This window comes from Hermetia illucens, chromosome 1 (assembly GCF_905115235.1).
Source record: "Hermetia illucens chromosome 1, iHerIll2.2.curated.20191125, whole genome shotgun sequence".
NCBI lineage: Eukaryota > Metazoa > Arthropoda > Insecta > Diptera > Stratiomyidae > Hermetia > Hermetia illucens.
This window is the reverse complement of record NC_051849.1, coordinates 158,725,454-158,787,431: the sequence shown is the minus strand read 5'-3', so window position 1 is coordinate 158,787,431 and position 61,978 is coordinate 158,725,454. Positions and strand designations below refer to the sequence as shown.

Genomic DNA, 61,978 nt, shown 5'->3' with positions numbered 1-61,978 from the left:
ATAAAATTGATTTTTGAATGCATTTCAGTAAAACCATAAAGTATACATTACTTCATCAAGTATTAAGGTATCAAGTATAAATCTTGTTTTCTTGTAATTTCGATTTTGCTTACCTTTTTTTCAGTTGAAAGCCGATAGCGCATCGTTTCTGAAACTATCGATTAATTTCGTTGTGCACACAATCCTACCCGCACGTAATGGAGTACTCCACTCTACTTTTTGTTTTCAACAATTTATTAACTTTCTTCATTTGTCTTTTATTTACCTTGCGTTTCAGCCATAGCCGTGCGATGATGGTTGGGACTGAAGAGCTACATAAAATGCTAATTTGCCATAGTTTTTTGTCTATTCGAGAGCAATGCATTTTTGCAATAATAATTTTATTAAAATGCAAAAACATGGGAAAATTCATGTAATCTGTTGATTAGGGAAAAATAACGTGGGAATGCAATTATGAGCTATGTTAGTTATTCAAATCAAACTGTGCTAATTAAGTTCAGTTGAATGTAAAATTGAATTAAGAACGGGCTGAGAAGAAGGAGCCAATCAGGAGTTTACTCAAAGGTTCGGAATAGGAACTTTAATCATTTCGGATCCATATTTATCTCTCTATAATCGTGCATGCTCTTGTATGAATACTTTAAAAACCTACTTTCCGGCCCATTTAATGCAGAATTTGATTAAATAAAATACACATTGCCAACGAGTGCGATGTCGCCTAACATCCATGCTATGCCAAAGAAGGGGAAGTTTACTTTATACCCACGTTTCTGTTCAGAACTGAGATAGGTGCTAACTGGAACGAGAAAAGAAGATCAGCGAGAGCAATACCCCGGTAACCTGTTGCAGAGGTGTAGTTAAATCCGGAACCTGCACAAAGAGACCTTTCTACAGAACAAAATTCGACTCAACTTTGAGATGATGCAACCATCCTTAGGGTCGCCATCTAACAACAAGGCGATAGGTGAAACTTGACAAGGAAGAATAAACCTATATAAATTTAAAGAAATCCAAAATTAGTTGTTTAGCAGTAAGAGAGAATCTAGGTTTTTAGTTTGTCTTTAGTGGGTTGAGATAAGATATACGGGGGATCATGCGCACTCATTTCGGCATCATTCAGGGGTTAATGCATTGCTATAAAAAAACGTAGGAGATAATAGTGATAATAGAAATTTGCAGTAAAATATAAGGAAGAAAAATTTCGGATCCGAAAGGAATACCTGATAAAACGTTCACATCCATGGTAAAGGCAAGGTCAAGTACGTTTGCCAAACTGTGCAAAGCACTCATTACAGAGGAAATCTTCGTAGCATTATGGGAATGGCAAAAGTTTCTAATGAAACCTTAAGCTGGTGAACCTTCAAGCAAGTCACCCTCGGCACAACTTTTAAGCACTATGGAAAAAGTGCTGAAGCGGGTAATGACTGCTCTGAACTTTTATTGGCGTAGAGGCTTTTCAGAATCACAATCTAATTTCCGTAAAGTGATATCAATATTAAAACTGTAAAACTGACTTCCGGGCTGGCTGGAAATATGTGAAGAATACATCGAATTCGAACAACCGTGAGCAAATTGGAAAGATCCAGGCAACTGACTGATATTCCCAATTATCATCTTGCCTTTGTCGACAACTATTCGGAAGGAAGAATCATCATCAACGACGTAACAACCGGTATCCGGTCTAAGCCTACCTTAATAAGGAACTCCAGACATCCCGGTTTTGCGCCGAAGTCCACCAATTCGGCATCCTCAAAAGCTGTCTGACGTCCTGACCTACGCCATCGCTCCATCTCAGACCGGGTCTGCCTCGTCTTCTTCTTCTAACATAGATATTGCCCTTATAGACTTTCTGGGCTGGATCATCCTCATCCATACGAATTAAGTGACGCATGATAGGACATCCCCTTGTCGTAGACCGTTGTTGATGACGAATGGTTTTGAGAGTGATCCTGCTGCTTTTATCTGGCCTTGAACATTGGTCAGGGTCAGCCTAGTCAGTCTTATCAATTTCGTCGGGATACCGAATTCTCTCATGACCGTGTACAGTTTTACCCTGGCTATGCTATCATTGGCGGCTTTAAAGTAGATGAAAAGGTCTTGCAACTGATGTCCATATTCTAACAGTTTTTCCATCGCTTGCCGCAGAGAGAAAATCTGATCTGTTTGCTGATTTGTCTGGAGTGAAACCTATGGTATGGGCCAATGATGTTCTGGGCGTATAGGGTTATCCGGCCTAGCAAGATAGCGGGAATATCTTATAGATGGTACTCAGCAACGTGATGCCTCTATAATTGCTGCACTGCGTGATATCTTCCTTTTTATGTATGAGACAGGTAATGCCTCTTTGCCAGTCGTCAGGCATTGATTCCCTGCCCCACATCTTCAGCACAAGTTGATGAACCACTTGGTGTAATTGGTCGCCTCCATATTTAACCAATTCGTCTGTAATTCCATCCAGCCAATGAATTGCACGGACTGTTTCTTCTATACTTGGTGGTGGCAGCATTTGTCCATTGTCTTCAGTTGGCGGGACCTCCAACTCGCCGATGTTCTGGTTGTTTAGTAGTTCATCAAAGTACTCAACCTATCGCTCCAATATGCCCATTCTGCCGGAAATCAGATTTCCCTCTTTGCCTCGGCAGGATGAACATCGAGGTAAGTAAGGCTTCATCCTGCTGACTTATTGGTAAAACTTGCGTACCTGGTGGGGTTGCTTCCTGTACTTTTCGAGTTCACAGACCTGTTGGTTCTCCCAGGCTTCCTTTTTCCGTCTGTGAAGTCACTTTTCCGCTCGGAGATTTCGTGATAAGTCTCCGCTTATGCCCACGCCCATTGAGAATGCAGCATTACTCGCTATGCAGCATTTTTCGGTTCCGTTGCTAGCTTACATTCATCGTCAAACCAGCCGTTCCGACTCTTTTTGCGGCTGGGGTCAAGTGTGTTTGTGGCCTTATTTATGATAACGTTCTTCAGGTGATTGTGTCGTTTCCCAGATTTTATGCTCCACCGTGGGTACCAATCCACGGATATCCCACGTCCATTATTGTATTTTATCATATACAATGATATATCAAACCTTTAACAAGCCACCATAGTAGGTAACAGCAAATATAACATTAATTATAGTTGTAAAACATAATACTCATTATCACAAAGGGCTTTAAAAAAAATTTAATTTTGATTAACATTGGAAATCACACCGACCACAATAATTCCAGCCAATATTTGGTAGCCGTAATAGGTACAACATTCAGTTTTAAGCATCTCCTGTATCATATTGGTTACAAAACATCCAGTGATAATACAATCCAAGTGAAGAGATGCCGAACACAGAAAGTATGTGGTATACTTTTAGGATGCTCAAGCCTAGGGAGAAGAGAGAACGAAATTACTTTTACCTGATGTAGGGGGCGAAAAATTCTCCGGAGGATTCTTCTCTCGAACGCGGCCAAGAGTTCGCAATTCTTCTTGCTAAGATCCCAACTCTTCGAGGAAATCGGGCATCATCGATTTCCGAGCGTCCATTTAAACTCTATAATAATTATAATAATCGTTTGCGCAACAATCCAATTGGATCGGGGTCTTGAAGCGTGTTAGAGGACTTCATTCAAGACCGGAACGGTACACTACAGTAACACTGTAAGAGGCAACGTGGTCGGCATTGTACTCGCCCGAGATTTGACGCAAGTACTCATAGCTGAGTCGACTGCTAGCCGACATCCGGACGCAATAACAAATCTTTCGGCCACCAGTGAAATTTAGACCGCGCTATGACTTCTAAGCGCTCTAACCATTGAGTTATCCGGACACGAAGCTCACATAATTGATCAAATAGTGATCCGGTTGACATGTCGACGCTTCAACATGAAACATGCCATGCAACCTAAAATTAGCCAGAAACCACAACCATCAAACTCCGTGTCATATTCGATGCATCCATCATCGTCACCTACATCTTACGAGAGATTCATTGCCAACAGAATTGCGGCCATACAGAGATTTACTGCACCAATACAATGGAGGTACGTCTCGTCGAATAAGAATCCTACAGATATAATATCACGTGGTGCGACTCCACGCAAGTTTTATGACAACACTGTCTGGTTTGGTCGACTAAGGTTTTTCCATGGGGTGGAAAAGATTTGGTCATCCGCCCGGCAAAATAGCCATGATAGGCACCAAAGGTACGTACTAGAATGACTTTTTGGATCCTATCAGTAACCATAACTTATTCTCGCTGCTTCAACGAATAGTCGCGTACACACAACGTTTTATAAACATCGCGATGAAAGTACAATCGACAACAAACCTGCCGTGGCTCACAACCCAGGAGCTATACAGGGCTTCAACATATGTGTGAAAATAGAAGCAAGGGCAGAAGTTCCATGATGATTTGAAACACCTCATGAAACACAAATTGGTCGAGAAGTCTAACAACCTTAGATCCATTTCTCGATGAAGACAGACAGCGGATACAAGCAACTTATAACCCTTACGACGTCAAGCATCAAATTTTGATCCCATATGATGATCTCTACATAAAGTTTATTATGAGCGATGATCCCCAAACGCTGCTAGCCACCACTAAGCGGCGTTTTTGGCTTATGAAACAGAAAACCATTCCTAGATTCATCACATTAAACTGGGTGCAATATAACAGAGCCTATCCGAACCAGGTAGATCAACTTTTCATTACCCTGTTGAAACATCGCGTACAGCAGTTTTCTGTGGGCTCATGTCGATCAACTGCCGTATTCGAGACAAATGTCCGTAGAAGGTCCCTTGGTAGACGTGGTCCTCCAAAAGCATCTATTCAGATAATGCAACGAATTTCGTCGAAACGAACAACAAGAGATGAACGATGAGCAGAGACTGCAGCTCAAGTGCTATTGACTTCCACTTAATACCGCCACAATCTCATTTCAGCGAAATTTGGGAGGCCGCAGTTAAATCGGACATTTGATGTAGAGCACCTTACTCAAATACAAGGAACTGGATATTTTATTAATCGAGATAGAGGCGATTTTGAATTGAGGTCGATGACGTCCATCTTACTCGACCTATCGCCAATTTCCTCTGGACGGTTTTTAATAGGCGATTTTTTCACCTCAAAAATCGATGTTGAACCAACCTAAACAGCCGGTAGAAGCTGCTTACTGTCATCCGGAACGACTTTTGAAAATGTTACCATGGGGAGTTACTTCAACCAGCTAGAGTAGCGATAAAATGGGACAATGGTAGTTTGGAGAGAGGACGGTATTCCACCACTTAAATTGTCAATGGACGGAATCACGCAAGTATTTTAGAGCGAAGATGGTCTGTTGCATGTGGCTAAAGTTCAAATTAATTCTGGGTTAATGCGGCGCGCTATATAAAAGTTGGAACCACACCTAGTAACTTAATACAAGGGGCAAGTACTATCGAACCTCCACTACTTTAACAAAAGGCTGGGGCCAAGCCTTGAATCACCCGATAAAAGACGGATGCCGACACGGCGCAACACCCTTACCCACTTTTCTTTTAATGATCCTCATACTACCCAAATCTTCCGCAAAATATACAAAGGTCAAATCATGTAAACATTAACCAAGCATCTACTTCTCCAATTGTACTGAGCTGAACTAGATGCACACAAGCGCTGAGCGGAATTTGCGCCACCTTCCAAGAAGGAGCTACAGCAGCTTTTTCTTGTCAACTAGGATAGATAACATCCGTCCATCATCCTCATTTTTCATAATAAGCATGCATAAATATCAGTATTTCCTTTTCAAGAAATCCGCCCGAGTCGAAGAAAATCTATTTAGATAATGACCGTCATAAATGTAAACAATATAACCCGCTATATCACAAAGTATCACTCCGATTGGCGAATGTGTCCGCAGTATAAGTGCAAATAATACTCCAAAATCAGTAACCGTTGGTTCAGTACAAGAAGACTACATAGAGCAGGAGGAGCTTCAGTGGTGAAGTGGCAAGGAATCTCATTGTGCAGCTTTCGGGTAGGGACGAGATAGATAAGTGGTATTGCTGCGTCAGTGTGCCGATGTCGTCTAGATGGTTTTCTTGTGTGTGTTTCTTCATCTTATTTTAGCAGGAAACGGATGAACCCGAAAGATAGATTTTGGATGCAGCTGCTTATTTCCTCGTCCCTGCCAAGGAAAGCAAGCATGGATCTATTACCGAGAATATTGCACGTGTTTGCTTCCATCAAACTTTCCATAGAGGAGTTTTGAAGTATAATATTATACGTTCAGTGATTCCATTATTATTAATCCGAAATGAACCTATGAGGAAGCTCGGCCTTTGGTTCCGACTGGGATGTGGGAAGCCATGAACACCTGTGCAATGTCTATAATTATGCTAGATGCTGAAACGTGCTCGCAACCACGTGGGCGCGTACCAATGCACAGCATCATACACGGCACTAATACCAGCCTTTATGCGCGTAATTTTGCTTGCGCAAGACTTTTCTGTCTACATAAAATTCCAAAGAATATAAGTGCCGAGAGTTGAATTTCCTGTTCAGTCTTCTTAATAATAATAATCGTTGGCGCAACAATCCATGTTGGATCAGGGCCTTGAAGTATGTTAGAGCAATTCATTTAAGACCGTAACGGTACACTAGGAGGCAATGTGGTCAGCATTGCGCTCGCCCGAGATTATTACCCTGATTTGACTCAGGTACTCATTCACAGCTGAGTCGACTGGTATCCGACGTCAAATCACGATACAAATTCCACTGCCACCAGTGAGATTTGAACCGCGAAATTCCGTACGACTTCCGTCTTCTTGGTTCACTGTAAATATACTTTAATTTGGAAAAACCTTCAAACAGAAAGATCAAGCGTCACTGAAGAATACAAAGGCATAGGACTCTTACTGAATCCATTGAGGAATATACATAAATTTCATCCTTTGTCAGAGAGGAAGGATTGAAAACCTCAACAGCAGCTCATTAACTGTGAAGGTTCAGACCTTCATTTTCAGATCCCTCCACACGAAAACAGACCCCAAAAATGTCTTTTCGGATCTTACCATGGAATACTTTCAATTAAAACTGCGTTGATAATTTGGTGGTAAAGAAGGACAAGGGTCCTCACAAGAAAAATCAATTATTTCTAATGAAGTTTCAAGCGGGGTTTTGTTTAACGTTCCACTGTCCAAGGAATGGTTGATTTTCTGAAAGTAGATTTTCACTGTTTCGGCGCCTTATTCAAAGAGCAGACCAAGAAGACTGAATATAAGAGAAGCAAATGAAGTGTATAGGGGACACGGAATGTCATTGCGTATCCATGGGTAGGGACGAGATAGTTAACTTACCCGTTTCCGTTGAAGTTAATGCATTGGAGTTATTGGTGTGTCGATGGCGCCTAGATGATTTTCTTGTGTGCGCAATGTCACTTGCTCGCAATCACATAGCCTAACATCAGACCTAATGCGCAGATTTTTTCTCGTGCATACCGTAGACGATCGAACGTGCACGATGGTCTTCCCCTATCATAAAATTTCGAACAATGCGTTAGAAGTTGAATCTCCTCCGTTGTCTTCTTGGTGCAGGCTTAGTATCAACTTCACTAGATTAACACAATCCAGAATGAGTCCCGACGCCGCCCTTTTATTTAGGTAAGATTAAAGTTTTGTTGCCTGTCCTGCTGTTGCGGAAATAGTTAAAACCATTGATAATAGGATTTCCCTCTTCCCTCACTTTGACATTACTTCAATAAAGATAAATTACATCAAATGCTATGAAAACGCTTTTCATTGCTTTCCTAATTCTGAGGAGATGATATTACCTGGAGAAGTGAAAATAAAAGGAAGTTCATAAAAAATTTTCATTTTATTTTCATTATCAACAAAAACTCATTTCATATCAAATCCTAAATAATTTGTTTGTTCTAAATTCGTCAACAATATCCTTAAACCTACGTATGAACACCTTGTAGCCACTCTTTTTGTTGGTGCATTTGCATATAAAATTATGAGATAAAGCAAAACAGCGTAATACTTCCTATTATCAAAATCAGCACGTACAAAAATTAGAAATATGGAACTTTGAATGTACTTTTTTAAGGCACCGAATTTGTGGCGATAGCAATCGGCCATGTGACTGGTCCTTTACAGACAATATCGCTTAGCATCTGTTTGATCTTAATAAATCGCCTCTTAAACTCTAAACCACAGCCTTTCGATAGCCGGAAATCAAGTAAGATCTTTCCGTCCATCTCGATAATATGAGCCTTGAATACTAGCCGCAACTTGCGTCGATCCATTGTCGAGATTGTAATGTTATCGTCGTTCAGTTTCACTGTGTAACCTAATTTCTCAATAACCGCGGACAGTCGTTTAACAGTCTCATCCCATTGTGTGGTCACGAAGAAGCGCGTCATGCGGCGCACCAGTCTTTGGAATACATTTTGGCTAGCAGTCTGAGTTGAATTCATCTGGGAGCAAAGGATGAGATCGTCCAGAAGGGCAGGTTGTGAGAAGCAGAATCCATTTCGGACAGCATCCTCGCCTCCGTTTGCTGACTGGACGTTGTTGATTTCGTCGTGTTTCACGGTGGGCATTGGTTGTGAACAGTACATTCGCGATATGGAGTCATCGAAAGGATTAGAAATATCCTGACTGGAACGTTGTCGTTTCGCTTGCGGCGAGGAGATCAATGAACAATCCGTTACGTCCGAAGATTTTATGTCTGCAAGAAATATGGTCTGAGTTAGTTACAGTGAATGGTAGGAGGAAATCGTTGAGCTAGATGACGTGATAGTTTTCAAAAAAGATATACGCCAATAGCTGATGTGAAATATTGAGAAGGGGCTCAAATTCAGGACCTTCTACTTCTGCTTACAAAGAAATTATTTCGGTTCAAACGAATAACCTATGATCACATCATCTACACATCCTACATTTGACGCTAATAATAAAATTGTATAAAAGCTTTAACACAAAACAAAGCAATTATCAACCAAGTACGAAAGTTTTTAAATCAAACACAATAAAACGAACACGAAACAATTCAATAAAAAATTAAGAAGTTAAACGTCAACCATTAGGTATTTGGTGAAAAAGTTCCATGGGGATGCAAAAAATAACCACAGAGCTTAATCACCAAAGACAAAATAGCGGACCGCTGCAAACTGATAAAATAAACTCAAACAACAAACACAAGTTAAACAAATTGAGTGTAATCAAATAGAACGTAAATATACAAGATGTAGCTAATTCATAATAATAAATACAGCGAGCGATACACACAAAAAGCATAAATCAAACCATTTAATTCTATAATCGAGAATGAATGGAATTTGATTATAATTCAACATAAATACAATACGTTCCGATCAGTTGTCAGATGGCATGCATTGTGCAACAAAAGGAGTAAATTGTGTGAAACTCAATAAGATTGCGATAAATTTTGAATGCGTTCTCGTTTCCTCTGCATCGATTCATGGGAATAAGGCTTTATGTTATAATTTTTTAGATTCCGTTGTCAAATGACTAGTCTTCAATGCTTTGGTAATCTAGCTTTATGAAGTAGCAAATCTATCATACAGCTAAAGCGCCAAAGCAATGAAAACTATCCGCGCGTTCCAAAATGGGTTTTTTATTTTAGACTTCTTCGGGAATAAATTGTTGCTTTTCTCTGTGTATGAGAGGGGACAGTACTTCTACGGATGTTGGCGTGGTATTAAATTATTGGGAGATAATGGTTAACAAACATTGGCTTGAAGAACAGAAAAGTTATTTTACAATTTGTTGTCTATTGCTACAAAGTTCCATTTTTTTAGCAAGTAGTTATTAACAAAACAAAAAATGTACTTACATATTCATCTTAAAATTGAAGGGTGATAAACTACATATTTTTTTTTTCAAAGCTTGATAAAGGGATCGGAAAAATCGAGCTTAAATCGTTAGTTTCCATTTACTTTAAACATAAACGACTTGCAATATAAACCGAGGCTCTAGAAAGTAAAACGGAATACCAAGTGTATTGAAGGCACAGTTTCGGAAAATGATGTCCACAAGGACCGACAATTAAAGACTTTATAAAACTAGAACTATTCTGTGGTGGTGAAGGTGTGGGGAGGGTTAAGAGAATGCAGATAAAGTTGCGCAATGGTAAACCGTTGATTAAATGTAGATTTGTGGGCTTTTTTATCATTGATAAAGTGTTGAGGGTTTATAAACACATTAGGGTGACATGGACGTCGCTAAAGCAATATAAGTTAAGATTTTCTAAATTAGCTTTTAAACGTTGAAATAATCTAGCTTACAAGCAATTTGGTCAACTCGACAATCGACTTTCATGTAGCTGATGAGTGTTAATTCAATGATTGCAATAAAGGTTTAGGAAGCAATGATGAGTGTCTAATTTGGAATTACAGAAACACATGTGGGTTGTCCGAAAAATTTAAACAATTCGAAAATTTGCCCTCTTTTTGCTGAATTTAATAATTTTAACACACGTAGTTTCGCGGAAGATCTTACACTAAACAAGGGTATAAAAAGGTTCTGAAAGTATCGAAATAAATGTTTAAATTGTTTTAATCTAAAAGATAGGCTAAGAAACATACATAAAAGACTGTTGTTTGTAAAACTTCTGCAGAATAATTAAGTAGAGTAACATCCAAAGGTCAAGGTAGTATAGGCCCCGAGGCGAAATGTGGATTGGTACCCTCGATAGAGCACAAAACCTGGGAAATTAGTGCTGAACCAACAGCTCTACTACCAAACTCTATCCCCACCTCTACATGATGATCGCTCGGAGTTCTTTCCTAATCAAAAACTGCAGACAGAGAAGGATGAAGGCGCGCCTAAAAACGGGACAAAATGTATCAACTGGTCCTCCAGGTTGGGTGTTGGGTACCCTGGACCGAAAACAACAACAGTAGAGCGGACCTTCGAAGCTTGTCCCAAGTGTACTGGGAGATTTTAAGTCAAGTGGGGACCGACCTCGCATTTAGGCGCTACGTTGGCTCCCATAAAAACACCAATGCTAACGGACTGTAGATTATTCAGTTAGCAATATCGCACGAAGTGATTATTGAAAGTACCTACGTGGCGCACGAATGTTGTTAAATCGATTGACAGTTGCCACCACCGGTGTTCTCCGTGGCGGAGTAGGCCTGGATTGGGTCGAAAAAAGAATTGAATTACGAATACAATTTCTTTTTTCGACCTAATCCAGGCCTACTCCGCTACGGAGAACACCGGTGATGGCACCTGTCAATCGAATTAACAACAATCGAAATAAATAAAATATGGCGCAGCGGAGTTACTACGCCACACCTAATTTGCGTGGAAAGCGGTCTACAAATAAACGTGGGCCTTCAGACGGGACTACTTTTAACAAAATTGATCACGTGTTGATAGAACGCCACCACCTCTCAGCCATGATGCATATCAAAACATATAGGGGGGTCAATATAGACTCGGATCATTACCTTGTGGGCATAGTGCTCGGGGCTCGAATTACAACACCGCCTAGAAAACTGCAGTATACAGAGATCATGGAGTAGAACCACCGAGTAATAATCTTCACAATCAGCTGAAGAACGTTATCATTGATACGGCCATAAATATACTTGGCCCCAGTCGCAAAAAAAAAATCGGAACGATTGGTTCGACGATGAATACAAACTAACAACGGAACGGAAGAGTGCTGCATTTTCAAAGGACGCGAGTGGACAAGCAAATTCACAGACAGAAAGAGAAGGCCTGGGAGAACCAGCAGGTCTATGAAACTCGAGAAATACTGAGAGTAACCGCATCAGGCGTGCAAATTCTAACAGCACGTCAGCAGGATGAAGCCTTTTACACTTTGGTGTGCCGACGTGTCGAAATAAAAAGCAAATCTGATTTCCGATCGTATGGGTATATTGCAGCGATATTTTGAGTACTTTGATGAATTGCTCATCAACCGAAACATCGAGTTGGAGGTCCCGACAACTGAAAATGATAGACAAATGCTGCCAACACCACGCATGGAAGAAGCAGCCCGTGCAACCCATCGACTTAAAAATCATAAATCGCCGAGAGTCGACGGAATCGACTTATGCTGAAGATGTAGGAAAGTGAATCAACGCCTGGCGATTGACAACGAGGCATTATTTGTTCCATGTATAAAAAGGGAGATATCACGCAGCACTGCAATTATAGAGATATCATGTTGTTGATATAGCCCCTAAATAGCCCTATACATCCAGAACATAATCGCTGACCCTGACGAATATGCGAGGCCAACCAAAAGCAGTGGGACCACTCTCGCTCAACGGCCGAAGACAAGAGGATGCGCTATCATGTTTCCTCCTCACGGTCAGACAGTCACGGCAGACTCTTACAAATTTGTTTCCAACACCATGCTGCGTTATTTCAAGAAAAAGCGGTTGCAAAAAAGCAACAGGAAATTTTACTGCATCATGACAATGGGAAACAACCCTACAAGGCTCATACTTTAGTCGAATTTTTGGATAGACACGGCATCAAAACGGTACCTCACCCACCCTATAGACCGGACTTATGATAGCCTCGTGTTATTCTTGTTATTATTTTCCACGAAGTAAAACTTCCCATAAGGAGGTGAAAGATCAAGACAAATAAAACTTTCAGAAGACATGAAATTTGTATTTCAAAAGTGACAGAAATGATGGTGAAAGTGGCAACTGGGGGATGGGAATTACTTTAAAAGAAAGAATTTAGAAGATTAAATAATGCTTTTTTGTTCAGCGCTTTTATCATTACTTTTTGAACGGCGCTCGAGTTAGTGGCCTCCTCATTCGGAGATAATATTTGATCTCAAAGAAATTTTGACTTACCGAACAAAAAAAATCGTTTACGGCTAAATCTGTTGGGTTACGAAAGAAGACAAGCCACTCAAACCGTAATTGGCAGACTTTCGTTATTGCAACTGCTATGGTGTAAACGAGAGGATTGCTTGTATGCAATTGATTAACAAACACGATAACTATCCCAGAAAACTGATGTTTCCATTTTTTCTGCCGAAGAAACAGCTTTTGCAATTTGAACAGAAAAGCAAATTTTTACTTACATTTACCGGACACCCTCGGGGCACGTCACTTTGTCCGTTATTTAGAGGCATTCATTAAATGGAGATGACACATATATGATGTAAAAAAAGGGAGGGCGCCTTTTGCGCGACGTGGTCATTATGTCAAGGACAAAACTGAACGGAGCTTAGGAAAGTATAAACCCAAAAGAAACAATATTATTTCTATAGAAACGAAACAGGATGTTGTCCGCAAAAAAAGTTAACAATCCAACATGGGGGATTTTCCGAGATTCCAACTAACGATTATGTACTTCCGAGAAAATTAGAAAACTTGGCCCCGCTTTCCGTTATTGCGAGGTAAAAATACGTGACAATGATTATTTCTAATGATTTTGTGTTCGCGTCCGTTATTTCGAGGGTTCGGTAAATAGCGAAACTGTTGTGTTAAAAAACATATCTCTGGGTCCGTGCAACAAAGATTGTCCGGTATTAAGAAGGGTCCGCCAAACAGAGATGTCCGTTAGGAGAGGTTTCTCTGTACATCCTTGTCTTCAGAAAGAGGAGCCAGTAGATATCTTAGGCTTATGTTTGAGAACATTAATCATTTTTCCTATCTTTCTAACTATATTTTGAATTTCGTCTGGGATTATTGGGCTAACTTGACCGATATTATCGTCAACGGTTACAGTTTCTGGCGGTCCAGAAATTTCCAAAATGATTAAGTTAATATATTCATGTTTAAATTCAACAGTCCAAAAAATTGACCATTGTAGCACACCGCGTTGAACTTATTTTTAATTTTCCAACAAGAAATAGAAACTCCGTAGTCGATTTTTCGCATTTCCACAAAAATACATCAATTCTAACTACTCCCCGCCCGAAATGAATTCGGTGAGCACTTATGAGAAAATGCGCAAAAGCATTCTGCAACTTTTATTGCCGTCTTAATTTTGATGTCGGATATTGTTGTAGGGCTGACAGTTCGATCATCACCCGCAGGAGAGACTGAGGAATTTATTCTTGACATTTTCAATGGAATCTAGAAACCTGGATATTCACCATGGTTCAACAATACCAGCGCCTCTCGCCCTAGGGATAATTTTGTGATACTTTCATCCACCAGGAACGGGGAAGACTTAGATGATTTGGCGGATCAATTCAACGAATTTATTGTCGACGACTATTAACGACCACAGATTCAAAACGGAATCCCGCAGGGTATAGACATCGAGTCCACACAATGTTCGCAATTATTTTCCCGGAATTAAGTCATGTTCTTGATGAATGTGGAACTTCCAACTAGGCAAAGATCCCAATATTAAAATTTATTTCAGCAACTACAATCATGGCTGACTTTAATAGAATTTTGAGTCGTTTGTTGGTTATTCATCTCCACAGTCAACATCTCGGGGTGAATAGCTGATATAAATGCAGGACTTATCGTTTTCGGTGTTCCGATTCAACAGGAGGCGGCAAATTAAGAAAGAAGATTAGTCGTACTACGGAAGCCCGTCAGGGGAATTAATAAATAATAGATGAAAAGTTGCTCTCCTGACTAAAAAATGGGGCAATGAAAAAGACAACTCGGTTGGGTACATGAAAATGAACAAATCAGAGAAACATCAAACACTGCTATTCGGAAGGTTAAGCACCACTTCAAATCAAAGAATGAGTGAATTCGGCACTGAAAGACTCTTCTCCATAATATGCAGTAGTCAAAGGCTGAGTTTCTGACTTGAAAAAGGGTCGCACGAGCACTAATGACGCATCACATTCACATTTTTGGATGAGAAAGTTCTCTACTAGGTGAGGGCGTAGATTTATAACTGGCTATGAAACCTGGGTTCACCGTTACACTCCGCAAACCAAACAACAACAAAAGGATGGATTGGACGGGCGAACCAATGCCGATGCGCAAAATTATCTTTATTGATTGCCTTCAGAAGTATAAAACCATCGCTGGTAAATACTAGGCAAGGTTACTGTATTCCTCCATGACAGCGTACCTGTCCATACGTCGATCGTTGTCATGGCTAAATTCATCGAGCTGAACTTCGAATTGCCCTCTCATCCTGGGGTAAATGGGGCAGTAACCCCGTCTGTTGAGTTAACATCAAATGGCCAAAAGAGAACTTCCAAGTGGTGCCACCGGGAAACGCTGTATATACTTGCTAGTCGTGGATGCAGTAGGCGAATACTCCGGAGCCTAGGATAGCGATCAGACCCAAGGGACTAATATCTGAAGTGGCTGTGTCCACGAAGCCTCACCAGAGGTTATCTGGTGGGTAGTGGTCGTAGTGGAAGATCGCGATTCAAATCTCACTGATACCAAAGGGGTGTGTTATCGTGACTGATATCGTCAATGCTGATCACATTGCCTCCTACAAAGCATGTAGTGTACCGCTACGGTCTTGAATGAAGTGCCCTAATACACTTCAAGGCCCTGATCCAATATGGATAGTTGCGCCAACGAATATTATTAACATGAAAACCGGTATGGTCCTCTGATAGAATATTTCCCAGAAGAATGGATTATGTGTTCTCGTCCCGGTTAGGTTATTTGTGGTTGACCCTTTGTGGAAGTTTGGTGGCTGTACCTATATCGCGAGCTCTGGGCTTAGTGCGGAGTTCCGCTGTACAATTCACCCCTCAATTGTGACAGAGGTGTCAGATAGGCACTGCATCCACCGGTATGAATGTTAAGCCCGCGCTCCGTATAAACCAGTTCCAGTGTGCATCAATCACAACTATCCGCAATTACTGTCAGTCTGCTGCTTCAGCTCCATCCAGGTCTACCGAAGCTGAGAAACACAATGCACAAAAGGCTTCCGCCATCGCAAATAAGTTATCCTTTTTGAGGTTGGGAAACTGAGAACGGGATCCCATGTTTTATGTAATTTCAATCAGCAGAAGTTCGACATGCAGAAACTCATAGGGCATATCAAAAATGTATTGATGCCATGCATTGGCAATCGATGCTTCCAGCAAATGATATACTAAAAGTGTATTTTTCTTTCCTAAGAAACAACTACAGACTACATTCTAGATGATTGCACAATTACAAATTCCAATTGTAGGTTATGGAATGGGAACCTCCAAACCAAAACTGTCATAATTTCGTATAGAGAATTCTCCACCAAAACCTTGCGTTAAAGTATGACTTAGCTCCAAAGTGCTGTTTTTATTATAAGTGTACACCACAGAAAAACTTGGAGAATAATTTGGTTAAAGTGCTGTGACACCGCACTACTACCACTGATTACAGAGTTGACCACAATATACACTAAATCGTGCCCTGCTCCTCAGGAAGAGCGCGCTTCAACAGTGTTGAAAAACGGTACGACTTAATCCGTCCCTTTGCATGGAGATTACAGATGATCCAAGTAGACTAAGTTGTTATTTCAGCGGCAGGATTAGTTGCGCAAAATATATATATGGATACAAATAGTGTGGTTCTTGCAATTTGTAGGCCTGACCTAATAGTTTCTCTTCTCAATTTATTTTATTTCAACAACCTAAATTTTTTACCACATAGAAGCAGGGCAGCGGGACTTAAGGATTCGCTGCGTCTTGTGTAGAAACAGCTATGACAGCGCAGAAATGCTCAAAGAATAAGTTAATCATTTTTAGAAAAAGTAGAAATACCGCTCAATAAAATCAAACTAAAAGCAAAATCTCGGCGAGGAAAAATCATAGAAATTGACTACTTAAGTAAGTAGTTAATTTGGAAATGACATTGGTGATAATTGCTATAGGTCACGTAGTACTCGGTCCCTAAAAGACGAAGAATTCCAGGCATTCTTTTATGAAGATAGACGACAATCGAGCTTATAAATTATTAGGAATTGGAATGATTCAAAGAAGAAGCCATTTATGGACGATTTCAAGCTGGGAGATGTCTAACAGCGTATTTTTTAGTTGTGAACAACTGCTTTAGCCGCAGAAAAGACATGGTCTTTATAAGGTATCATGACTAAGTATAATATTAAAAATGTATGCATGACTATAACTTTAAGCATAGAATATCGTGCAAAAACCGCAGCCGTGCATTTATGTCATTATGAGCTGTTTATATCGGACAAGACTATTACAGAGATTACTATTAATTGGTAGGGGAACCGATTCTAGCGGCTGCTCAGTTCTAAGATAAGTATATCTAGCTGCCAATTTTCCCAATGAGTCTAAATTTTTATTAATTCACCGTCAATGTGATTAGGATGCCGTCTAACTTCAAAACTAATTTTATAAACACGTAAAGATATACTGGGACAAACAAAATTACACTGGATTAGCATACCCTACCTAAACACTCTAAATCAAGAACGATGAAATCAAAAGCTGGACCCTTTACCCAGATCGTAAAACAACAGATGCTTACAGATGTATATTTTGATACAGGATGACTACACCAAACGAATCATTGGAAATTGACTAAAGAAGACTGAACCCAGTTTCTGTGGATTCTGTTTTTCTTATTTACAAAGCTAATATGTTGTTCATTTCTTATGAAAGCAAAATAGAATTACTAATAAGCAAATGAGGACAAACCACAATTTCGCTTTAAGGATCAAATTCACAGAAGCATCGAAGATCATAGATGACTACGATTTTTTGCAATACAAAAAGAGGGCTACGCTGATTAAGCCCGATTTCATTGACGATGTCAGATGTTAGACAACAATGTTATGAGTACATCCAGGACAAAAGTTTTTGTAGTTCATTTTCTGCACCACTTGCACTGTTGTGTTTGGTTTCTTCGCAGAAGTGAAGAAATGACAAGGATGCAGTAAAAAAGAATTAAATGATATGCAAGTGTACAAGAGACTTAGTTTGTTTCCAGTATGTGACACTAATTACAGGTAGAGGTAAACAGTTGATTAATTGCTATACTGCCCATGATTTTGGACACTATTTGTTTTCTAATACGAAATATTTACATCGTAACATATCATTTTCAAAGACTAATTGACTGAAAGGAGATCATTGGACACTTTGATTTTCATATATAACACTGGTTCTCAAACAAAAAAAGATCATTGATTAATGATTGCTATTGAATTTTCTAGTGTTATCCTTTTCACCGTACGGTGTGATTTCACATGAAGTTCGTTTTCGCGCTCGTTATATAAAATTATACACAAGCATAATACTATTTAAATTTATAAACAAATCAACTTTTTTAGGACGATAATCCCTCAACATATGGTCAGGTACGACAGCACTCTCAGATTATATAAAATGACACTGAGAGTCACTAAGTACCTGAACATATATCAGGGAAGTACAGTGGTTGGTACTCTCCTCTTCAAACTCTGCCATCAATGTATAAAATATTATTTGTATGCAACATGAATGAAACAAAAAGAATTAATAACGCAAAAAATAAAGCGAACACAAACACAAAACGTATTATGTTAATTGACAGAAAACATATTACCCTTCAAAATAGAAGTAAAATGATAAACACTAAGATCACACTTACCTGATTCGGCGTACTGCATGTGGCACCATTTGTGATCCATAATTTTTTCTAAAGACAGCCGATGTGATGGGTTTGTTGCGAGGACCTTTCGGAGCAGTGATATCGCTAGAGTATCCAATTTACTCCACGGTGTCATTGTCATCCATCGATCACTATCTTTCCATTTAACGTATTCATCACAATTCGTTGACGGTTGATCCCACGGTAGTTCTGTGAAAGAGTGGACGAATTTATTGTATTTGCTAATTGATCATTATAAATAATTAAAAGTTGAATGATTCAGTTTGGAATGTTTCAAAAGGTTGAATTTTTAGTGCCTGAAATTTTTTGGATTGGTTTCTCTGCAAGAAGGCTAATAAAAACTCAAATTTAAATGTCTGAAATAAATAATAGCACAATTTCCACTTTCCAAAATATCATGATCAAGATAATTGGAATAAGTGAAATGGAAAAAATATTTGATAAATAGCACATGCACGTATCACTGAACAAATTTGTAACAAGTCGGAATACCGGAAGCTCGCGCTCCGGGTATAAAGGTTTTGTGTTCATCTTATGTAAGAAATTTCAACGCACATTTCTCTATCCGTATATAGCTACAAATCCAACATAATCCTTTATATTTTTCCAAACTACCAGACATACGTACATATTACAGCCATAGATATTGCGCTCATCCTAAATAAACAAACTGCCTATTTCCGAATACTGTACACATATATGCACGTATATCAATTGATCGTACCCATATTTCCGATTTACTTCTTATATCTATCTGAATTAGGCACTACCCGCAAAGTCCATTAGCACGCATATACTATACCTACATACACACATGTCTCGTTGGAATAATTGATATTCATATACAAATGATTAAAAAACTAAAACAAAATAATTCTTTGCGACCCCATCCATGACAACTCATTTCGTTGTGGTATTGACGAAATGATATGTCATGCGGGTTGTAGAGTGCACGAAATTCACAAAAAATTGTAAAGTTTCACCTCCTATAACTTTGTTAATAATAGTTGGATTTTCTTCAAACTTGACCAAATTGTGCATTATATTCTTCATTATACCCATGCCAAATTTTGTATTTCTCGGACGAACATAAGGGGGGTGCCGGGTAAATTTCTAAAATGTGGAAATATACTATTATTAACTTCATTTGTACAGATATCGGAACCGGATATATTTTGAGGCCTAGATTTTGTAAAGTTGCACTACTGTGATTTTTTTCAGATTTTTCGGTTGGATAAGTTCTGAGAACGAGACCTGTTACACTTTTTTATGGTCATATTTGGAGCCCTCACTCCCCTATATTTCACCCAATATCAAATATTGAACCAGTTTCGAAAAGTACTAATTGAGACCTTTTATCTGATACCCCACATGGCTACATTCTGTGAAAAAAAATGTTGTAGCCTCCTTTCACATGTATGGGGAGCCCCCCCTTAAACTTAACACAAAATGGCGTCAGTTGCTGCATGTAAAGGGAACGGCAGATCACATACTCCTACCAATTTTCGTGACAATCGCTCCAGCCGTTTCCGAATAAATTGGGTGTGACAGACAGACAGACAGACGGACAGACAGACATCGAATCGATTCTAATAAGGTTTTGTTTCACACAAAACCTTAAAAAAACGACGATGGTGGATAATTAATTGATGTCAATAGAGGCTGAGACGAGGCTAAACATTTGGCTCTGACTAGTGTCTGAAAATAATTTCCTTTTCAGAGATGAAAAATTATATAAATTGCACTAGATTTTTTTCCAGAAATCCAATATGATAAACGAAAAGGATCCTAGAATGTGGTGATTATCCTGTTTGTAACTACAACAATGAACAACGACACTTAAAATGACGTTTTCATAACAGCCATTTAATATAACAGGAAGTGATGTTGCCAATCCTTTTTACCAATCTTTCTCAAGCGATTGTATTCTGTATTCACGGCAATTTTAAGTATGGTTCTCGTAAACATTACAGAACAAATCGGGAAACTGGAAGCTTGACGCTTCAGGTATAAAAGGTTTTGCGTTTCCCTATATCAGGAGCATAACGCAGTTCTCCATTGGGTGATAGCATTGACTCGAGATATTTAAATTGCTGTTCTGTCAGCGGCAGCTACCTGCCCAGAACTGAACGATTTAAATATCTGGGGTGAATGCTATCAGCCAATGGAGAACTGCGTATTGAAATTGCGTCAGGCATTAACGCAGCCTGGATGAAGTGGCATTCCGCAACTGGTGTTTTTTGTGATCGATGTATTAGCGAACGTCTCAAATCTAAAATATACAGGGCTGCCGCTCTCTATAGTTCTGAGTGTTGGCCGAATATAAAAGACAATGAACGGCGTCTTGCGCTAATGGAGACGATGATGTTGCGTTGGACTAGTGCATATGATGATATGGGGTTGCACCGATCGTGGAAAAATTGCGAGAGAGGCGTCTTCGATGGTATGGTCACGTAATTCATGCTAACGAGAATTCACTTGCCAATATTAGCCTGAATATCGAACTCAATGATAAGCGATTAAAAGGCCGGCCGAAACAACGGTGGTTTGATACGCTAGATGGGGATTTAAAAGCCTCGAGATCGCATCCATATCAGGCATTTGATAGAGTCAAGTGGCGAAACCGATCACGACGAGCCGACCTCGCTTGTGAACGGGACAAAGGCTGGAGAGAAAGAAGAATATGTCAGGAGCGAGGAGCGCACGACAGTTCCGTGTAACATAGTTAAAAATTCCATTGCTCTTTATTTTGTAGAAAGCGATTTAAACAAATAATTTGATGGAAAGCACTGTATTGACAATAGTCAATCACATACGATTCACACTCGGAGTTTAATATTATTAGTAAATCTGAAGAACTTAACCAACAACAGATACGAAAAGGGCTGGGAAGAAGTAGATTCTTCGGGAATGAAATTTTAATATTTCACTCAAATGTCAATTATTCTCATTTATTATAGCATGGGACGACTATATCCGGTCAAACATTTCATTTAATCCCCCTTTGCACATATGGGGAGTCCCCTTTAAACGACACCTCCACTCACTGTATGCGTGGGATATCATAGTGCCAATCTGTCCACCAAATTTCGATCGGATCGGTTTAGCCGTTTTAGAGAAAAGTGCGTGTGACAGACAGTGAATCGATTTTAATAGAGTTTTGTTTTGCACAAAACCTAAAAAATGGAGCGTGCTCTGTTAGGTAATAGTTCGCAGACCAACTTCACGAAAGCACTAGTAAGAAAATAAAACTCCTTTCTCTGTCGGAATCAAGCCCGAATAACTGAGAATCAGTTTACAATTTACATCAAGAGTAATAGGTTTCAAGCTCAAGTGTTACGGAAGATCATTTCTGATTAGTCAGCCAGCCTAATTGACACGTCAAACTGGCGCATGCTAACAACAAAAGAGATTCTCAATTTTACGAAACAAAATGTGTAGACTTGTTGATTGGCGCTGGCTTTCTTTACTTCATATTATCTGTGTGATATAGAGATAGTTTCCTATAGTTCAAAAACACGCTATTCGGCTGGATTGTGAGATGTAAACTAAAGAAGTCATTCTTACCATCCAAACACTCAACAGTACTGTAGGTGCCAATAAGCGACAACATAGAAAAATTTTTCTTGCAGGAAAAATACGAGGGCAAATCGATGGATGTTAGGAGCTGCGGGTACTGTAGTTTTTATGGTCAGCGGTAAGCACGACGCGCTTGAGCTCGGTTACAATGACAAACTTCAAGGAGTGTAGCGGGCGCATTGACAATAAGAATTACAGCATTGCGTTGTTCAGGGAAGCATCGTATCCCGTATTAGACTACAGTCTAGATCCTGCCGCAACGACCATATTAACACCCTTCAGACCATTGTGCAAGTGTCCCGAATTTAAATCATTCTTCACCTGCTCTTCATTGATTTCGTTAGCAAGGAAGAATTTCAAATGCAAAGCGGAGCATTTTGTCGTAGATACTTCTCCTTATCGTTACAAGTGATGTTCTTTATGTTACCTAGGCTGGAGAAAGTGGCACGGCTTATTCCCACAAATAAATTTCGCTGATCGTTCGGTTTCCAAAATTGGAGGACGCGGTCGCTGGACCGAGAAGGAGTGGGATGAAAAATTTAGAACTCATAGGAACTGAAAATAAATACCGGCAAAATCAAGGTTTTCAGTCCGCAAAATATAGAGATCGTTCAACAATTTCTATATTTAGTTAGTGTTGTTTCAGCGAAGTGGTTCCGAATGCGATGTCGCTTGTAGCTTAACAGCGCTAAATCCGTCTTCACTATTTTGTCTAAAATCTGAAAATCAAGCTAAAATTGTTTCGAATCAATATTCTATGCTACCATGACTATGACTTGAAAGCTCTAAATTTCCCTTAACTTGTGTCATTGGGATATCCTCGTCTCAGATAATTTCAAAGTTAATCTTACCCACGAACGGATTGATAAGCAGGCGGGAGAGGCAGTGAATAGATCACACATTGAGAAAGGGCTAAATCATCTGGAGAGTGCACTGCAGGTTTTGCTATACAATGTAATCATTACTGCAGGATGGCCGACTAACGAATCACTCTAAATTTATATGACCCAGAACAATAAAGGAAAAGTACAAGACCTTGAGAGAATCCCGAAAAGATAGACGATGACGTATAGATTAGCCACACCTATGTAACAACAAACTGTCATTATTATTATATCCTCAGGTGGTGATAGGGGCGTTTACTCGAACCTATCATATACATGACTAGATATATTACTGTGTAAATAGAGCAGAAGTTATACGTTTGGATAACAATTATTTATCAGCGTTTTAAAACTATGCACAATTTTCATGAATAATTTTTAATCATTACATTACTGGCCGCTGATTGAATTTTTGAACCCTGCTCTATATTTTATGCACTTTCGGCGATAGCAGTTTTTTTCACAGTTGTACCAAGCCGACTAAAGTACCTATTGGAAGGAAACTTAAAACAAAGAAACGATGTGGAAAACAAAGTGAAAAAACTTTCTTGCGAAGGCTCTGGCGTTTTTGGCGGGTGACGAAGCGTCAGAATGTTTCAGTGGTATTTAACTTTACGATAATAATATTTAATGCTGCAGGGTGCACCATATACATGTTCGATATTCCAACATTGACTAACTGGCATTTTTCAGTCGATTTTGACAAATGAGCAACATTTATTTAAGATATTCGTCACCCTTTAATTCAAATTACTTTTGAATGCAAAGTCAATTAAGGTCGGTTGGGTCGTGCCAAAAAAATCCGAAGAACAAGGAGGCCCAGTCCACTATTCTTTGAAGTATATGTTCCGCGGTATTGTGTTGCAAGAACTTCATCGTAGTGGTTCTGGTGTGACAAGTTACACCAATTTGTAAAAAATAGAAGTTTTTCAAAGCTTTTCTATACATTTGTGGCGCGTCAATACCCACGACAGCGTGCGCTGTCAAAAAACTAATTTTTTCCTCTTGCATTGATATTTGGTGAATTACGTGTGATTTCTGTGGATGTTCTGTATCGACAAATTAGACAGTTTTGCCTATTGCATCGCCCAGGCAGTATCAAATTAGGTTCGTCCATCATCTTGATTTTGTCCCAATCCTAAGGCTCATTTGATCATTTATGCGGTTCGGATCCCACTAATGACGGAACATTTTATATCGCGACTGGATGTCGGATACCGGTCGACCCATAATAAATACCTGATTCAAATCAGGGTATTGATTAAGGGCGAACATAATGATGACCACATGGTCTCCTCCGTTACGATCTTGAATTAAGTGCTGGTACACGCTCTAAGTACCAGATCGAATTGGATTTTCGCGCCAACGATTATTGTTATTTCCGTATGCTGGAGTCGGCCTGGGTCTGGGAGAGTTGTTTCAGAAAAACTACTCTGAATTTGAAATCTCCCCCTACATCAAGTAAGTCTCAAGAAGGGGCAATTTAAGAAGGAAAGGTGTGAAGGTTGAATATTTTTTACAATCAAGGGAAAAATACACCTTGAAAAGAATGAAGATGAAAGATTCGAAGGAATGTGAGTGTGCAGTTTGTGGAAAACTTTCTGATTTGGCCAACGTTGACCAGTACCATAAAAAAGTTCAAGACCCGGTGAGAGGGCAAACAGATGTCATCAGCACAACCCCGGCGGTCCCCGCTTTACACACGAGGCATACTTTACATGTTGTCAAACGGCGTTTCGAAATCGATGAAAAGCAATTGAAGCGAGAATTTAAATTCAGCGCACTATTCCAAAATTATCCACAGGGTGCAAACGTGTTCAATGCAGTAAGATCCAGAGCGGAAGTCAGGCTGAACTTCACCGGATGGGATACCATTGAAGACCGCCATCGACATTCAGTTGGGCCCGTCAGTTAGTTTGTACGTGAGCTTTATAAAAAATGTTTATCAACGATGAAAATGCCAATAAAATTCTCGCTTACTGCTTAAAACAACATTGAATTCTCACCTGCAGCCTACACAAACATGTCTGGCCGATTGGCTGAATCAATTTTCATCTCCGGCCACCTGGACAATCGAAACTGACAAACCAACTGCATCCCATTAACGTTACGGACGCCGGTCAATTGCGGACTCGTTCCTGCATTTAGCTCTCCCCTCTCGAGCAACAACTTGATCATAGAAGCGGTCGATGTTGAAATAGGATGGTCGCAGCCCTGCGACCTGCCCGATAAAACACGGGCGCAACACGCAAGTGAAGGTAAGCGACCATCAGATGGTGATCTCCGACGAGGACGATGTCAGCATCTCTCCAGAAGACAACTTCTAAATTTACTGCTGATCGCAAAGTAGTTGATCTGATTGCTCGTACTTGACCTTAACTTTGTGATTGAACTAATAACGAGGCGATGGAAGCTGTTGAAACCCATAAACCTCCCACCGTTATCATTATGGTCGTGAAGACCATGTTTCTCCATCACATGCCCGAGAGCTTGGTTGTTTGCGGTTGGCCCTCTTGTGGAGGCTTCATGGGGGCTGTGATTATGTTCAAGCAAACAAGAGACCTTCGGGCCGCAAACGTGGTGTTGCGATACAACACGGGTGTCGTACTCCGAAGTTCGGTAGAGATTTAGGTAGGGCTTGCCTCCACCAGTATGAATAAACTGAGCCGCGCACACACTATAGACTGGTACCGTTGTGCTTGTCTCAGCGGGGCTCTGATTGTGGTCACAAAACCAATCCATGTCTTAAGAATATCGTGGGATTAAGTCCACCGGACAGGTACTCATGCAAAACCCATAGAGACGTAATTAGTTATATCGGAAGTGTTCATTGGTTCGTAGGCTTTCCGGAGTACAAAAGCAAGAGGTAACGGAATCTTCTTCAGAGTCCCACCATGTTACTTCGCTTAAGGCCAGAATGACCAGCTTACCCTCGGTACCGTTGTCCAGGAGCGTGTGCACATTCTGGTGTAAGGTCAGTCCCTATTCGGGGCGTTGTTGAGGCTTTGTTAGCAGTGAAGTTTCGAAATTTGCGGGATGCTGGACCACATTTCTATTCCTCTTAGTCACCTCTTACGCCAAGCAGGGAAGAATCTGAGTGTATTTTTAAGCCGCAACTCATAAGGCTAATTTTTGTGGTTTTTATAATATTGTTGACCTTAGGACCGCGTTCACCATATTTTCTTAATTCATTGTAAATAACATTCAATTAATCATTGTGTAGTAATTTCAACCTGGATTGTTTAACTAAAATTTGTTTACTTCGTTAATACATATCCATTAATTTCATGTTGTTTTTGTTGATTGAAGAATGGGGCGTATTGATGGACCGAACTCATCAAGGAGAAAGCGGCTCCAAGTTTTTGTGGCCCCTGTTCAAAAATAGTTACTGATGATTTCGTCTATGGCAGAGACAACTCATCTGATGCTGATCGCTTTTAGTCACGATGCTCTCAGTACAGAGCTGAGGCAGCGTTAGATGAGTCGCATCTGTCTAGGACGAAATCTTCAGTCACTATTTTTCAATTTCATACTGTTGAAATGAAAACATAGGCAAATCAAACGATCTGAAACTCAAAACGTGAACAATGCAACCAAATTTCATTCCATAATATCAAACGTGCAATAAATGGCAGTCAACAGATAAAATAATATTTACAGAATTAACGATATGCCGTTGAACAATTTGAGATTTTTAAAACTTAGAACAACTGTAAATATAGTATACGAAAACAAAAAAGGTGCAGCAAGCAATTTAAGCTGGAGCTTTGGTATTAAAGCTTTAGATGGTTTCATTTTATAAATCTACAGCTAGAATACCAAAGAACCAGCCGTAAATGTTATTTATACGACAAAATGCATTCAGTCAAACACAATTAAAAAAACTATACGAAAAATTTGTCTGTGCAGATTAAAAGTGTAGCGAGTAATTTGTACATGAAACATGTAGAAAAGATGTATAGTTGCTGTCTTGCAAGAAAGTCATGCTTCGGGATTGAATATGGCATTTAAAATGGAAGTTAAATCGTTTCCATTATCCAAGAACTTCCGTAACTTTACCGAGCTGCTATAAATTATAACTTACATTTTCCATTATCTGTACAAGTTTCCATGTAGATAAATCTTGTCCTTTGACAAATATGTCACTTCCAATATTCAGCATGGACACTCACTTTCTTGCAAGGACATCATACACATTAACAAAATACACTTAAAAATTGAACAAGAACAACTATTTCTTCAATATCTTACCTCCTGCAAGCATCGTGACTAGAATCACACCACATGACCATATATCGGCGGGTGTTGCATGGTACGGACGACATAAAACTTCAGGCGCTACATATGGCAGCGTTCCACATCGTTTGTCCAGAAGGCGTTCTTTGCCACGCATTCTGTAGGGATAGTGTGATATGTTAGGGATTTTTTCTATGCGAAAATATAAGAAAACTTATCATAAAGTTTACGGAAGAAAAAATAAGTTTATACCTAATACCTAAACATTGTAGCCATTCCAAAGTCGGATATCTTCAAATTGTCATGCTCGTCGAGGAGAAGATTTTCGGGTTTCAGATCACGATGTGCTACGCCGCGGGTGTGTAAATATTGAACGCCGGATAGGAGTTGATTGAAATAACGTTGTGCTAAGTATTGTGGCATGCCAATGTCCGGCTCTGGAAATGTAAAGAAAATATTATGGTCAGTTCAAAGGTCCTTTTGAATTGGATTAATAACGGAAATACGACATAATATTGCTTTTAACGCAATCAATCTCACCGCAAATTTAATAACTTTCTGGTAACCGTTATACGACCTCAATCTTACAAATTCGGAAGCTCAGTTTCTTCCCCTGCTCATTAGCTATACTGTGTTAGGAAAGTTTACTCAACATTAAGAGAATTTTTAGGCATTGGAAGGCTTAAAACAATTCCCTCGAATTCCATCAGCCTGACCTTGAGATTAGCACCTTATCAATTCATCAAGGAGCTTCCGAACCGTCCCGGCAGCAAATATCTTAATCATGCTTTTTCTCTAGAAGCCTTACGTGCGCGCTTATCTTTTGCTAAGTTAGTGCAAACATCGTCTAGCGTATTTCTTTTATGAGCTCATCTGTTTACTTGGTTTGCGGTTGGGAAACTTGAGCCAAATCATCTGTTTAGTTGGACTTACCAGAATACAAATATGGTAATATTTCACTGTAATTGTTCATTTTCCGAGAAAGACATTTGTTCGAAATCTGTTTAGTTGTAAATTTATTTAAAGAACTTTGCTACCAAAAATTGTCATCTGCTGGCAGGTGCTTTTGCTGACTTAAGTAGTTTTAGCGGATCAACTAACTCTACGCAACATCGCTATCGGTTCCCGCCAACGGGTTTCAATATTTCCAAAATTTTCCGAGAATATTGTGCTTCTCCATTGCCTGACACCATGTGGTCCTAATCCGACCCGTTTCCACTGCGTGGCAAGCGCAGTCTTATTAATTTGGTCGCGAGTAACTGGTACCTACGCTGATATAGATCTTCGTTTAATACTGTGTTCTGATTATAGCGTGTAGACACCATTCAATAAACACTTGAAGCTTATCATTTTCTGTATACTAGGCCCATATAGGAGAACATCCAAGGACATATGCCCCAACGAATCCTCCTCGGATTGAAAGATCCACAGAAAATCGTAGTTCTACCAGATTGCTGGTTCTAGATCGAACCAGTAATCTGTCATCCTGGAATAGTTCGTCATTTTGTATGTATTCCTCCCTCCCACAAAGTAGAATTAGCGGGGAATAACCTCAACTTGATATTAGTTTTGGAACATCTGAGGGATCTACTTCCTAAGGTCACGTGTTCCAAAATTGTCGAAAATGAGTTGGGCATGGTACTAACCATTTCAACATGCATCGAGTGGTAAAAAACTTTTTTCTGTGCAGCTCCTCTTGAGGGTGAAATTGGCCTTTTGAAATTAGACTCCTCGTTTGCATTTGCAAATTTTGGACCCAACCGTGAAGGCGGATTTGGTGCTGTTAATGTGTCAGACGACATCAAGTTCAGTGCCGCCGTTAGCAGACACAAAGCTTCCTATATACACAAATGAATCAGATCTGGGTCTCTATGTCGGTGCAGCAAGTGACATGTTGCGTCTTTATATATCGCTCTGATAATAACTGTTATTTTTCCGATATGCGCTTCCTGCATAGAACATTCCAGATACACTATCAGTTCACGTTGTTGAAAGCTTTCTGGAAAATGATGAAGAGCAGGTGGAACGATGCTGTAAACTCCGCGTACTATTTGACAATTATCAAAAGGGGTTAATGGGATAGGTGTAGGAGGTTCTAGGATGGAAAGCAGCCGATTCCTTGTCGATTAATCTTTCGCGGCGCTCATTGAATCCCAGGATGATTTTATCTAATATCTTGGCGACAGTGGGAAGCACATGGTCACCCGTCCAGTTGTCGCCCTCAAGGCGAATACCTTTTTGCGGAATCTTAACGTCCATACCCTTCTTCCATTTATTGGCAAAGTAATAGGTGAGAAAGCTCTAGGGAACGCCCCTATATAGAGCTGTGTGAGGATTTAGCTGATATGTATCTTCGCTTTGGGAAGAATGTCCTGATGGAGCAGTTTGGAAAATATAAAGTGATACCAGGCAAATAACAGAAACTAATTCAAGTTTGATGTCAAAATCAACGAATATATTGAAATTTAGCCAATCTTGAAGCTGCCATTACAATTTGGATCATTGTGTAAATTTCAGTAACCATGCTGTGTCCACAACTGTGCTCTGATCGATGTCATTCTTGGCAGAATAAATATGCTACTACAGAACCGTTCAGATGAGGAATGTGCGTGCCTGCAATGCCAAGGAATCGACCAACACCGCCTTATTCCAAAGATTCGCAGATTAATTTATTGCCTCAATACAAGTATATAACCCGCCCAATATTGATATGATCTTTTCAATGGAAACCCGAAGAAGCAATCTAAGTGTTATCTTGCGATGTCTCTAGTTATTAGATTGGGGTTAGACGGTTTATTCTAGTGTTATTTATTTTATTAAAATATACTATCCACAGGAATGTGTAGCACTGATGAAGGGAGCAACTGGTTCCTGAAATATCGGAATATACGAAGAAAAAAATAACACTAACGAAAAAGCAAGAATCGTCTATTTATTTCAAACAAACAAAGAAACAAGCAACAAATGCTTATAAAGTTTTTTAACATATAAGTTGAAGAAAGAACTAAGTTTTTTTCCTTATTCTGCAAATTTTTTAATTTTTTCCCCCGTACAATCGTTTTGGAGACCACGTGCCTCCTTCCACAGTCCTAGTACTAGCACACCACAGCTACAGTGTGAATAAGAAAGCGGTCTTCCTCTTTAGCTTGTCATCTTTTAAGAAATCATTGGCTAATTTGAAAGTAAAATTTGGCTCATGGTGGGTTGTACTACCGATGCTAATAACAATCTCCCAGTCAATTTCTCAAAGATGATGTAACAGCGGTTCCCTTGAATAAGGCGACTATCAGTTTCAACAAAACAACTGAAATTTGTATAATTTTTCGCGTCCTGCCCTTCAGAAAAATGTTGAACTAAAACTGTGTGAAAGAGTGTCTTTACTGAGCCATTGCTCTAATCAGCGCAAAACTCAAATGGGGCAGAGTACTTTGCGAAAAGTACGAATTAACCCAATTTACGTGGGTTCGTAAGATTTTCAGTGTCTATGAAGTAGCATCGTCAGCGGCGGAAGTCATCGCTCAACATTCTTAGAATCTAATCTCTCTCTCTCTTCTTGAAGTCAACTGCTGGCTCAATCTGTCTTGCTGAAGGATTTCCGCTCTATATTCAGCGCAAAAATGTTGTACATCGTGAATTTCGGCCAGGTTAACCAAATATAAAGGAATATTATTTGGGCGTTGTGAGCCAAAAACCCAAGGATTTGTGGGCAATTCGTTGTTTTAGCATTACAATAATGCACCGTCCCACAATGTCATTATTATCTGCGGATCAGACTAAACACGCAACGCAATCGCTTATTCACATAAATTGGTTCCCGGTTATTTCTTTCTTTTCAGTAGGGTCGAAAACCTACAGAGGGAAGGCTCCTGAAACTATCGAGAGGAGAAAATGGAAAAATCGGTGATGGCTGTAATAGACATACCAAACAGTAAAAACAAAAAATATTTCCCAGGATTGGATCCAGGGGAGAATCAGTTGCTTCCTTCTTCAATGCGAAGAGATCTCCCATAGAAGTAGACTTACAGAAAATATCATTTTTGGTTAAAGGTATCCATTTAATTTCTTTATGTACCGCATTTTGAGAACCAGCTATTCCTGTTTCTAGTGCGAGAAGATCTCTGAATATTTTCTGTGATTAATCGTTAAAGTTAGAAATTTGCCTAAAGCCCAGTCTGTTGGCAAATAAATAGGGTCAACTTTAAAAAATGAAATAAAAGCTTTGACAGAAAGAAACGATTCGAACTTGTCCTTGGTTTTATGAGGGGTTCGTTACAAAATTTAATAAAAGATGCATGTAGTTTCTCCAAACCAACCAAAGGAGTAAAAAATATTCTGAGGAGCGTGAGTAAATTGTCACACGTGGATTATAGGAAGAATGAAGCAGTAATAATCAAAAAATGAAAATGTCAATGAATGAATGTGCCAGAAAAAAAACTAATTTAGAAAATCTTTCAAGTCTGAAATTTTTACTATACCTGAATTGTTAGGTAGAGAGGTAATCAAATTTTCGATGGTAATGCTGCAAGAATCACCATTGTATGTAGGAAAATCTGTAGGCGATCTCTATGGATCAAAGAAAAGTTCCAGTACCTGGGAACTAGTGGTTTTAGTGGAGGATGGAGTTCGACCGAATACAAATGATTTGCAGAATTTGGCGAATATTTGAACAGATCGGTTGCCCGATTTAAATCCAATAGAAAATGTTTGGTCTGAATTGAAGGAGAGAGTGCTTACGAAGATAAAGCTGATTGAACGAATACAGGACGATTGGGACGCAATTTCGGCGGAGCATTAGAAAAATTTGTGCGAAAGTTTCAAATAGCAAAAGACTTATTAAATTCCTTATTACTTAATCCAATGTGCTTTTCCCAATAAAACTTTGCCTTCTTTACATTCAAATTTTATACAAAAAACAACACTCACATATCCGCTGGAGTAAAAGATTTTCGACGAGACTTCAAATTATACAGACAACGTGTAAAGAATATTGCTGGTCAACGCCGGCAGTATTCTTACAAAATACCGGTGATGTCTTTAGAATCTAGCTGAAACTAAGAGATGCGCCATTAAAACCCAAATTTTAAACCTTTTCTTTTCTTTTAGCGTTTGTCCTGTTCAGAAGCGGAGTCGACTCGTCGTGATCGGCTATGCCATTTTGTTCTCTTGGTGTGTGACCAGGAAAAAAAAAATTACTGCTGAAGAAAAAGCCCGTATTCTTGTTTTGCGGGAACGGCGTGATAGTAATAGAGACATAGGGAAGAAAAGCAATAGTTCTCAGGCAAGTTTAGATTGTTTTTTAAATTATGTCAGAAATGGTTGTCTGGGTAGTCAATATATTGTACGAACTGCACGCCATTCCTTCTCAGTAATGATGTGGAGATGCATAACATCCAAATCAATTGATCGTTTTTCTTTTCTAAGGGGTGTTGTCAACGCAGAAAAGTACAAAAAAAGTTATCGAAGATTGCGTTGTTCCCACGGTAGAAGTACAACATGAGCACTTTATTGAAGTAATATTTGAGGACCGTATCATAGGGCTTGTACTGTAAGTAAATTAAAATTTTTCTCGTGTGAATTTTCTTATCTCTTTTATCCCTAATACGGTTACAGGTAACATCTTGGGAGGAGGAGCTGGGCAGGCTGCCATGGCCAGGAAACAGTTCAGATTTCAACCCCATAGAGAACTTATGAGCGTAAATGAAGCGGCACTACAACAAAGATCGGTAAGAAACGAAAGCAAATTTAGAAACGATATGGATCAATGAAATTCTGGATGAATACTGAAAATTTACACCAATTGATGCCCGTACGAGCTGCAGAGATTATTAAAACGAGATACTAAAGACCGAAAAAAAAAATTAATTTTATCTACTTTCATAAAAAAAAAAATCGTTTTTATATAATTTATTTTTGGCGCTTTTTTTGTACTCTACTAGAAACACACATTTTCGACGATCGTACCTTTTCCCTCACAACTTAAATTTCTCTTTTCACCGTATTCTTTGGATTTCACACGCATCACACACGCAGTGCGAATATTTTTTCGTCCAGCACTGTACGTGACCATATCGTCGACGACGCCTCGTTCGTGTTTTTTCCACGATCGCTGCAACCCCATATCGACCGTGGCGTATTACACCACTAATCCCACGCAACATCTTCGTCACTATTACTGCGAGGCGCCATCCGTTATCTTTTATAGTCTGCCAACACTCAGAACCACAAAGGGCGACTGGGCGGAGGACACTGCGGTGAATTTTAAATTAAGAATGTACGTTGATATGCGGATATTGTGGAACGTCACTTAATTCAGGTTGCGCTTGCGCTGGCTGATATCATTGATCCGAAATATTTAAATCGCTCACGTCACTGCCACTGACAGTGTTAGTGTCTGTTTCAGTTTTAATCTGAAACCGTGTTGTATGGGGCAATTATTCGGTTTTTGGACAAGTTGCTCGAAATTAGCTTTTGCTATAAGACGCTACAGAAACATATATACATGTATAGGGCGCTGGGCGTTAGATATCCCGTGTGAGTGTCCATAACAAGAACAAAGACGAGTGAATGGAGGGCGCTTCCTTGATGAAGACCAACAGAAGCCGTTTTGAAAAACCGGTCACACTTTGAACTTTACTTTTCGGATCATGGTATAACAATTTAACCCAGTGCACGAGTTCTTCTGGCATTAGGTGTTGTCGTAGTTGGCCATGGACATTTGTTGGAAAGGTGGGGGGGGGGGGGGGGGGGGTGCGGGATGTTAAAGTGATCATTTCTTTAAGGGGACCATTCTCAGAAACATCCAAACCGAAAGATCTGAAAAAAATCGGGAGGCTGCCACTATATGGTGCCTGGGCGTCAAAATACCTTCTATACCAAATAAAGTTAATAATAATAATAAAAATATATTACTATAATTTTTTTGTAATTGCCTGGAAACCCCCCTTAAATTCATCCTAGCACCACGAAATGCTGTGATATAGGCTATGACTATGAATGTCAATATCGCCCGAAAGTGGATACTCTCACATAATATATGGATATATTACGTGCTAAGTACTAAGAAATACACAAAACCTTTCGTACCTGAAGCGTCCAGCTTCCGGTTTCCCAACTTGTTTTTTAGTAGAACCATTGTCAACCAGGTGATAATTTTGTTTCAATTCCTTGGCCAATTGGATCTTTTAAGCGAATATAATCCGAGACTTTGGTGCATTGTGGCACTTTACGTAAAATCGCACAAGAGAAACACGAAAAAATGCTTGGTTATCAGAAAATTAGTTGTAGGAATTGGTTCACAAACTTTCGTACAACTGCAGCTAGTTCATTGTTTAGACCGAAATATCTTACGAAATTTTCATTTCATTTCATACCGGGAAAATATAATGCAGTTTCTTTTGATTTTTTGAGCGCATAAGGTTTGGTCTGTCAGTCAGAATAACGTAAGATTTACAAGGGAACCAACAGATGCTTCATTCCGTATAAACTCCAACGACACAAACAAGTAATTATTGAATCTGTCTCTCTGTTACAATCAAATAATCCCAAAGAGCGAGCACTCGAAATTTTATATTTGAATAAAATATTTCCATTACCAGCCCATGACTTGATAGTAACCCGAATAGATTATTATGCCTAAAGTTGTAACTGTGGATGCACCTTTGGGTGTTTCCATTTTTCCTGCTGCTTAGGCTCATTATTTGTGTAATAATAATTACGTACCTTAGAGAGAGGTCTATTGTTCGCCAATAATATGATAAACGAAAGGGCGACTACCGAATCGGAAGCAATATATAAACATTTCAATATACCCAAAGTGCACTTCGATATCTCTTATCGGAAACTTCCGCTTCTTCGAAATTGACACGACTTTTTGCATGTTGATTTCTGCAGACACACGACTGTCGTTCATTGTCGCTATCACCAATTTGCATGATGTTTTCAAATTTTGCCCAGCAACAATACTCTTAAAAATTCAATTGGTTCCAAATGAAATCAAACCGGCTTAGAAAGGAAATCCAGTACTGAGGGAATGAACGATACAAACATCATCACCTTTACAAACCGTGTGATAACAAAAACGCTCCATTTGAATTGCAGTAGTGTCCATGTGAAAACTAAAAAGAGCGCCAGACACCGATTCAATTTGAATTTCACTGCATATATGATAATCAGATTTCAATCCAACTCAAAATTCACAAACCTATTCGCACGGCCCTCAATCCAGGCGACAATTTCAAATATATTCCTCAATTTCTGTTGAGCCGTGTTGCACAAAATGACCTACTCCAATATTTTTTTATGTCGATTCGATACTGGGACCAGTATCTCTTCTGTCTGCGTCACATTTTTATACAATTTACATAATTCCGATTAAATTTTTGCTTTTGCTTACTTGTCTGCCTTCTACGAGCACGCATATGGCGATAACGACATTTTGCGGTTAATTTCTTTTTTGCTGACGTTTTTATATGTACTATTGATGATGTTATGATAGTTGAAACTCACTCAGTTTTCTGCCAGATATTATCTCATGTGCTATATGTGGAAATGGAGGAGACAAGATTTTGGTGTGACCGCGCCAAATTCTGTGTAATGAAAGAATTAGCGGTTGAATGTGAATTTTCCCCAAGATATCAATTAGAATGTAGACAAATATGGTTTAGGTGAGCCGCGTTGCGTGCACACGGCGAGAAAATTGAAGTTCAATGCTTTCATTGTTTGGTTTTTCCCCGTGAATTTTTTACGAAAATACTTGTTTTAAGAGTCGACAAATAGCAAAGGCAATGTTCCCTTAAGTGTATCTCATATTTTTTTATAGGATTGTAATCGCTGTGTGTACTTTTTGCAACTTGAGTTTATACTACGCTGTATCAATTTAATGGAGCCCATTTTTTATGCTATTGGGTCAATGCCTTTATGTTCAATTCTGACTAATACTACAGCTTCTCAGCTTCTCTTATCAAATTGAGGCCGTCATTTTTTCACTAAGTGGATTTGCATAAATTGCAAGGGAGGAATGGAATTGCTTTCTGTGAATTGCACATGAATCCTGTTGGACAATTATAGTCCTATACAAGCGAACTGGATAAATATACGAAGTTTAAAACGCACCAACCTCATTAGGGAGAGTCGATTTTGACACCGCATTCAAAGTTTTGTTAGAAATTTAGACATTTACCAATAATAAAACATTCTCAAAAAGATTGCCTCGTCGCTCAGAGCGAAGAATTCGGGCAAGTAAGGAAATTGTTTTTCTTTGTCTCAACTGGTCCAAGGAACTTTTCGGGTACTTTAATCAAATATTCAACCCCTTACGGTGTCCACTTTGCAATCGCCAACCACCTCCGTTTTCTAGCATCACTCACGTAATCGCGAATTTGCACGTCAAAACAACATTGCGTTAATCACAATATCTTGCAAATAAATATATTTCAACTCACCAATCCGATCGAACAGTTCCCCGCCCGCTGCGTATTCCAGAAAGATATATTCAATAGTGCCTTGAGTACGTTTACCAAAATATCGAAGAATGTACTGATGCTGGAGCATTTTTTGAATGCAAACTTCCTTCCGAACCGACAACGTTGCATCCGGATGTTTCTTCATGTCGACCATTTTCATAGCAACAGCTTCTCCCGTTTGACGATTAATTAACAATTTCACTCTGCAACAAATTATAAGGAAATATTTAAGAAACAGGAACTAAAACTTGAGAAATTTTCAGACGTCATTAGGAGCAACACACAACAAATATGAATTTTCCGAAAAATGTGAAAATGTTCAAGTGACTCGCTAGACACGGGGGTTGAGGGAAATGCCAAGTTATGGAGAGATTTTTGTTATTGGGATCGGGACGTTTCTTTTCGGGGAAATTAAGGACATGCGCGTCTAGTCTGGCGTGTGGCAAATGGTGTGTGTGAAGAAATTTCGGGATGGGGAATTGAGAATGGGATACAGTCGAGCAGTTTCACGTAGACGCATAAGTGATGCTGTGACACATGCATAATACCAAGAAATGGCCATGTAACAGCGGAAGTGCAAACTAGCATTTTCGGGATTAGTGAGATGTGTTTGCGATTGGGAATGGCTTTAGAAATATCAACAGATGAGCGAGCAACGTTTGCAGGTTTCCACTATTCAAAACTATCTTTAAATGAAAAGGATAAGTTCATCTAAAGTGAAAAACTATTATAGTTTCCTTCAGATAATTTGGAGGCAGTTTTAATTTTAAAACTTTCCAAAAACTAAACTAAGAAAAGCAGCCTTTGATAAAGTGAAAAACAATTCGCTGAGCTTTATGAAAATTAGAATACTAATCACAATAACCGTCAAATTTTCTGCGGGCTACGGCAAAGGGAAAGTTACACTGCTGCTGAAGAAAGGGTTGTAAGCACCCTAGTAAAGATATATAATTTCCTCTGATTCCTGTCAAATCTTTAGCACTTTTACCAGAATTATCATGATTTTTTGTAGCAGAGTAGATAAAGTAGCAAGAAGATCCGTATCATAAGACATGCACCGAAGTACACAGATGTTTACAACGTATCGATTCAAACAACTTGTGTAGAAAGTTATCTGTCAACTTTCCAGTGAGAAACAAGAAGGGAACCTAAATCATATCGGACTAGAATATTTGTTCTGGAATGTTCAGTTAATTTTAAGCATGATCAATGCCAGAACTCAGGGACCAAAGAACTTAGCAGATCATACATGACTTTGCATATTCGATGAGCGGTTAAAGGGTAGTATAGGTCCCAAGGCGGTAATATAGACTCGGATCACTATTTCACTGGCATGGTGCTTCAAGCTCGAATAACAATATCACCTTGAATCCCCTCTGACAATCAGATGAGAGTGAAAATTTAAGCCACCCACAACAAAGTAGTCAGTAACACCTATAAGGGAAAATAGATGCCTCAATAACCGCAGCTAACAGAGGTCCTGCGAAGAATTTTTGGCCCCCTACATGAGGATGGACGATTCCGTAGCCTACACAATGGCGAAATCTATGAGCGATACCATGACCGTCCGGTTGTGGATAAAATCCGGCTCAATAGGTTACGGTGGGCGGGTCACTTAATCCGTATGGATGAAGATGATCCCACCCGGAAAGTCTATAAGGGCAATATCTATGGTAGGAAAAGAAGACGAGGCAGACCCTGCCTAAGATGGAGCGATGGCGTGGGCCAGGACGCCAGACAGCTTTTAGGGATATCGAATTGGTGGACCTCGGCGTAAAACCGGGATGTCTGGAGTTCCTTATTAAGGAAGGCCTAGACCGGATACCGGTTGTTGCGCCGTTGATGATGATGATGAACAGAGGTCCTGAGGATGAAGCATCACCAAATGATCTTCACAACCATCTGAAGAACACTATCATTCGTACGGCCACAAACATACTTGGCTCCAGTCGCAAAAAAAAGTCAGAACTACTGGTTTGACGATGAATGTAAACTAGGAACGGAACGGAAGAATGTTACACACCGAACAATGCTGCATCCTCAGAGAATGGGCACGAGCAGAGACCTATCACGAACTTCGTCGAATGAAGAAGCGTAATTCGAAATAACGAGAATTCACTTGCTAAGATTGGTCCGAACATCGAAGTCGATGGTGAACGACCAAAAGGCCGGACAAAACAACATTGGCTTGATATGCAGGATGAGGATTTAAAAGCCTCGCAACTGCATCCAGATCAAGCATTTGGTAGAAGAAAATAGCGAAACCTATCACGACGAGGCGACCACGCTTGTCAACGGGATAAAGGCGGAAGAAAAAGAATTTGTCAAACATCCATTTTTGCGTGATACTGACATTCAAAGTCTTAGAGTTTGCAAGTGACAACCGATCTATTATAACGATTTCCACTAAAATTGGTAGGATCATGCCCTATAATATAGTCTATATTGCAGCAATTTTATGATTCTAGGATGAACTTAAGGGGAGTTTTGCAGTTAATTAATAATAACTACAGTAATATACTAATATTAACTTTATTTGAACAGATATCGGTATGGGGGTATTTCGGACCCTAGGCACCATATATTGGCAGTTTCCTGATTTGTTTTTCAGATTTTTGGGCTAGGTAGGCTCTGAGAATGGGTCCGTGAAAGAAATAATACCAAAGAACAAAGAAGCGACAACATCAAATCGCACTGATCAAATAAGAATAATGAAAATCACAACCGATAACAGATACGACGATGAATTCCGTGCACGATTGTTGGCAACCAATAGAGTTAATTTCAGCACACAAAAACTGCTCCGCTCGGAACTTCTCATCATAAGGCCAAAGTTCCTACTAAACAAGACAATGATCTTGCCAGGCCTTAGGTTCTTAGCAAGAAAAATTGCAAACTCTTAGTTGCGCTCGAGAGAAGAATCGTTCGAAGAATTGTCGGCTTCCTACAGGAGAATGGACGATTAAGTAACCTACATAAAGACGATATTTATTAGCGCTACCAGGGTCATCATGTGAAAAAAATCCGTTTCAATAGGCTGCAGAGGGGATGAACCAGCCCGGAAAGTCGTTAAGGACAATATCTATGGCGGAAAAAGAAGACGTTCTAGACCCTGCCTCAGAATGAGCGATGGGGTAGGCTAGGACGTCAGACAGCTTGGTGGACCTCAGCGCAAAACTAGGAAGGTTCTTTTAAAAATTTATATTTTATTATATATCCGCAAAAATATCCCTAAAACAGTTTTCTTTAAAAAATATTCCAAAAAATATTATTGCAGACTGTCACATGTAGAATGGAGGGGGTCATCAAGTAAATGGCGAACTGGGCCAATTGGAGAGAAACTTGATCCATGGACTCCTCTTTTTTGGCCAACAACTCCTCATCAGACGCTGCCTCATCTCTACCCTGGGAGCAGCGTAGTTCGTAGACTAACTGAAAAAGTTTTTTTTACAAAATTGGATGTTCTTATTCCTTATAGTGGCCTTAGAAGAGGATACAACGATTATAGCGTTTATACGATTTGTCTTTAGTCTCAAAATAGGTCCCAGTTTCGGCGATTACCTGTACATCGCTAAATTTCTATTAAACGACTATTGAGAGCTGAGAACAGGCAAAAGACGCTGGAAACAGATCTGAAGAATACGGTGGATGCGGAAACAATTCGAAGCTCAATGGATGCAATTTGCCTCGTTTAAACTTAGCAAAACATTACTCAACGGTTGCTTTTTCTGGTGCGAAGTCCGAATAATGTTTATCAAGCCAAGCTTTGGTGACAACAGTGTTTTTTCACCAAAAAGGAATCCATTATTAACACACGAGATTCCTTTTTAGCCATTTTCTTTAAACTAACAAAAGTAGCTTTATTCCAAATGCTCTATCCCACAAACTAATAGTCCGCATAGATATTCTGGCGGACGCTGAAGTAATTTTTGTTAAGAATGCAAGCCATAGTCGTCCGAATTTTTTAAACTGAGTGTTAGCCCAAAAAGAGGAGTCCATGAACCAAAAAAGTGGAAGAAAGTCTCTCTTCAATGGATTCGGTCTGCCATCAAGTGAATGGCAGATTCAGTGTTCCATACAAATATAAACAAGACTGCATAGAGTGCAAAATATCGTACGAAAAACATTGCTTTGAAATCCGGGAGACAGCAATAAATTAATTGAAAAGCTAAGCTTTTTCTATGGTGGAAAAATCCGAAGGCGGCCGTTCATCTTCTGAAGTTTTAGGAACAATTTTTCTCAGTTAAGCAACCGCGTCCTCTAATTCAAGAAATGAGCAGTCTAGCTCGTGTTGTCCACTGATCCCCCTCATTTGCCCCGGGACTTCAGATGGTCGCTTGCTTTCCATCTCCTTTATGAAGGGTCATCTGGAAATTTCTCTGCCATCTATTTGCTCTACATAGTCTAGCCATAAGTAATGGCAATTCTTTGAAATGCCATAATATGAGCAGAATGTCGCCACACAATGTTTTCCATTTTTTCGGAAGAAAATACAATTCTAATGAGATATAAATCATTCGAAATGATTGCCTTTATTATTGATAGAGCTATAAAGACGCCAGGTATTAGCGATACACGTACGCAGTCTTTGGCGATATTCTCGCGACTTCTGCAATGTCCACGGATAAGTGTTGGAATATTGTTCGTGAGCCAATGTTTTGACTGAGGCACCGGCGCAGAATTCTATTGGAAAATCTAATGTTCACCGGCGAAGAGGGTATCATTGAATTGGTTGGAGAAAAATGTCTTCCTAAATTTTAGCGGTGGTTCCCCCTCCAGAAATGGATAGGAGTTACATCTTTCCAGGAGACTCCCCACCAAGCTTCGTTGAACCCGTAGAACTCTGTGTTTGGCACCATATAATGACCGAGCGCATACCCGATCGTGATGCTAATTTGTTTCATCGTAAAAAAAAAATTTCGTCTGTGAACAAGATTTTTTTGGACAAGGTTTTGCGTACGCGCGCAGTTAGGAGGTGTCCAGTATATCGTTTTTCTTAGCCGCAAGCCTTTGCCCGAAATACGAGAAATGGTTCGTGGCACTAATTCCATATCACACGCTATAACAAGGGTTCCGATTAATTCCCGAATGCACAGTTTCAGTCTCTTTTTTCATACGAGCAAAGGCCTAAGCCAATCAACACCATAGTATGTTTTATTTTATTATATTTAAATTTCATGACAATAGGCGTAACCGTTTCTGAGACAGACAAACAATGAACCTGTTTTGATAAGATTTCGTTTTCAACAAAACCTTAAAAAGGATCGAGTCTTTCCCCAGATCAGCTCTTTATATATGAACACAACAACCATATTCCCTTACAATTCTCCAACAGAGAGGACATATCATATTTTTATGGCGCTGAAGAGCTCATGAAGCTTTCTAATTGGCACTGTACTTTCTATTTCGACAAGCTACGATAAAACATACATCCTATTTGGCCTCCTCTATTTCGAGGTAGGGGATTCGTTTCATGGTGATTATGACCCTCAAAGTGCTGGGCGCCATCAGTTTTCGATCAGTCCAATATCGCCTACAACATTTTTGGTTTGGAATTCTTTTTTGTCAAATTTTAAGCGAATCGTAAATTATCATCATCAGCGGCGCAACAACCGGTATCCGGTCTAGGCCTGCCTTAATAAGGAACTCCAGACATCCCGGTTTTGCGCGGAGGTCCACCAATTCGATATCCCCAAAAGCTGTCTGGCGTCTGCCTCGTCTTCTTTTTCTACCATAGATGTTGCCCTTATAGATTTTCCGGGCAGGACCCCCCTCGCTACCATAACCTATTGAGCCGGATTTTATCCACAATCTGACGGTCATGGTATCGCTCATAGACTTCGTCGTTATGTAAGCTATCCATCCTCATGTACGGGGCCAAAAATTCTTAGGATTCTTCTCTCGAACGCGGCCATCAAATCAGAGTAATAATCTGGGACGATGGCAGTGCTGACCATGTTATCTCCTACAGGGTACTGTAGTTTGTGGTGTACCGTTGCGGTTTGAATGAAGTGATCTAACAAGCTTCAAGACATTGATCCAATTGGATTGTCGCACCAATGATTATTATCAACAAGGCTTCATTTAAGTCCGCGCTTGCTCATCATTTTTTAACCCGAATCGAAGCAATTAATGACTGTTATTCGATAAAAGATCGGTTCAAATATCTTCACTAGACTTTAAGGCGGTAAAGTGATATTAATTAGCTTTTGGAACCGTGATGGAAGCAGTCATGATCCTATTGAAAAAAAATGCTGAATGCTATGAGTTGCTGAGACTTTGTGCCCATGATTGCTCTGCTATCGGTATCATCCAATACGAAAACTTGCACTGCTCTTCTGCACAACTCTTCCCACAGTTCTATAATATTAGGTTGGGGAAAAAGTAACGTCGTATTTTGTCAATAGATACTTAAACGTATCTTGTGTTGTACTCATCGCATCGGGTCTGGTGTAGTGGATGGATACACCCCGTACTGGTCGGCCAATCGTCCTAGAAACCGATAAAATCGTCGAAATCATCTAAGTAGACCGGCATGTGAGTATTCGCTCGATTGGCCGTTTGGAACCATTTGCAGAAGATTGGATTCCAAAAAAACTGGATGTTTACGTGCCGCACGAGTTGACGGAAAAAAATTTCTTGGACCGAATCAACGCCTGCGATGCACTGTTGAAACGGAACGAATTCGATCCATTTTTGAAGCGAATGGTGACTGGTGATGAAAAGTGGAACTCTCAAGCGAAAAAGATCGTGGTCGAAGCGCGGCGAGCCGGCCCAAACCATCGCCAAGCCCGGATTGACGGCCAGGAAGGTTTTGCTTTGTGGGATTGGAAGGCAGTCATCCACTATGAGCTGCTCAACTATGGCCAGACCCTCAATTCGGTCCTCTACTGTAAGCAACTTGACCGTTTGAAGCAGGCGATTGACCAGAAGCGGCCAGGATTGGTCGATAGGAATGGTATTCCGTTCCACCAGGACAACGGTCGGCCTCACACATTTTTGATTACTCGCCAGAAGCTACGGGAGCTCGGATGGGATGTCCTATCGCACCCACCGTATAGTTCGGACCTGGCACCAAGTGATTACCATCTCTTCCGGTCCATGCAAAACGCTCTTAATGCTACTAAGTTCGCCTCAAAAGAGGCTTGCGAAAACTGGCTGTCTGAGTTTTTTGCAAATAAGGAGAGGGGTTTTATAAGAGGGGGATAGTGGAGTTGCCTTCTAGATGGCAACAACTTTGTGAACAAAACGGCGCATATTTGACTTAAATCGGATAATTCGAGTATGTTAAATAAAGCGTTAAAATTCGATCACAAATACGACATTATTTTTCCCCAACCCAATATTTATATTGGGCACTTTTATATGTGAGGATTACAAGCTTCATTCTTTCGAATCCTAAACGCTAATTCAGATATGATGAATTTCGTGATAACAGGGATAAGAAGCCTCAATTAGGTTCCGTCCTAAACCTTTCCATTTAGATGTTGGCTGACCTTAATGACTTTTTTAATTCAACTTTCGTTTTATTAAAAAATTAAGCTGTTTTAGAAGTTTTAGAATTTTCAAACTTGGCCCAGCAGCTTTGCATGATGCGATTGATCCGGAGTTTTATGACTTCGATTGCGGTTTATGCACTAAGTGTGTTGAACTGCCAACTAAACAGCTGTTCGTCAATAGGGAACTAGCCCCTCTATCAACGGGAGGAGGGTAAGCGAATTTGATAGTGCAAAGAACCCCCTGTCATCCGGACCCCTTTACTGGTCAAGTCTAATCTTCTTGGCAAAAAAGAACCAGAATCAAGAGGCAGATCTACTGCCCCACACGTTTCCATGTGTCGACGGTTTTCAGCGCCTTTCCGCCAATGTTGTTCGGAGAGAGATTCCTGTTTCTGTACAAAGTTGCTGCCAAATGTTATCCCACAATAAAGTATGACCGGCTTCGTCCACTGCCCCATTGCAAAACGCAGTCAGGAGATTTTGCCTTCCCAAACTTGTGCAGGTAAGACTGAAAGCCTCCATGCCCGCTTAGAAGGTGGCGATCATGTTTTCGGTTCAGCTACAGCTTTAAGTTTTCTACAATTTTTGCAGTCTGCCAGCCTCTCGATACTCAAAATTGTTATTACTTATTTATAAGCATCCGCCTCCTTTCCCTTTCTTCCGTTCTTTAGTAAGGAGGACGACGGGAATCATTCCCGCGATTGTCACTAGAGCCAGTTCTGAGACAGTACGTAAATAGTCGCCACCCGAATAGCCCCCGTCTCTGTACTTGCGCAAAGGTGCTCGGAGGTGGCGATGAGGAAGATGGAGCGGCAACCCTGTCGACCAAACCAAAACTAAATAACCGAGGAGAACCTCCATAGTGGTGGCACCGGGAGACGCTGTACTCACTTTGGCTTGTCGGCCGTGATGCAGTAGGCGAATGCTCCAAAGGCCTAATTAGGGCGATCGGACCCGAGTCTGCACGGGGACTCATCTGAAGTGGCAATTTGTCACGAAACCTTACCAGGGATATAGTACAGCTCGGTTGTTTGCGGTTGGCCCCCTAGTGGGAGCTTCATGGGGGTTATTGGTGATGCTCAAGCAAGAAGACCTTCGGACCTCGGCGTGGTGTTGCATGGGTGCCGTACTCCTTAGCTCGGTAGAGATTTAGGTAGGTCTTGCCAATATGAATGCTAAGCCATGCACTGAGTAAAGACTGGTACCGTTGTTGCTTGTCACAGCGGGGTTCTGATTGTGATCACAAAATCAATCCGTGTCTTAAGAAGACCGTGGAATTAAGTCATCCAGGCAGGTGCTCACATAAAACCCTCAAGGACTCACTGTACTTGCGCAAAGCATCTATGACGCACCTTCTTGCAGAATGGACTGCGTCGCACTCATAAGAATGCATATCCTGATAGTGGTACCACCCTCAACGTTTGCAATTATCTAACTCAATGCCGCAACTCCTGCTGCAGCTTTATCCGTTGTTACCTTAGTTTTCTCGAAAAAGTCCATTCTTGAGTTAAACGTTAATCCAAGGTTGGTTTTCACTCTAGAATTGGCTTGTTAATCACCACGGAACGCAGAATCGGGATTATCTTTTTAGCCAAGACTATTTTGGTTTTTTTCCAGCGCAAGGTTGAAACGCTTACCCGTCGCATCAATATGCCAGCCAAGCCGGTTCAAATGCCGCAACACCATGGTAACATTGCGGGAACAATAAAGATTGCCAGCAAACATTGATGTGAAGATACCAGGCATGTTGTTCGGGGCTCAAATTTGAAATCGAATTGGAAAACTTCACTATATCGTCGTCTACGCCGTTAGGTTTTGAATGATATTCTCACCGTAGGCGAAAATGGATCTTACTTGCCAATCCAAGTGGCACAGTAAAGGATGGAGTCTTCTGCGTGCAGAATACGGAGAATTAAGTATTTCCATCAACGATGCATCCATCTGGCTGGATTTATTGTTTTATATCGACTGTTCTCCCCCACTTTATGCAAGGACGGTTGTAATTAGTGCAGATAATAAAGATAGGATTCATTTGGTCAATTCAACGCTTCTTCAAGGAACTTAGAAGGTGCATGCACACCTATAACTTTCACTACTCAAATTTCAAATTCTCGGTCGAGAATTCCAGTTGCGAATCCACCGAATCTCAAATTGCGTCTAATGCCTTCATATGTATTTCGCCGAGTGTTCCGGACGAGGACAGAATATAAAGCAAATTAAACAAAATAAATTCTCTCTACTTACTCGCCATATGCACCCTCGCCGAGGGTCTGCGCAAGCGTCCACCCATCCACGAACTCCCGACTGCTGCCATTTTGCGAGGACATTTTCCGCACATATGTGGCGCTCGTCGCGTTCCAACTTTGGGGGCAGACAATGGACAGACACGGTTTTCAGGCACTTGTTGTCGGTCTCGTTTTCCACCGCAGCTACCTCATTCGACCAGGACCGACAACCGGAGTATCCACAGGCGGCAGGCAGATCTGTTGGAAATGGAAGAAATCGAATTAGAAATGTGACTTCACTGGCTCGGAGCAAATGCAATATTTAATTTGATATGGAGACGTTACTCGTGCAGCAAGGACGAAAGGTGAAGGGGTAAGGACTCCGCGAACGTAGCACCGACACCGGAACGCACAAAAGCTCGTGGCCGCCGAGATGAATGACTGAGAATACAGGCCGCGGGTTTATAGCGCAAAATGAAAAGAAAAAAGTCAACCCACAGCCTCGTCGCAGTGTTCCTCCCTAGCAACAAGAAATTCCTACGAGCGGATCCGCGCGCGCTATTCGACACGGCAGCAGCAGGCCAGGTCCAAGCGGCCGGACACCGAGCCGGCCTGGTGCAGTTCGATAACGTCTCGGACAAGTACACAAAAAACTATTTAAGAAATATCGAACCAAACCTCAACAAACGGCGATGGCGGCTCTACGGGAAAAAAGTCATCAACGAAAAGGAATCTCATCGTCATCGCCGTGTCGTGTTCCAGGCAAGGTAAATGAGCTGTGCCGAGATCTGCAGCCCCGTCGAGAGGTAGAAAAGTGGAAGAAAAGGCCAGAGCGAAAGGAACAAAAAAACGCGAAGACACAACACGGAGACGTGGACGACGAAAACGACTTGGACCTGTGAATTCTTGGGATTTGGACACGGACTCAATGAAGAAATTGTGCTGCGGGCCCCGACTGGGTTGCAGGCCTGGCGGTAAGACGGTGGCCTTTCCGCGATGTTGCGGAGGTGCTCACCGGGCGACATTGGCACTGTCGCCGCGCAACATGAACCTGCTGACCGCCTGCACGAGGAAAGTGGCACAAAGGCAAGAAGGTATGCGGTGACACGACACCGTGGCCATTGCAGCCGCGTAGCACAGATTTCGACCACTCCAGGGGGCGGCGGGCGGGCGCCGGAGAAAAGTGCCATGATTCATCCCGCCACGGGGAAAATCCAGCGACTGAATGGACCGAAATATCGCGAAAGTTCACTTCACCGCGAATCAGCGCAACAGCAGAAGAAAGAATCGCTGCAAGTAGACCGGCGGCGGGAAGGTGGCCGCAATGGCCCCGACTGGTAGCAAATGGGGCGCTGAGGGACCGGTCGCGCTGGAGCCATGACACGCTTGCACTTGTTCGTCTTGGAGAGGTTGATTGGTGCTGCGAGTACGTCTTCCAAGGCTGACTCCCGAGTGTTTATGTGGCGACCAACTAACCGCCATTCTTTACGGATTCTGGCCATTTTCGCGAAGGAAACTGGAGGAGGACATTCCAGGCTGCGCTCCCGGCTCCACACGCAATCTCCTTGCACATTCGGCACTCGCGCTCGCGGCCGGCCGACATCCAAAGACCGGACGGTGGGACCGTGGACACCTCGCTCGGACCGGCCGCACTTTCCGCGTTCCGCGACGTCGACAAAAAGACCAACATCCAATGCTGCTCCATCTCCATCGGCTGCGCCGTGTTGCGGCTCCCATCCTCCACCTTCAAGTCCGGTTTTCGACTTTTTGGCTGTTTCTTTTTCGTCATCGCCGTCGTCGTTGCGGTCGGCGACGACTTTTCCTCGTCTTTTTCTACCTTTTCTCTCGACTTTTTGGTATTCAGGTTCGCGCCCGATCGTTTGGCGGCTGGCTCTTGGCAAGCTGGAGCACGAACGTGGGACCGAGCGTGCAGTGCAAGAAGTGATTTACAATCGAAGTCACTACGGGGCCCTCTGCCCCTGGAAGCCATCTCCGGTCCCAACGACACCGGCGGCTGCCTGCGAGCTCCACATCTCGTCGGGAATTGCGCGAATTTGCGAAAAATGACGCGGTGACCGATGGGCCGGCGGTGGAGCTTCCTCGGCCAGGCATGCACAATTAGAAGGGGCACCGGTGCGCCTCCGCAGAGGCTTTGCGCCAAAAACAAGAAAGTGAATGACATGTTTCCAGCCAGGGTCGGGCGCTCCGCCGCACCTGGGGCCCGGAGACATGGGCTAGGGAGCAAACATTAAGAATTACCAAGAAAAGTGTCGCCGCCGTCGTTGTCGTGACAAAATGGTCCACGCAAGAAATTCCAAAACGTTGACTCGTCGCCTCGGCGCACTGATTTGAAAAGTCAGAACTGGTTTTCCACACACGCGAACACGCCGCACTCGCTCCGTCCCGCCGACTCTGCACAAACTCTTCGCGAGGCCGCCTCGGACACAGATCAAACAGTTGTTTTTCACCGATAGCGCGCGAATTTCCCGTGGACTTTTCCACCCGCTTGACGGCAATTGCAGAGGAGTTGAATTTTCTTTCGGATGGCAAGCGACGTCTTGTCTTCTGCAGCGCGGCGCAACTTTTACGACGCGTCGACGGAACTCCGGGCACGTTGGTTGTGCGCCGGTCAGCAGTGGCAGCTGGGGAAAGTCACTGGCGACGATGGCGTCTCTTTCTGGCACACGGTGCTTGAGGGTATTTCTCTCTTTTTGGCGGGAAAATGTTCATGCCATGAAACATAGAAACATGGGCGATGTTGCCAGATGAACCTGTTGCAATTTCGAAAATTGGTGACGGTTGGACTTTTTTGTCTAGAAAATTTCGCAACCGGAAGTTTGCAAGGAATGCGTAGATCACCGACTTCGAAATAGATAAGCCAATTTTCTAACAAGGATTTCGGAGCGGATGCTGGAGTGGGAGAACAAGAGCACCAGGTTGACTTGTAGCTGAGTTCCAAGCGCAGAGCTGCATGTGGCCCCACGCGTATCGTGTGTTGCTGATAAGTAAATGACTCACAAGGTCAACTACGAATATCCGCTAATTGATTTTGTTAATAAGCAATCGCTTTCCTTTATCCATTTTTTCCCTTAAAAAAGTGCATAAGCCGAGATGAAGAAATCGACACGCCTATCGGATGAATTGCAGCAATGTTACTCTATATTTCAACAGTTCGCCTCCAGAGACCTTCCTTACCTTTGGGAGTAACAACGTATAGTAGTAGCCCTGTTGGAGGGCTGACTGGTTTCCCATTACTCGTGAGATTAAAATTGGAGACATACGAAATTCTTTCAACAAATACGGAAACCGTATTGGAACAAGGATCAAGCTTCAGGGCACCCCGATCTACTAGATGGTTCGGGACGGTATTTGCCTTATGTTCTTACTTAAGATCGAGGGGAGAGAATTCTCTTAATTCCTGGCTTAATGCTTTCTATCTAACACCAAATAAGACGATACCGGATCTTCGACTTAAGCTTGATGCTCTGGAGGACGCTACCTTCTAGATTATCAAAATGGCGGCAAGAACAGAGCTCGCAGTTTTAAACACCGGAACTACACCAGCGCTTCGGCGTCCAGGTTGCGAAGGAAGTATTACCGACTTAAACTTCGCATCGGAATCACTGGTTCCGTTGGTTGATGGGTTGTGAATTCTGGACGACTTCTTGGCAAGTGACCATAAACACATCACATCGAAACTCTTGAATCAGGTGGAGCTGCAGCGGACACTGTCGTAAATTCAATTGCGAACCTAATAACAACAGTCTGGTTAGCCTTCGTACCTAGGAGGAACTGAGTCATGGTAAAACTTCTATGTATCGATGAACGGCGGAAATTGTCAAGCTACTGACGAGTGTTACAAACTCCGCCATTTGACACAATGCTCAAAGACCAGGAGGAGGCATGCAGCACAATGCCAGAGTATATATAAGCTAAAAGGAGATTCCGCAGCGCGGAAGTTCGCACGCCTGCTTCGTGCCAGGCCGCCAGCCATGTCGGCGGCAGGACAGTGCGTGGGCGGAGTCGATTTCATCACCGACAATGTAGTCGGGGCTCATGTCTCCGATGTGCCACCACATCACTTCGCCTTCAACTGAAATCACGCGGGTTCAACGGAGGAACGCCGCGCGCCATTAAGGCGGCATTTAGTGTCCGATGCCAACGTTCCAGCATTCCATTGGATTGGACCACCGCGTAAACTTGTCGACGATTGTGAGGCAATACTTGTATTCGTGCGAGTCTCGTAAAGAACCAATGATGTCGATCGTATGGAAGCGCTTGATTTTTATGTACTTGCAGATTTTATACTTCAGAGACGCGATGCACTATATGAACCAAGAATTTATGTCCTTGTACCTGGACGGTCTAAAGTATTTTCCATTAACTAACCGGTTCGTCCTGAGGCCCGGGTGTGCAAGATCCTTGCGAAAATCGGCCAGAATGAATGGCCTAGGTCCCTTGTCTGAAGACAGGAAACTCCTTGAACTTGTATTTGGAGTTTGCCTCAGGCTCTGAAGCCCTACTTCGTCTTTCTGCGGCTCGGTGATTGCCGTATAATCGATCGCGGTGGGGATTGTGACCTTCGTAATTCGAGAAAAAGCGTCCGCAACAACGCTGTCTTTTCCAAATACGTGTTGGATGTGTGTTGGCGAAGATAAGCTTTGTCGGGCTTTTGTTTAAGCGCGAAAGTAAGGCTTGTGGTTCGTGAACACAGTGAACGGCCTGCCCTCAAGGCAGAAGCAGAAGTATTTAATGGAGAGGTACGTGACGAGTAGCTCACAATCGTAGCCGCTGTAGTTACGCTGAGCTGAGTTGAGTTGTTTCGAAAAGAAGCTCAACGGTTGCCAGGTAGGATTCACCCCTTGATGAAGAGCGGCGCCTACCGCTGTGTCTGATGCACAGCTTTCTCCAGACAACATTGTCAGAGAGATGCTGAGGAACGACGACAGACGGGAAAAACACCAGAGTGGCTCTTCCCCTGGTTATTTTGTCGGCGACGTTGTCAATCATCAGCGGTGGAAAAGCTGGGTGTCGTATGGTTTCGATGAATGAACCACACCAATTTACCTACCATTCAGATTCAAAACGGAATCCCGCAGAATACAAACATCGACTAGAAGATGCGTTCATAGCGCGTTTCTGGAACTAAGCCACGTTTCAACAGAACTTTGGCTCCGATGTGACACTACTACGATAAATCATATGACTAAACAAACATCGCGGACATAACAAGTATGGATGAGCTCATTCGACATCAACAAGATTACTACAACAAAGGGGTTACGCAATGGACTGCAGGGTAGACTGATGCAGAATATTACTAGTCTCTCTCCTTCTGGGGGTTATCTGTGGTTCTCAAAAATTCGAGCCTCTCGTCTACCAAGTGGGTGGGGACAAATATCCCCGGTACAAGGTGACGGTACTATTATCAAAACGCTATGGATCTAGACCGAGGAGTTGAAAAACACCTCCCCCATGCGAATCGCGTCCATTGTATAGTTTGCAGTCAGGAGTGACTGTATTCGAACGGAGCCCCACTGATTCTTGGTTACTTCAGTGAGTAAGATTCACCTTTCCGTATCAGGGGTATGGCACGGCGGACCTCCTAACCACATACTTGTAGGAATTATATGAGGAATATAATAAAACAAAACAGCAAATCAGACCACACACAAACTGGCTGATCAGGCGGAAGTAAATTTTCGTAGTACTGAGAGCCAGGAGCAGTGGACTTACTACGAAGAACACAACTAACAAAGGTCCCCGATAACCAAGCAGGGACAACCAAAGGACGTCAGGAAGGAGACAGGTCTCAGTGGTGCAGGTGCTAAATGATATCTGCGCTATCTGAAGGACGGCCTGAAACCAGGGTGGACCCTTAAGAAGGTTTGGACAGACCGACGCTTTCAGTATCAGGGCCAAAAAAAAACGGGGTGCAGTGAAAATCTGCCGGTAAGAGGGAAATGCTCCCAAGAAACCGAAACCCGAGCCCAAGAGAGGGAAAATCTCGAGGCGGTCAGGGTTGACGGTAGGAGTCAGGTGACCCGTTGATATCTATGTTAATGCGGTAAAGAGCATTCGACTAGTCATAATGCCGAAAATACTTCCGGAGCAATTACTCGTGAGGAGCAGGAAATATTTGAAAATCTCATTGTCATGAAAATGTGTGAAGGATGAAATAAGGAGTTTTCGACCAGGTTTCATACTGATAGACTATGCGATGGAGGGCACACTGGACTGGCTTAGGACTACAGTTCCTAAATTGCCAGGACAGAAGGGAACGGAACTATCGTCATGTGCTGGGGATAATATACCAGGTAACGGTTTACCTTCCCAAAACCGCAGCCATTGAGACGGGGAAGTCTCTACGCCTCATCATCACTCAAAACATGGATCTCCACACCCCCGTTATGGAGAGCTTGTAGAACCAAGGAGAAGGGTAGAGTCCAACCCTCACGGGGGTAGACGACCGATCCTTGGAGGTAATAAACATCGTAATTGCCTCATCAACTACAGATTTGGTAGCATATCTGTCGACGTGCGCAAGGAAGAATACTTCGGAGGACACACCGGGTGGAAATCCTATCCGAAGGAATCGCGGAAGCCATAACGGCCAAAAGGGCAGATCCGAGCAAGGAGGTGGACCTGCTGCCCACAGAAGAAAAATTGAACGACCTTGGTCTAGACCTTCGAAACGGCGAAGCACAACGAAGTGCCATGTCGAAGGAGGAGGACAATGCTACAGCATCGAAGAATAGCTCAGGTAAACATCCACCATATAAAAGCTGCATCTGCACTATTTGCAAGGGCAAGGTCCAAGGATAACATTGAAATAGTGCTGGCTCAAGAGCCCTGGTTGCACCGGGGGCAGATTTGTGGTCTGCAAGGAGGAAGTATGCAGATAATTTGGAATTCCTCTGATGGAAAACCAAGAGCTTGCAACATTCTCAATATAAACTTAAGATACATATGTCTTTCAGAATTTCTAACTGGCTGTCCAAGTTTTACCGGAAGACGAGGGAAAAAGAGAGGCAGTCGTGGTATCAGCATCCTTTCCAGCAAATCGCATTAGCCGTAAAACCATCGAACTTCTGCGATACTAACACTCACCAAGAGGTCTGGCGAAGCAGTGACATTGATTGCAGAGCACATAACGTAGAGAACACTCCAACATTCGTGACCAGTACCAGGCCAGAGGTACTTGACGTAACTCTCGGGAACACTCTGATGAGCGGTTTGGCCGGGAATTGGAGGCTGTCGGATGAAAATTCTATTTTAGATCACGGAACAATCAGATTCCACATTGAGGGCAACTTGGAAGTAGATACATTAATACGGAATCCCAGGAGAACAGACTCCTACACATGATATTTCAGTGGCAACATGGTCTCAACAGATGCGTCATTGACACTTATGAGGCCAGCTGTTCGGCTAAGACACAAAACTCGTCAAGGAACTTTTTTTCACCTTATATATCCGTGGGGGTATCAAATAAAAGGTCTCAATTACTACTTTCATAGAGAGATTTTAGTTTCGACGAAGCTTTTAAAATACGCGAGTAAGGGGTTAAAATGTACACACTTAAAGTGAAGCAAGAAGTAGTTCGGAAACAACGCAACCAAAAATTCTCAAAAAAAATCATGGCGATGTGATTATATGAAATTTAGACCTCAAAATATATCCCATTTCGATATCTGTCCAAATGAACATACGTATATAATGAACTTTTTGAAATTGAACGGAAAACCATTTTAAGGTCATCTTATGTACCAAATTTTGCAGCCTCGAGGACAATATGCAGTCTCGGGGCTCAAAATACTCTTCATGTCGATACCTGTTTAAATAAAGTTAATAATAGTATTGCCTCCTACAGTGTAACGTGTCGTTACGGTCTTGAATGAAGTGCTCTAACACACTTCAAGGTCCTGATCCAATATGAATTGTTGCGCCCACGATTATTTCCTAGTTGTCACAATCTCGGCAGATGCCGGATTTTACCTAATACTACTAAGTGCTAAACATTTAGGGTCGGATGATCCTACCTACTTAAAAACTAAAGGGGCGCTGGTGGTAGGTCAATGGGAGAATCCGTCGAGAACTCCCCGCAACATCGAGCATGTAGGCAGAATGGTGTACTTCTGCATGGTTTGAACCAGACTGTGCTAAAGTCCGAGGACATTAAGGTAAACCGTGAGGGATTTAGGTATAACACCTGTAGCTGACAATATTATGGGAACTACAACCACCCGCTCGAGACGCCAAATTTCTTTGATTCCCTGAGGCAGTGGCTCATAGTATGTTATATTTTTGAGAAATTGACTGGAACCCCGCTTCAGGTTATCCTAGAATCATCAAGTTTCGCAGTAATAAATGCTATACTATAGAGCACTATGACACCAAGTTTGGTGGAAATCTCACTATTAGTAACAGAGTTATAATAGGTCCAAATTGCAAATTTCTTACATTCTAAAACTTTGAATGTCAGTATCATACTAAAGTGAATAGTCTGACAAACTAAATGCATAAACATTACGAGCTGGATACAAATGCCCACTCAAATATGCTTATATAAGCAATACACAATCTCAAACGTTTAGCTTCCGGTTTTCCGACTTATTTGTGTCCCTCTTAGGTGAACTTCTTCACATTTGCTAACAATTCTTCTTTCATTGTTTGAAGCGCATGCCATTGCCATGCCGTCAAAGTTCCTCACATAGAGAAACAGGAAACCGTTCATACCCGGCTTCCCGACTTGTTTATCATTAATAACTTGGTCTGGGCTAATTTAGCCGAAGGATATGGAGAAATCAAATGGGCAATGACACTATACCACAGACATTTCGATTATGTTGTATGTCAAATGCCTCCTGCCGAGCCATAAACCTTGGTCTGGTTCTGGTGAAGAAGACGAGTGGTATTAAAAGTTAATACCCACATGCTTTAAATCTGAAGAACGATCGCATTTTCCTAGACGAAATATTGAAAGCGTCAAACATTTTTTATTTAACTTTTGATGATGGCACTTCGCATTGGACTCAATTAAATTGGCGTAGGAGCCAGGAACATGGCCCATGTTGATAGAAAGCAGAATTTGAAATCCACATGTTATAGAGCAAGCGTTACAAATCTTTGACCGGCAACTCAACTCAGTGAAACCAAAAGTTCTCATTGACGAATCAGCCTTCCTAGAACTTGATGGACCAGAGACACTCGGGAGTGTAAGTTTATCAAGAAATCCTGAGAGAGTTGGAACATATTTTTAGAAACGCGTTCGCCCGAGATTATTATCCTGATTTGACTCAGGCACTCATTCACAGCTGAGTTGAATGGTATCCGACATCCAGTCACGATAACAAATCCCTATGCTACCAGCTAGATTTAACCGCGACCTTCTGCTACGACAGCCTAGCGCATCTAAATTGATATAACGCATCTTCACGCATTTTTACTTTACTCCATGCGCAAAAGCGTACGTATATATGTTACCTAAATTAAAAACCGCTGGTAACCGGGTACATACATGTATATTATAACGGTTACTACCCGCAAGCTTCATTACTACATACATATGTCTACCTCGAGCAATTGATGCTGATATGCAAATAACTAAAAAAAGCCAAAAAAGGGAAACTAAAACATTCCCATGTGTCCGGAGGCCTCAAGTGGTTAGACCGTTGGGTTATCGTAGCAGAAGGTCGCGGTTCAAATCTCACTGGTGGCAGAGATATTTTTTATCGTGACTGGATGTCGGATAGCAGCCGACTCAGCTGTGAATGAGTATCTGAGTCAAATCAGGGTAACAATCTCGGACGAGCGCAATGCTGACCACATTGCATCCTATAGTGTGCTCTAGGGCACTGTTGCGGTTTTAAATGAAGTGCTCTAACACACTTAGAGGCTCTGATCTAATATGGATTGTTGCGCAAAACGATTATTATTATTATTAAAACACCCCCATGGACCCTGCCGTTTACATAAGCCTACTTTAGATGATGATGACATCATACACGTCTTAGGGAGCAATAAATTTATCTGAAATGAGAAACTTTGACCGTATATAACTTTTTTAGTAATAGATGGATTGCCTTCAAAGTTTTCAGAATTATGTCCGATATTATCGCCTACGCTGATACCTGAAGTTGGCAGGGGTTTTCCGGTAAATTTCTAAAATATGGCAATATAATATTATTAACTTTATTTGTGCAGATATCGGAACGAAATGTATTTTGAGGCCTAGATTTCTACAGATGCATCATTGTGATTTTTTTTTAGATTTTCCGATTGCACATTTTCTGAGAACGAGACCTGTTTCACTTTCTGAAGCAGATCAGTTTCGAAAAATCGAGCCCTTTCAAAAAGGAGGTTCCACGATGGATCACATCCCCCATCGATGTTCCTTCTGCCTCAGATGTATTGTGAGGCGCGGCCTTTGAGGTTTCCACCCTGCCTTAACATCCTCAGGCCATGATATTGGAGGATCCCCCTTTCCTAGGTGAGTTTTGAGGGGCTAAAGAGGACTAGGGGAAAAGGAAGTCTTCAAATCAGAAGTGTCCAGATATTTTTCATCATAAAATATATTTCTATAATAATCATGCCAGATTACTCAATTAAATGAAAAAGAAGAAAAGACAATTGTAGAGAAACCAAATAAAGGAAAAAGTATAAAATGATAAAATAATAAATTATGATAAAGGCTCAAATTGATATATAAAATATTTTTAAAAAAATTAAACAAATAAATGGAAACGAAACGAAATCAAGAATCTAGAACGATATTAGGTAATAAAATAATAAATAAAAAATAATAAGAAACATGCAATTCAGACCCTCCTCCTTTTAAGATCCAAAGGTGAAGTTCACTTTACAAAATCCAAACCCCTCCATTATTTCGGCAAAGAGTATGTTCACATGCAAGAAAAACAAAAATTATTGTAATTGCAACGGAATCTACAAGTGGGGTCTGGTGCTAACCAGCTATCAGTAATAGAATACAAATAAGGCCGTTTTCTTGGATTTTTTCAGAATTTTTTTTTGTGAATAACTGGATAAAGATACAAATAAATTTTTCACCATAGATTTACTAATATCTTGAGCGTGCATAGTAATTTTTCCAGACCGATCGCATAGTTGGTTATTGAAGAGAGAGAGCAATTTATACACCCATCTCCAAAAAAAGGTGTTTTTCTGCTGCCACGCTAGAGGGCGCTACTATTATCTTAAAGAAAACAAGCAAACGACATTTTAACGTCAAAACTTAACTACAGTCCGCAAACTAGGATTATTAAAAAATATTAAAAGCTAAATTTTTGGCGCCGTGTTAAACTTTTTGTGAATTTTGGTGTTTTTGTAAGGCTTCTTTAATGAATAAAAAAAAACTACTGAATGAATCCCAATTATCCTAGTTTGTGGACACTAGAAATATGTTCTGAATAGGTCGTGAAAATTTCAAAGAATTTCATTGGATAGATTTTGGGCTATGGTGGCAGCCGATTTTTAGCCATAAAATCATTACTGATCATTAATCTGCTATACGTAGTCCATAAATCTTAGGTTTCTTAAAGAAACACATGTGCAGCCTTGGCTTCAATTCTTCTCCTTTTAGTGAAGTCATGCGAACGTCATTCCGACCGATGAATACGCGCTTTATTACGGCGATCGACATAAATCTGGCTTGTGACTTATTAAGTGTTTAACACTATAATTTCCGAATGACTTCGAATATCAAAAAATCACTTTGCCAATATATTCTACGCTATATCCAGATACAATTGATGCAAAAAAAAATTCGATTCCGCGGATCCGACACACGGGATGACCCCCTTAATAATTACATACCCAAAAACCAGGATGGCGCGGTCTAATTCACCTAATCCAATTTTGCAATTTGGTTCATAATAAATTCTATGTGAATAAAAACTGAACCTCTTCTGTGGTGCATCGTTTCCAGTCAACTTAATCACTAAAATAAACAAATAAAGCTCAATTAAAACTCTGGGGATTGACTCACGTGTTCGGAGCAATCTATCGTTAGTTGGTCAGCCAACAACACCGCAAACGTTAGAATCCTATCATGGCGTCTTGGGATTAAGACAGTGGCGGTCGGCAATTGGAGCTCTACCTATCGACGTAGGCTTTGAATTAGAGGGGTTCATAAATTAATGATGCAGTGAATGCCAGACGTGGATGACTTTATCGATCTCAAGTTTTGAACTTTTGACCAAATCCTGACTGCGATTGACCACACTGCGTCGTCTGCTCAGCACGCTCTGGACTCCTCTGATCCGGTGCCACACCAAGCACTGTAGCTTCCGCCACAACCAGCGCTCCTGGTAGAAAGATCCCAATGTCGCCAATATCGGAGGAATGACACCACTCGAATACCAAAAAAACCAATACTTTTTCTTATCTAACTCACTAATTTTAGCTTTGAGAAACTTTTCTACAACAACTTGCATCCTGTCCGGACCCCCTCTAATTCGTCACCATCCGCACGCCTTTTCCCCACCCGTGTTGGTGTTTATTCTTCAGGACCCGGTGCGGACCCACGTACCGGAAAGGACACGTGATAGACTGAAGTGCTCAAAGGACCCCTCCCCCCCCCCCCAAATTCTCGAACCTGGCTAGAACAGAGGCATGCAAGCACGTGACGACGGAGCGCTGTGATGGGGCTTCAATATTTGCGGACGGACCTTCATGATCAATTCCGCCATCTTTTTTTAGGTTTTTTGTGATATCCTTCACCTCCTGGTCGTCTCCGGACACTCAGGATGGTCTTTTGGCCATCGACAGCCCTTTAGGCTATTATCCCACTGTGTGAATAAGTCCTGTATTGCACTTCAACTGCTGTGCATGAACTCTATAAATTTGCTTTTTCACTCTTTCAAATGAATCTAAAACTCCGCTCACGTGACCACAGTCAGCCATTGAACCCTTCAAGAATAAGGCCCCAGTTAATTGCGAGAAGTTGGCCTTGCGGATGCTATTGACTGCGATTTAGATTATTCCGACTCGTGTTGCCTCAATTCGTTAATATTTGGTCATCTTTTGATTCCCTAGAAAATTTGCGTTGATACCATTTAATAACTTAAATTTTCCACGACTTCAAATGCGATTAGGAAAATCCATTCTAACATTTTCGTTTTATTTGAGAACTTGCATTCCTCTCATGACAAGAACAATGGAATGCTTTTTCAGGTCTCTCACCGTCTAAAATTCATTAAATTACTTGCAAACGCATGCACGTTTCTGTGGGTATTAAGCGATTGTACTTTTAGAATTCCTGAAAGTGTGTTTTCTTAATTCCCATTCTTATTGCTTATTTTAATTATTAGAAAATCTTCATCTTCATTTTAACAATACAATGGCATCTGCATTCAATGTGAATCCACGTTTGTATTTGGGATAAATTTAAAGAAGAGACCGGCAGTGACTACAAATGGATAATTAATGAATTTTCAACCATGTCGATCCATGCACGTCTGGGTGGTAGCGAATTTCCGCAGTGCAAACATTAAGCTTTCGATTTTCAAATTGTAACTGCCAAAAACCCAGAAAAAATTCGCAACTACCTGTCAGCTGATCTGGCAGTTCTTTTCCACGTCGCAACAACTTGCAAGAGAGAGACGGCACCAAACGGAAAATCCGTCACGGAACTATTGCAAGTGCGACTATTGATTTTCCCGTAATTCCCGACAATTCTGCACATTCCACTTACCTTTATCACAGAAAGATCCGTGACCTGAGTTTCCGGATCAGCGTCCCCGCATCCTGGAATCCGCAGCTTCCACAATGGCGCAAAACCGTCCCAACTTTTCACAGAAATCGCGGCGGGACTCGCTCCCGTTTTCACCTTTTCCACAGACCGGCGCCGCCCGCGGTCTCCATCGCCGACAAACACTTTCCGAGCGACAATCGACAAATCGCACTGCAACCTCCGCGGCCTCGACTCCAGGCGGCTTCAACCCCTTCTTGTTCTTGCACGGCCTCTACCACGGCGCGGCGACCGCCTCCGCGCCTCGTCGCAGCAGCAGCGACGTAGCATCCCACCCCCGGCACCGAACCGCCGGTCGCCGGCCGCCTACGCAAAATCTGACCCGAAAAGTGCATGGCCGCGCCCTGCCCCGCTCCTCCGCCGGCCAACAGGTTCCTTGGGCACTTCTTTCGCGCACGACCCCTCGGCGGAGGTTTTTGCGTTGTTTTTGGATTCCGGCCACGAGCGCGCTTGTCAAACCACTTAACACACATACACGCGCAGTGGAGGTGAGTGCAGCGCAACAGTCCGCTCGTAATCGGCACTTGGGGAGTTGTGCGGGAAGAGGATGGATCTAGAGTTCGCGCGGCAGGAGATTTTCCGACGGAGGGCTAATGGCCGCGTCAAATCGATAAACATCGAATTGCTGAGGGGAAACGAACATATGAGCGCGTAAATGGATGCGAATCCACGTTGCAAGGGGTGGCGGACAGGTGGCAGCGCGTCGGTTCGTTGGAATCAGCTGTAGTTTCCGGTGAGGTTGCTATAAATGGCGGTTCAACGGGAAGTCATAGACGAAGTGCGATAATTAATTATTTGGCGAATCGTTAAACCATTTCCCGTGTAGATTTTCGGTCATATGAAATTCTGCACCGCCTTTCGTTGTAGGAAAATTTGTGACTAACACGGCGAAGCTTCCGTGACGTGCATTTTTCCATTAGAAAATCTAAGATTTTGGGAACTCATGACTGCTTTCTAATGAACGCTTTGAAGGTAAGTTGGCTTTATTAGAAGGTTTAAAATCGATTCAAAGAAGACTATTATTCCAAAATGTATGGAAAGACTTGCATGATATTTTCTCAGTCGCTTCGTTGTACACTTGAATCGAAATCGGCGAGCAATAAACAATATTCGAAAAGTAGCTGCTACGAAACTACTTTGAATAGTTTCTAGTTGTGTAATATTAGCACGGATGGATGCATCGTGCGCTTCTCTTTCTGGCTGCGCTTGCTTTCTGGAACAAAGGTTTTACCCGGGTCAAGGAGGCTCTCTTGATGTTTAGGCTAAAATGGTGTGGGCTTCGCTCGAGGACTTCGAAGCGAACCTCGTAAGGTAGCTGCAGCGGCCTCCGGGAGGTGTCTGTTCTAATTAAGCCATACGTACAGGAGTCGAGATCTCTAGGCACGTTAACCATGTTTTTCGCCTGGTGGCGGCTTTAACTTTCACACTGTGCCCTTGAGCAGGCGCAACAAACCGTTCATGTTAAGTTCTGACCTAATGTTGAAGGCAGGGGCGCTGGGGAGTTTCAGGTTCTCCGATTATATCGGCTCCGTGGGACTTGAAGCAAATGCTTCGTGATTGAAAAGACTTGTGACCAAGAAGGGCTGTCTTGGGCCATTATCGCGGCTTTTAGCGTCCTGTGCCAACTTTTAGGCATCTTTTGGCTGCGAGTGGTACGCGTTTGGAGTTTCCTCACCCAAGCTACATTCCCTGTCGGTGATTATAATTGTCGGCACATCAAAGCGTGGAATCCACTCTTGACAAAAGGGTTTTTTTTCGGCTAAACCAGGATGTGAGATCTTCCAAAGATATCAGCAGAAACTGCTGACGTG

The 61,978-nt window shown here is 41.5% G+C and overlaps 1 protein-coding gene across 5 annotated transcripts; it reads right to left on the bottom strand.

Moving 5' to 3' along the window:
* Positions 1 to 7,821: 7,821 nt before the first annotated feature.
* On the bottom strand, positions 7,822 to 60,586 carry LOC119653580 (serine/threonine-protein kinase grp). Of its 5 annotated transcripts, none has more exons than XM_038058337.1 (7): positions 60,111 to 60,586; positions 46,416 to 46,654; positions 36,652 to 36,875; positions 27,471 to 27,648; positions 27,227 to 27,369; positions 18,492 to 18,701; positions 7,822 to 8,695 (listed from the first exon to the last, which is right to left on the bottom strand). In XM_038058337.1, the coding sequence occupies exons 2-7, from the start codon at positions 46,496 to 46,498 to the stop codon at positions 8,067 to 8,069; spliced, it is 1,467 nt and encodes a 488-aa protein (XP_037914265.1). In that variant the 5' UTR covers positions 46,499 to 46,654; positions 60,111 to 60,586; the 3' UTR covers positions 7,822 to 8,066. The 5 variants fall into 5 exon arrangements, with proteins under 5 accessions (XP_037914265.1, XP_037914257.1, XP_037914272.1 ...); XM_038058329.1 differs by lacking the exon at positions 60,111 to 60,586 and adding an exon at positions 48,656 to 49,018; XM_038058344.1 differs by lacking the exon at positions 60,111 to 60,586 and adding an exon at positions 47,873 to 48,416.
* Between the last annotated feature and the right edge of the window lie 1,392 nt (positions 60,587 to 61,978).

Excerpts from the sequence above, each read along its gene's own strand:
- LOC119653580 (XM_038058337.1), bottom strand. The coding sequence starts at position 46,498 with ATGTCCTCGCAAAATGGCAGCAGTCGGGAGTTCGTGGATGGGTGGACG. Across the intron at positions 36,876-46,415 it reads GGCGAGGGTGCATATGGCGA|AGTGAAATTGTTAATTAATC; the intron begins GTAAGTAGAGAG and ends AATTTGTTGCAG. Across the intron at positions 18,702-27,226 it reads AGTCACGATGCTTGCAGGAG|AACTACCGTGGGATCAACCG; the intron begins GTAAGATATTGA and ends ACTCTTTCACAG.